We start from the raw sequence: 71355 nt of genomic DNA, 5'->3' as shown, positions 1-71355 counted from the left end.
CAGCTGGGATAGAGTTGCATTTTCATCTTGGAGGCTGGTAAAGTGCTGTGCTTTGGATTCAGTATGAGAATAATCAGTGATAACACACTGATGCTGCAGTTGTTGCTGAGTAGCACCCTAATTCAAGGACTTCTCAGCCTCCCATGCTCTGCCAGAAAGGCACACAAGAAGCCAAGAAGGAGCACAGCCAGGACAGCTGATCTCAACTGGCCACAGGAGTATTCCATACCACAGAACATCATGCCTAGTATACAAACTGGGAGGAGCTGGCTGGGAGCTGCGGCTTGCTGCTTGGCAATGGACTGTGTTAGATCTTTTTGTCTCCCTTTCTACTGTAATTATTATATTTTATTTCAGTTATTAAACTGTTCTTAATTCACACATTTTATCTTTTTTCCTAATTCCCTTCCCTATCCCACCAAGGGGCTGTACGGCACTGAGGTTAAACAACAACAGTGCCCATTTCCCCCCTTACAAAACAGTTACAGCTCACAGAGTTTCACTTAAAAGTGCTAAGAAGGGCTATTTCTTAAAATATTTCCAGATTCTCCTGCAAGCTTCATCAGAGTTTAAGGAGGCATTAACACTGGGTTTAATCCTCACACTGCAAGGTTCTGCAGGAACAGTTCCCATGGTTCAGTGGCAGACTCCAAATGTGCCAACACAGGCATCATTCAATGTAAGCTGATCATGACTTTAAACATGAAAGGCATTATGCTACTCCTCCACAACACCACCACATTGCATGAAGGTAACTTATTGCCACATAGATAAGTGAACATTTTTCATCCTGATGCAGCAGAACAATATTTGCTTTTTGTACTTTATTTAATCAGCATTACAAAACACATTTACTGGGAGCTGTCCATTCTAGAAGTTTAGGAAAAGTGCTATGGAAGCACAAGTACATACCTTATAGGAAAAAAAATATATTTACTAATAATGTTTTTGCTGAATTTTTAGACCACCCACAATTGAATTAACCTAAACAAAGTCTGTATTAGATTAATATTAAATGCATGCCATAGTTGGTTTCCAGAACAAGAAACTCCTCTCTGATAGAAATGTTCCTATACATGCCAGCTTTTTTGCCGAGCTTAGGGAATCCAATCAAGTTCCCACAAGAGCCTCAACACAAAGGCAAGTAAATCAAGACACAGATCATTTCTATACGCCCATTTTTTATAGCTATTCTTTTTAGCCCATTAGATTAATGTCACAACCTGACTAGAGTGATGATCATATTAAAAATGTAGGGAAATACTATAGCGCATTGCTAATGTACTTTGTCCATTCATTGACATTTCATGTTTTTCATATCTGTAATTATCTATAATACACATATGTGAGTACACATGCATTTCTAGCAGTTATTTTCCTTTAAATGACATAAGACTTGATCCTGGTTTCAGTTGGGACATGGTTCATTTTCTTCTTAGTAGCTGGTACAACACAGTGCTTTGGATTTAGCATGAGAATAATGTTATTAATGAACTGATGCTTTGGTTGCAACCAAGCAGTGCTCACCCAAGTCAAGGATTTTTCAGTGTCCCATGCTCTGCCAGTGAGGAAGCACAGCCAGCACAGCTGACCTGAACCAGGCAAAGGGATATTCCATACCTCAGAATGTCACACTCCATTCATAAACTGAGAGGAGTTGTCCATGAGCCACCAATCACTGCTCAGGAACAGGCTGGGCATGGGTCAATGAGTGGAGAACACGTGCATGGTGCATCATTTGTTTCTGTTGGGTTTTAATCTTCTCTCTTCTTATCATTACAATTGCTGTTACATTTACTTTATTTCAATTATTAAACCATCTTATATTGACCCACAAAATTGACCTTTTTCATTCTCCTCCCCATGCACTGAGCAGGAAGGTGAGTGAGCCACTGCATGGTACACAGGTACTCCCTGGAGTTAAACCACAAGACCTGAAGCTAAGGAAAAAGTTTCCCAAATATCCTGCAACACAGGTCCAACACCTTTAATGACAAATCACATAAAAGTTTCTGGTTTCAAGAATACTCTTTCTTGCTAAGACCTTTTAAATAATGCATTCCAAAAGCAGAGGTCTCTTGATTTCTTCTCCCAGACTTGCAAAATCAAAGAAAATTCAGAAATGAATATTCAAGCTACAAATTTTCCCCAATATCTTCCACTTAAAAATACAAAAACAAAACAAAACAAAAACTAAACAAGAAAAAAATCAACCTGACTAGAAAACAGCGTTGCTGGAATCTTCATTAACCCCAAGGACAAGATCAAAGCACACAGCTGTTTCCTCCTTCAGCACTTTTTCTATACTTCATATGATCTTTAAGCCTTGTCCCTTAGGAAACCAAGCTACTATGGGTCACACCACTCCCAACACATACGTCACCATCCCCAGCCCATTTCGCATCTAACTTCAATCAAGTGTTCAGGGGCTGATTTTTCCCCAAAACCAAACAAGTTCCACTAAATATCTGCAAGCTCCATGAAGACACTCTTTAACTACTGTAATGGAGTGAAAAGCAGCATTACACCTTCACTTATCAAGCACAAGAGCATCAAGATTGAAGCACAGTAAAGTTTTCAACTTCATTATTAATAAGAAAATATTTCCATAAGTTAATGCAGTAGCTGAAAAGATGGCTTATTGGTTTAAGAAACAGGACTGATGAGCTTAGCTGCTGCTCCCATTTCTTCACTCCCCAGTAAACTGATACTTATGAATGACTTGGGAAGAGCATGAGTGAGGTGGTGCTTTAGCAGCATACCCTTTTCAATGCTACTGGACTTAAATTTCAGTGGGCCACGTTAAAGTCTTAAAGCTTTTCTACTTCCAAAAAGAACTGTAAGAAATAAAACTGAGTTTAACCTATAACGCTATTGAAACAGCTAACATAATCCCCACTTGGAGTAGTGTTTACGGTATTCTGGAATGAACCAGCAAGAGGTTAGCTTCAATTTCTCCTCAGCTGTCACATGCAAATGCCTCAGGCTGTCTAACAGCATCAAAAGAATTAGTTAACTTAAGTGTTATGCTATGCTAAGTAACAAAAGCATTTTAAAAAAAAGTTTTTAAAAGTGGCCTATGAAGTATCATAATCAAAGAGTTCTATAACAAAAATTATCAACACGGTGAATATTAAAATGTCAAAGAACTTTCCATCAGACTGTAGCTTCACTTAAAATATTTTGGGTAATTATTTCCAACAATCTCATTCATTATCTCAGAACGTCTTCAAAATTTCAGCTCAAAACCAGCCATGTTCTATTGAAAGCTGTTTAACGTGAGGGTGGAGTCTGACTTAGGTGTACCAGAGAGTCTCAAGACATCCCTCACATTGTCCAAAACACAATTATTTAAATACTTACAAACGGAATTCTTTTGATATGTTGCCAAATTATCAATTTTGTCCTGAAGGATAAAAATGAAGTTTGCTTCGAGAAATTTACACAAGGTGAAGTCTCTTCATATTTACCAATTTCACCTTCACGTTTACTGAAGGAAGAAGCTGTGCAACTACTTAAAACCTCATTAGAGCCTGGATTTTTTTCATCAAGCATTTTTTGTTGTTGTTGGGTGGGGTAATGTTTAGGGTTTTTCTAAGTGGTTGTGGTTTTTTTTTTTTGTTTCTGCCTCCTCAATCTGGACAGTATGTACAAACAATACAATTATGTATCAATCAAAACTGATCAAGTTTCTAAAAGCTAATTCAGTTTTGCAGACTACATGAAAAGCTGCATTCTTCTCCAGAGCTTCCACAATTAAATTGGTCCTGACTACATAACCATACAGTAATGCCCATAACTAATGGATGAAGATGACCAGGGGCAGAGCTAGATGAAAAATAATGAAGGAAGAGTCAGTAGATCAGTTTCACAATCTGCCTTGCTGAAAAGACAAACAATTTGCATTGACAAACAACTTAAGAATGAAATACTACCTGTGTCAACGCTGCCTCTGAAAAATTGCTTGTCAACCCTCCTTTGCAAAATGCTCAGTTTCTCCTTTGAATTACAAGTGTTTACAAGAACAAAAATCAAGATGGGGCTACAGAACTACTGATGCTTAAAATGTGTCATGCCTCTACCCATCTGAACTGTATCCTTTAAAAAATTAATTTAAGTCTACCATACACTTTTTAGTTGGTTGTTTTTAGGGAGAATTTCTTCACAGAAAGGGTGATTAGACATTGAAATGGGCTGCCAAGAGACATGGCAGCCACTGTCCCTGAGAGTTTTAAGCAAAGACTGGATGTGGCACTTACTGCAACGGTCTAATTGACCATGTGGTATTTAGTCTAAGACTGGACAAGATCTCTAAGACTGGACAAGATCTCTTAACTGATCGTGTGGTTCTACCTTTGCTAACTGGGAGAAAACTCAAAATAGTTAAACCTAGCACCATTCAATTACTGAAAAGAAGTGGCAGTTTTATTTCTGCATTTCCACTGAATAATGTTTTTAGTCAAATAAGTAAAATGCTTCTTTAGTAACTATGACTATCAATGATTACGCTAACTGCTGTCTGCCAGAGATCAAAACCATTAACCACTAACTGGGGAACAAAAAAGCCCAACCAAACACAGCCAAAGGAATTGAACTTGACTCTAGTGCTCTACACTAGAGTTTGAACTGGTGCAGCTTTGCAGCACCACACTGCATCCCCACACCGAGCAGGTTAGGGCAGCAGTGAGATCTGCCCTAATTTTCTGAACCTGGCTGCCTGTATGCAATGCCAAGTCTGCCATTTCCTGCAAATAAAGACCACCCAGGACGTATTTATTTGGCAGATAGGAACACAAACCACTGTGATCAAGAGGCTTTACCAAGGACTGGATATAAGGAAGGAGTTTTTTACAGTGACAGGAGTGAGGCACTGGCACAGGTTGCCCAGAGAAGTTGGGAATGCCCCATCCTTGGACACGTTCAAGGACAGGGGCTGGGAGTAATCTGGTATAGTGGAGTAACCTGTCTCTGCCCTTGGCAGGGGGCTGGAATCAGATGAGCTCTAACGGCTCTTCCAATCCAAACAATTTGGTGATTCTGTGACTATGAGAGTAACCCCAAGATCTGTGACATTCTGCATGTTGTGGTGCCTTCCTTCCACTTTGTGAAGTTTCTTTCCTGTTCCACAATACAACACACACTACAACAGTGTGAAGAGAGGAGCTGGTGACCTTTTAGTTCACAAGATAATACGGCTCTGGGTCCCAGCTGAGTCATCACTTTTAATTCTGTCTTCAGTTGGCACACCAAAGCAAGAAGGAGATAGATTCAGCCCCCACTCTTGGTACCTAAGAGTCACACAACCCGCCTATCATATCCCTCAATACCGACTCCACTTTTTTTCTTCTTATCCTTACTTACTGGAAATTCATATTAGTTTCATAAAGTTTCAGGCGGGCGCGGGCTCACAGCGGATGACACACGCAGCAGCGTAGCCGGCGTGCGCGGCACCCGCGGCTTTCTCCAGCCCGAGAGGCGCCCGGAGCCCGGGCCCGCCCCGCGGCTCTTCCTCCGGGGCGCTATCGCGGCCCCGAGGGCGGCTCGCGGCCCCGAGGGCGGCTCCCGCCCCCGCCGTGCCGCACCCGCGGGCCAGGGCAGGCGAGGGGAGCCCGCCAGGAGCACGGCGCGGGGAGCCGCCCTCAGCGTCCCGGCAACGCCAGCACCCACCTCGTCCAGGAACTTGGTGACATCGTAGATGCGGTTGTGGATGATGATCCAGGTGCTCTGGCTGTTGTTGTGCTTCTGCACCTCCTCCAGGCGGTAGTAGCGGCCCCGCCACGGCTCTTTCCCGGTCTCGCTGGAGCCCACCATGTCCTCTCCTGTCCCGCACCGCACTCACCACAGGCTAACACGCCACACACCGCCGGGGCCCCGCCGCAGGCCCTATCACCGCCAGTCACCGCCCCGCCCCTCCCGCCCAGCCGGCCTCTCATTGGCGGAGGGCAATGCCACTCAAAGCAGACGGGCAGCCTGGCGGCAGCCGCGGCGGCCGGAGGCGGGACTTTGCGGCCATGCCCCGCCCTCCCCCCGCCTCCCCGCCGTCCCACGTGACCGGGCTCCGGCAGGCGGGGCGGAGCGGAGCCAGTGCCGGGCCGGGCCTCGCTGGCTCCGGTCCGGGCCTCGCTGGCTCCGGTCCGGCCGGTGTCGGTGCCGGTGCTGGGATCGGGGCTTTTCCATTGTCCGCTTCCTGGGGTGGTCACCTCAGCGTTCGTCGCCTTTGGCAGCGCCGGGCTGCCGGCCTGGCTGCCGGTGTGCTCTGCGACGAGCTAGTCGCCGGCTTGCAATGTAGAATGGTTCGGGTTGGAAGGGACCTTTTAGGTCATCTAATTCCAATTCCCCTGCTCTGGGGACTACTAGACAAGGTTGTTCAAAGTCCGATCCAGCCTGGCCTTGAACACTTCCAGTACAATAAAGACAAGGAGCTGCTCCGAGTGTACAGCACAGGGCCACAGAGGCGTTTAGGAGTCTACAGCACTTCTTATGGGAAGACACTCAGGGCGCTGTCAGACTCTTTTCAATGAGACAGCACGAGGAGCAGTGGTCATAAACTAAAAAACAAGAAGTTTCACCTTATCATGAAGACCTTTACATTGAGAGTGGCAGGGATGGGCCGGTCGGGGCTGCCCAGGGAAGTCGTGGAGTCTCCCTCTGGAGACATTCAAAACCCACCTGTCCGTATTCTTGTGAAGCCTGCTCCAGGTGACCCTGCCCTGGACTAGATGACCCCCAGAGGTCCTTCCAACCTAACAATCTGTGATCCTGTGTTCCAGTACCTCAGTACCCTCTCAGTAAATAAAGCTTTTTTCCCTAACATCTAAGCTGAATTACGCTGGTGCCGCTGTGGTACGGCCGGCTGGCGCCCCGGCGCGGCGAGCGGCTAAAGCGCCTTTGCCATGGACACAGGTAGCGCGGCTGGGTTACCCCCGGACACAACGCGGCTGTGCCGGGGCTGTGGCCGCCCGAGCACATTGCCCTCTCCTGCCCGTGTCCCCGCAGGCAGGCGCTGCCCGGGAAGTCGCACATCCTCGCTGATGCCGGCAGGCGGCGGTGCCTCAAGGCGGGAGGCGCGCGCTGCCGCTTTTCCCGCGCAGCCCGTGAGGCGATCCCGGCGGGAGCGCCCCCGCCACCGCCGCTTCCTCACAGCTCCTCAAAAACCTCCCGGCTGTCACAGGAGTCCCTCGCCGCGCCTTGGGGGAGCTCTCCCGAGGGGCTTGGAGCGAGGCTTCCCTGTGGCAGGGCCCGGCTTTGCCGCCAGGTGGGCTGAGGGCATAGACAGCAGTGCCTTCCCCTTCTCTCGGTGAGGCTCTGTCAGCAGCCCAGCATCCTGTTTCCCTGAAGTTTTGGCTGAGGTAAAATGTGTTTCCTTTGCTCTGGTCTCAGATGTGTTCGATGGCTTTGTCTGTACTTCAGCCCGGTATGGGTCCCCACATCCCTATGTCAAGTCCACATACAATTTGAGTGCCTCGGCGTGATTATAGGCTGGATTTGCGGGGTTTTTCATAGCATAAAACTTACCCAGCGTGACCTGTGACTCTTCCTGAAGGCTGGTGCTTAACTTCTGCACCCTGAGCCCGAGTGCAGGACAGCTTCGTACTTCACTGAACGCCACCACCATCTTCAGACCCTGCCTCAGCTTTTCAGTCAGCCTGACAATACTCTTACTTACAACACTTAGCTATTCTCCCTCAGATTGGTGCTGTTCCCAGCTTTCGTAAGGAGCTCCTTCATTCCGATTTACTCCAGGTTGTTACTGAAAATTGCAAATACTGCTGCCAGGCTCTGGGGTTTAGTTGCCTGTTCTGACAGAAAAGACAGCGATAGCCATTCCCTGACGGATGTTCTGTTCAGCAGGAGCTCAGCGAGGATTTCAAGTTCACGTTCTGGGATTATTGGCATGTAAAGGCGCAATTTCTCCCACACACGTCAAGTCCTCTTGTCCAGAGGGCGGTTGTGTTTATTTCCAATTATTTATAACCAGTAGTTCTTTCTTAACTGGCAGTTCCGTGTTAACTGCTACTTTTTATCCTCTCCCCTGAAGGGAGAAGCCTTTTGCAAGCACTCTGTCCCATTAGCTTTTAAGATGTCTGGGAAGATTTAACTTAGGCTTAATACAGTAAGTTGTTCTCACAAGGGAGTCATCCTCAAACAGCAAGCAGGGCACTGGGAGCATTGCAGCATGTGTTTTACAACATCTCTGCCACAAAAATCTCCAATAAATATTATGAAAGCTTAGGACTCAGGCTTTCTTTTCCATGGTTGCATAAGGATAAGATTTGTTTCAAATTGATCTTTCCCTTGAGCTGTAGCTTTTGGAATTCTCTGATGAAGTGATACTCTTGGCTGGCATTTAAAATATACCCTACTTTTCATGACTGCTGAAAAAAATTGACATGTGTTTTCCTTTAATGGTAAGAAATAAGAAAACATTATTTTCTTTTAAAGGACAGTTATAAAACACTCACCTTGTGATTTTTCTTGGATATGACAGAGGTTAATCTGTTTAAAGTACTACACTGTAAAGAAAGCACAGCAAAATCAGAACAGCAAAGTTATCTTTGACATTGTTCCTCAAAATATGCTTCCAGTTCATAATTGTTTTATCACAATTTACAGAATTACTTTTCAGGTGAATACCTGGTGAGTTCATAAAATTTGGGATCAAAATATTTATTGCTGTCCTCATGGTGCTGGAGAGACCATTTCCCCAAATTGTTTTGGGATTTGGAGAGGGGAAAAATATTAAACCAGCTTTTTCTAGTGTGCAGTGTTTGTTCCTGGCTTTCTAACTACCTGTCTTTCTTTGAAATACTTTGATTGGACAAAGGAGCTACAGTTAAAAGCTGTGTTTTTCTTCAAATAATTAAATGTTAGATTTTTTTTGTTGTTGTTTGTTAGTTTGAATATTCTAACTCATCACACGGAGCTTGGCAGTGCTGCAGGGCAAAGGAGCACACAGCAGGCATCCAACAAGATGAGTAATGTGAATCCATGTCATTCCCACTCACACGTACTTTGTTAGTACTGCATCAAAGAATCATATTCTTAGTCTGAAATTCTGTTTCTTTGGGTTCTTTTTGGTGGTTTTTAGGAAGTTCCAAAAAGGACAGAGTTCCATTGCAAGTGCTCAGTTAATATGGCAAAGATCATACATGTAGTCTGTATTCTTTTGTCCTTGTCTTCAGGCAAGCCTTATTTTGGCTCTTGCAAATAATTATTTTTTTCAAGTATAATGTATTACATATAGAAAAAGGGGTATTCAGCTGTTTTAGCTGACCAAATTATATTTTCTCTATATTCTTAATCAAAAGATAAATGATTGTTCGTTTACCTAAAAATATATAAAATTCTGTAAACAAATACCTGCCTTACAAAAATGAATTATTTTTAATTTTAAGACGCAGGTACTGCTTCGGGGCAGTCAACAACATACCATGAATAGCACCAGACACCAGCCTCTGTTCTTTGTCAGTCTGCCTGAGCTGCAAAAACTCTGTGCTGCTACAGTAACACTGAGCTCTCAGATACCAGAATGTGAGGCAAGGAGTACACAGATAAAGACTTGCAGGTAAAGAGTTTTGAGGGCTGTTATTTCCAGAAGCTGCTAGTGGTTGTTATTCAAACATTTTATTAACTGTAATAAAATCAGCTAAATTCTTATCAGTGGCAAACAGTAAAAAATTGTTTAGAATAGCTTTTCCTTTTCTTGGGCAGGGGACTTGCTGGCTATTGGGGAGCAAAAAAAAAAATCTACTATGTTTTAAATTTCATAGGCTGAAACTAACGAATCCACCCACATTGAATTAATAAATGGTTAAAATTCATCTGTGTTTATTTGTAAAACTGGGATGCTTCATGTAGGTTGAGACTAAGTGAAAAAACTATTTGGAAAGCAAATGTAGCCTCCTTAGCATTCACCAAACGTTATGTTATTCCCTTTAAAAGAAAAGGGGAGAAATGAGAAATTCTGCCAAAAGGAACATTCTTGGAGAGCTCTATTTGTGTGCCAAAGGCCTGTAATCTTTGTCTTAGACCATTGTGGGTCATCTAGAGCAAGTAACTTGGACTGATCCAATTTGTTGTATTGAACCAATGGAAACTGATTAAAAGTGGAATGTATTCTGTTTGCAAAAGGTGAAAAAAATAAGCTTAAGCTGAGAAAATAAAACATTTTTAATTTATTTCTCCCCTTCTTTATAGACAATTATTATTCCTGTACCAAGAGATCCTTTCTGCACCTGTTATGGGGACACTGAATCAAATTTCAGTTGTGATGTCGGTCAGTATCACTCTGTAAATAAATATGTGTAGTTACAGACTGCTGCAGATGAGCAGAGTACACCTCACTTAAAAGAGAGAAGCAGCACTATGTTTTATTGAGGTAAAATAATAATTTGACAGAGTTTTATGGGTCTGATGGAATTTAGCAAAGTTTTAACAGTGTTCTGACAAGGTTCAGGATGTTTGATGCCAAGTTTACCGTAATAATTACACATGGAAGAAAGATGAAAAGGAAAACCGAGTTAGAATGACTCAGAGATAGACCAGAGGTGCAACGAGTAAAGAGGGCCCTCCTGTGGAGACATAAAGTTGAGAGTGGATCCCTTTCTGAAATTCATTTTTGGAGCCTGTGTGTGGCTGAATCCAATCTTTGTCTCAGACTTGGTCAACAGTTCATGCCTAATGGAATTATCCCTACAATGTTTATAGTGTCTGAGTAGCTGCATGGATTAATAATTCTTCATGGCATTAATTCAGCATGTTTTTAGTCACTTACTGCAGATCACAGGTAAAGGGTCTCTCAAACTGTTTTAAGGAAGGGTCACTTAATTTCCATATGGAATCTCTAATCTTGAGAGGAGTCCCTGCTCAATCAGAATCACCTGCCATGCAGGCCAGCTGATGTACAGCCTGGAATTCAGACAGTGCTCAGAATGGGCCCACCCTGATTTCAATATTTAAAGGGTGAAGTTGACGGCTCCTAATCAATAGTATAGGCAAGACAGATGTCTTTGATTTAGTGCTGACAGCTCTTTCTCTACTTTGTTTATCTTGTACTTTAGGGTTTCAAAAACACTTTTTGAAATATTTTTCAGGAGCCAGGGACTTTCCAGCTTGCAAGTTCATCTCAGGGATGTAAGGCCTGTTGCTTCTTGGTCAGTCTGAACAGAAGTATGGCTAGGGGTCAATTGTATTTGTCACACATACATTTATGTTTCTCTAAGCGGTATTTTTTGAGGATCAAGGAAAAGTACAAATATTTCATTTAAAGCAGACTTTTATTTTTGTGTATTAGTGGTGTAGGACAGCTTAAGTCCTTTATTCTTTTGATGGAATGGCCTTTTCAGATGGTGAACCAATCTGTGGAATGAAATGGACTCAGTTGGTAAGGTGCCACCCAATTCCCAAGGAGAGAAGCACATGCAGAGTTCTGCAGCTTTGTTTTGGACAGTCTTTTTCTTGCTTGGCTTGCTTGTGAATGTATCTTTAGCTAGAAATGAGATTGCACTATGAGAAATGCCTGAGCTAATTTTAGTTTTCTCCTTTAAAATCCAGGATAAAGTGTTTGCTGAACTATTCTCTTGCATGTTTTTCAAAGGCAAATTCACTGTTCTACCAGAATTTAATTTACACTTAATACCAAACACTTGATTTTTTTTTTTTTTTGTTACTTTTAGGTACCATTTTATGAATCAGGAATATGTCAAGCCTATGTAGAGAGACACGGAGCTACTGTAAGTGCTGAAATATAACACAGTTCTTTAAACCGTTACACTTGTCTGCAATTGCTGTTGCCAGAGATGAGTATTTCTCATAAGCCCTGCAGTTTGCACTGCAAAAGCTGAGTTTCAGGGTTAAGAAGTCTGCCCTACAGACAAAATGTGTCCTGTGAATTGGATCATTGTACATATACTTTGTCAGACTCAATAGTTTTAAGAAGCTTGTGAGCAATACCTCTAGATTTCTGCTCTGCAATGGCATCCTGCTCCTGCTCAGAGGCATTGGAGACTGACCTCGAGACAACCTTTGGGCCACAGCCCTGCAGCTCTCCTGCTGATGTCATCCCCTTCATCCAGTGGGAATGTTTAGGCAGCTGAACTGTCTCCCCATCCACCTTTGGGTTTGCCCAGCCTGTACAGGACAGTCTCAGGGAAACAAAACAAAAGCAGAGAAGAAATGGAACCCCTGAGCTTAACAGCTGCAATATTTTTAGACCATTATGTATATGATTTACTATCATCTAGTATACAGTATCTATGGGGTTATGAATGTGTGTGTAGATACCCTAAAATTGCTGAGTCAGACCACGGATTGTAACCAAAGCCAGTAGCTCTCATAACTCATTTGCACAGCCAGCTGGGTGTATTTTAATTTGTTCCAAGAAGGGCAAATGCATATGCAGATTAGTAAGACATACACTGTTCAAATATGCTTACCTTACAGAACTGTTTTATGTTGATATGTGTAGGTGATCTGTCAGTGTTTGGTTTTCCAACACCAAGCAGTTCTTTGCAGGGTTCATTAGAAATATCCCTCTGGAGGTGTATTACTTAACTCATTTTAACCTGCTGTAGTTAGTTTGTTTACTAATGTTCAAGAGAAAGCTCTGCAGGACAGGCAGGCACTTAAAGCTGTTGTGTGAGCAAAGCTAAATTTATCTACTGTGATTGTCAGAAAATGTCTGGTCTTGACTCTGAGAGCAGAGGTAATGTTAGCTTTGGATGTTGTGCCTGTTGTCTGGAGGGAGTTGCATATCTTGTAAAGTACTCCAGAGGGTTCAATTAATCTTTCCCCCAAGTCTATTATCAGCCCTGTGGAAGCATTCTAGGAACTGTCGTGCGGCTCACTTTAATGGCACGTGAAATCCAAATGCCTACATCAAATACTGTGCCACCTTCCTCTTGTAGCTAAGTAGATGAAAGCTAAATGTGTGGCACATACTAGGATTTGGCTCCAAGATGAAGTAGCAGTATATTTGCTTAAATTTTGACTGAGGCCTTTAAAAATCTGTAAAATTATTAAAATTGTATGTTTCTTTTTGTCTCTGTTGTTATTAGCTGGAAGCACCACAAACAGTTACTCCAGCCCTTCTCCAAACCTGTCTGTCCTACACACTTACAGCCAAACTTGCACCCAGATGGAACAAGGCTGGTCATCTCTTGGTGCAAGGTATTTGACTCACTTGGGTCAGGAATCAAGCATTTAGTTTTCAGTTCTTTATTGTAACGTTTCTTTTCCATCATTTAAATGCCATAATTATCTCATTCATTATAATAAATTGTTTCATTCCTTTATCCTATTACTTTTTTTCTTTATTTGCACTTTTATTGTTTTGTTATCCAAGTTCAATGACTCAGGTTAATATTCTGAATGGAAATGTTGTTCGCCTTTTCATCTTCTTCCTTATCTTTGTAATAGATCAAATAATTATGTCCACTGAAAGCAATGTACCAGATGAAACCAAATATTGTTGGATGGAGAATGTCCATCAGTTCTAAAAATTTGGCCTGTTTTTCAGATTCATGCTTTCAGCAGTGACACTTCTGCGTATGATCTGTAGGCTCTTTCAAATAGAAATGGTTTTCTGTCAAAGCTCTGTCTTTTTTGGATCATAGTTGCTTTGCCTGACATTTCTGCTAATTCCTATGTAGTATAAATGTGAATTATCAAAGTATAAAAAACTGTAGTGTGCTCATAGTAGTTAGAGCAATTGTATATATCATTTCAAATATGTGCTGAGAAGAGAGTGCATGTTATTATCTTATTTCTAGCCACAAGAACAACAGTATTCTATTCTCAGTATCTTCAAAATATATGGGTCTCAGAATGAAATCAGCTGATTCAGGAGTACCAGCTAGAAGTAGGGGGCTAGGAGGAAAAAGTGATGTATAGATTGCTGTCGTTAATATACTTTTACATATTTCTCTTTCTTATAGAAGACATTAATGAATCAGTGAAAAGTTAATTGATAGAGGATTTTTCTCTCCTTAGAAGGAACACACCTTTCAGCATTTCTGATAGACACAAACAAAACTATGCGATTTCATCTTTTCTTTTTTTTTTTTTTTGCATAAAGACTTTAGATGTATGGTTTAGAAAATAATGTCTGTCTCTTCTATTTATTAAGGGAAAGACTTTTTGTCTCATTCAGGAAGGCAAAATGCTGTTGGTAAGTACAATATTCTGTCAATGGTAAAGTTGAGAGAGCAAGGTAAAGTTAAGCACTTTTATACTGCCACAATCTTGGTATTACCAGCACATAGTCTTTAGTTTTCATTCTTAAATAATTTCTGTCAAAACACACTTGGTGGCAAGTGATGTTCTGTCTGTAATAGTTGTCAGCTCAACTGAACCTTTGAAAAATTGCTCACAAAGAAGATCATTTTTATACTATTATCTACAGCCTTAGACTGACATTTGCCATTTTAAAATTATAATTATTGCAATTAAATGCACTTGTCTTAAATTATGAGTCTTGCAAGTGATGTGAAAGTTCCGTAATACTAGATAGGAAAATGAGTGACTGTCCAGTATGTACTGTTTGCTGTTCACAAAAGTGAAGTCACAAAGCATGCCAGTTAGCTATTGCAAAAAATTACAAAGTAGTATTTTTATTCCATTATAAAAGTTAAAGATTACATTTGGGCATATTGGAGGCTAAATTTGTAGCAGAGATGTATGTTGAGGAACTCAGAGCTGAGTGGAAGTTCTGGAGGTGTGTCCATAAGTGCTTGCCTTGCTCATTTAGTCTTTCCTATTGACAGCTCCTGACTGGAAAATACTGGGCTGAATGACTCAGTGCAGCAAATGGTTACATGAGCTACATTTGCTTTGAAAGTGGGTGTTTGATTGTCAAGAATATGAGTATCAAGCACACAGTTGCACAGCCAGCCTTGAGTTTCTGAGTTACTCTATGACAGTAATTCATTATTATTTTTATTTTTCACAGTTAAAATGTACCTAATTTTAATTTCCATGCTGAGAAAGTCTAGCTTTTTGATTTTCAAACACAGCATTTTGACTAACAATTACCTTAAATAAATATTTGGGTTAGCTTTCTGCCTAAGAGATGAGCTGTAATTCAAAGCAGGGCATTGTGCTTTTTTTTTCCAATTTAGTTATAGACCTCAATGTGTCAGAGAGACAGCTTTGCATCAGTGTGGAGCCTTGCTCCATTCGGCTGCCACCCCCCAAGGTATAAGCCAGTTATATTTTCTGTGACTGTGTTTGCTTTATTAATCTTAATCTTCTTTTCTGTTGGGTGACTTCCAGTTAGTGTGATGGGGATAGAAGTGCTTATTTCTGATTGCATTGAGACATTAACCATATTCATTGACTATCTGCATAGGTTATAACATCCCTATTGCATCTATATTGATACATTCTAGCAGGCATTGTAAAACTGAGATTCAAGGCCAGGAGAGCTTTCAAAAATGCTGACAGAATATAACAGTGAGGTGTCTTTGTGACTCTAGATTTCCTTCTAGCGTTGTTTTCTAGCAAGCTTTCAGTCACACTGTAGTACACAGACAGTTTTGAGTAACAACAGAGCAGCTACAGGTGAGTTGTTGGCAACATGGTCGAAGTCCCTTTATATGATTATTATGGAATCTGCTCAATTTCTATGCAGCTTCCAAGATACTGGAGCAGCCAGGACTATGCTGCTTGTAAGCTTAATTTATACATTGTTTAAGAAATCATGGTTGTGGTTGAAAACTTATCCTTTTTGACAGCCATGTCACCTGTGGTGAATATGTCCATACATTCAGGGCATATTTGTCAGGCTTGCTGATTTCTTCTAAAATAAATATTTCTGATCCAAGCTCTTCTTTGTTGAAATAGAAGAATAGGATTTCTTCTGAGATCTGCTTGGGACAGCATAAATATTAAAGCTATCTATTAAAGCTCCCAAATGATACAGACCAATGATGGAAAAGATCATGATGTGGCTTTTTTACCAGATGATCCTTTCAATAATTTTTTAAAATAGAAGTGGCCAGATCTTCTTCTCGGTGAATAAACGCAAACCTTCATAGTTTATAGAAAGATAAAATGTTTCTTTGATTTCAGTCTTTGATTGTCCCCTACAGTCAAATTCTGACATTGTGAAAAAGTCTGGTGTTTTTTGACTTCTCAGAGGATAAAACTGCATGTCCCTATAATTCTGTTCCTTGGTTATATGCACACACTTAGGCAAAGTGACACAGTTATTAGAATGCTGAACATGGGTGTCTGATTTAAAATTTTTTAAAATGTGCATGGAAGTGAGACAGCTCTCAGTTTGAGAAATTCCTTCTATACTGTTATTAAACCATTTCAAATAAAGCTTAAATCTCACTGATTTCAATAAATTTCAAACCTTGTATTTGCATGACTTGTGGGAGTGTAGGCTCTAACACAAGATAGTGTGCAATTTGATGATGGGAATATCTTCTGAAGCAAGTCTGTGAGAGCTGATGAAAGAATAATATATCAAGTTTCAGTGTGTCATGATACACAATTATTTCTGAAATGTTACATTTTTACTGCTGTAGAATTATTTGCGAATAAACTTTCTTTTCTGTTTTAAGCTGGGAGATTTTGATATTTCAGCAAACACCATAAAGCTGTTTGACAGCAACGAAAATACAGTTATTCAGCAACATTCCATATTAAGTAACTGGTGCTATGTTTTGCCGAGGTAGGAATCTGTTAACATTTCAGCAGAAATAAGCATTTCTCAGAATGTTTGCCCTACAAATTGTGAATTTGTTACTAGTGATAAGAACACTTCTGTTTTACAGTCTGTTTTAAATTCAGAAATTTATTGTTATTGTTGTCATTGTTATTTTTATTATTTCATTGTTAAGGTAAATAAGAAAAATTAACCAACAAATAATAAATTACATTTTAAAATACTATTTCAATTTTACTAATCTTTGTGTACTGATACAAGAGCATCAGTTTTTCTCACATACAATTTTAACAGAAAGTCAACTGAAAGAAGTACAACTACCTCCCTTTTTACCTATGATTTTTTATCATTAAATACAAGAGAAGTAATGATGATATTTTCTTTTGTTCTACATTCACTGCTAGCGAGTGTTGAAGAGAAATGGCACTTGTAGTTGTCACATTCTTTACCATATTTCAGGAAATATTGTTATTGTTATGTCATAAACTTATGACCTGAAGTTGTTAGTTCTCAAAACTTAAAAATAATCTCTAAATACTTCGAAAGCCAAAAATAAGATTTTTTTTCCCCAAAAGACGAGTATATTTTCAACTGGGTTTTATGACATCCTTTCTAAACATCCCTTCTTTACCTGTGCACAGCATGAAAATGGGCCAGATCATAAACATCAGCCACATAATTCCTCCAGAATCTCCTTTCCATTCATATAAGGATTTTCAGATGCACTGGAAGAGTCTGGTAAGAAAAACATACTCTGCTTTCATTTTTCCCTCCCTTTTTTGTGCCTATAGAGTTTGTCTTTGTAATGCCTGTTTGTATTTGGTTTATCTAAGTATGGATACATTCTTCCTGAGGATCTTGAAGAGACAAAAACATACTTGAGTGTTTACTTCAAACCAATAGGGGAAAGGTTCTTCACGTATCCTTTCAGAATACATTTGTTACATTTCCTCTCCTATACTTCTAGCACAGCTCTGCTTTTCATTTGTAAGTGTGCCACATTTCCTTCTTTCATAATTTCATAGTAGTCAGTACAGAAGTGTTTTACTAGACAAATTGAAATAAAATGTTTGGTTAAGTCTCTGTCCCAGCATTGAATAATAGAAAGTCAAATAGAACAATTTGCTTCACGGCTTCCATAAATGTGATAATGCCACTTTAAATGTGATGTAAGAGAAATTGATGTAAAAGAAAGTTAAATTGTGTAAAGATGAGGCCAAAAAAGATTGTTTTTAAAGAGAATTTTCCTGCCAAGAAAGATTAAGCTAAGGGTTACTTACATTGAGTAATCTTTGCTATTATAGGTCAGTGTGGTAAAATTGTACCGAAATCCTGTAGCTTTATAAACTCCAGGCCCATATGGAATTAAGTACAGTAAATTCACGAATACAAGCCACACTGAGTATAAGCCGCATCTCTGGGTGTTGGCAAATATTTCGGTTTTTGTCCATAAATAAGCCGCACCCGAATATAAGCCGCTCTGTCGTTCGCAGCGAGGACCCGCGTGCAATTAGTGACAGAACCGCGGGAGGGCGGGGTTTACTGGCTGAGCTAAGGCTGTGCAGGCTCGGCCCGCTAGGGGCCGCTGACAGGGCCAGGTGGCCCAGCACGGTGCTGCCGCTCGGGGCCGGCCGCCGCTGCCACTGGGCTCGGTCACCCCGGGCCGGCGCTGCCCCACAGTGGCAGGCAGGGACGAAGCTTCCCCTGCTCCTACGGCAGCGGCGGCGGGCGGGGACGGAGCTTTCCCGCGCCCGTGGCGCCGGCGGCGGGCGCGGACAAAGCACCCCGCCTCCTCCCCGAGCCGCAGCAATGGCGGCGCGCACTTCCCGCCCCGCCCCGGGCCGCGGCAATGGCGGCGCAGGGCCCCCGTCGGCTCCCGGAGCCGCGGCAATGGCGGCGCGCCGGTTCCCCCCCCCCCCCCCCGCCCCGTCCTCCCCTGGGCTGCGGCAGAGGAGGGAAGAAGAGAGCTCTCCCGCCTCTCTCCCCACCCCCCGTGCTGCCTGCAGGGAGCCAGGGCAACACGGTAACACTGTAACAATCGCGGAATGCCGGCTTTTACTGGCGGGTGCTTGGCTCGGCGCCCTGGCTGGCACGTCTGGGGTTGTAAATGTCAGAAAATTATTCACATATTAGCCGCACCCGACTATTAGCCACACTTCCGGGTTTCCACCAAAATTTTTGTCAAATTGCTGTGGCTTGTATTCGTGAAATTACTGTACTTTTGTTCATCTTTTTTAAAAAACTTTTAGACAAACTCATGTTTTCTTCTCAACAAAGCTGATTAATAATGGTAGAAATGTAAAGAAACTTGGTATGTATCCCTGAACGCTTGCTCAGGTACCCTTTAAGTTGTATCCGAAGTCAGCCAGTGCAGTATTTCCCCAGAACAGATGCAGAAAGTGTAGTGAACTCTTTTCTTGCTGACATGAAGAGCAATTTCTCACAACTGTGTGGATTTCCAGTAAAGATGACAAGTAAAGCACTTTATGCTACAAAGGAATTCTCCAAGGCTTCAGTGCATGTAAGGCTTTTTTTATACACATATTAGTGGCACATACTTTTTCATTGTATGAAGTGGTCGTAATCATATTCATAGCACAGTAAGAGCAAACTATCAGTCCTGTAACTTTTAATTCATGTTTAAGCTACAATATTTGCCATTCTAAAGTTTTAATTAACATTATAAATACATAAAAAATGGACTGGACATTAATTAGTCGCTAGCAGTATTTGCAATTCTGTAGATTTTTCTTTTAGTTGGTTATCCAGAACTTTCTCAAATCTCTTCCATAATAATAATAATTAAAACAGTAATAACAGCAATAATAACAGTAACATTATTTGTATTGTTACTAATACAAGGGTATGTAATGACAGGATAAGCAGGAAGGGCTTTAAACAGACAGGGTAGATTTAGATTAGATATTATGAAGAAATTTTTGCTGTGAGCATGGTGAGGCACTGGAACAGGTTGCCCAAACATGTGGATTCTCCATGCCTGGAAGTGTTCAAGGCCAGGTTGGATGGGGTTTTGACCAACCTGGTTTGATGAAAGTTCTCCATGCCCATGGCAGTGGGGCTGGAACTAGATGATCTGTCAGGTCCCTTCCAAGCCAAACCATTCATGATTCTGTTGTTATTATTATTATTACTAGAAGTAGTATTAGTATTACACTTTATTTAAAAACTAAAAGAGGACTGTGTGGACATAAGCATTTTAAAACACTCATGCTATAAGATTTACTACATGTCTGGTGTTGGAAAGGAAGCAAGTAATCAAAACTCCTATAATTTGAGGTTGTGTCAAAGGCTGAGGCTCAAATTTCTTTGTTAGTAGTGTGTGAAAAAAGAAATGAAATAATTAATTCTGAACAAAGAATAATGACAGAAGTTGCTGAGGTTTTAAAATACTAAAATCCTATTTCAGAAAGCAGTTCCTGTTTATGTCTCTCCAGTGATCAAAGCTAGAAAGGGTCCTCTGTGTCATCTGCAGTTTTTATAGACATCCAAACTGCACAGAATACAGATGCTCTTAGAAGTGTTAAGGGATGAGGAGCCCTGTCAGTCAAACCCTCTGCAGAGGGTAGACATTATCCAGTTAGAAAGCACTAAACCAAGATAATTACTGTAATTTAAGTCTTTCCTTCTGAGAAATACGATATTCTAGCATAGTTTATAAAAAAGGCCGGGAGGATTAAAAAAAAAAACTTAATTTATAGCAACAGCTAAATATTGTTTTAAAATATACTCATTCTAATCCAAAACACAGAATTGTATGCTTATATATTGTGATGTGTATAGAGTTGATATCATATAGCAATGCATTAGGTGGCACTATCAGATCGTTAAATGCAGTTTATTCAATTTAGCAGCTCTTGATGTGTTGCAGGAAATAAAGCCTAAGCATACGAAATTGGACGGTGAGATGGTTTGCGTAGTTTCTCTAACGCAGGCTCCTCCAAGAAAACCGACTTTGCCTGGAATTCCTTCACCGTGCAGTACGGAAAACAGCCACTGGATGGAGCGTTTGATCAAAGAGCCAGGAACACACAGTTTTTCGAGTAGCAGTAGGAGTACAGGAGGGGCTAGCATTGAAGTAACCGAGAAATCAATTGGGAATAAGCAAATTCCAGGCCTACCAGAATTACCAACTTCAAAATCCTTAGGAACACCTGTAAACTCAGCCTTTGAATCCACGCCCCCAAAAGTCAGCAAAATTATACCAATTTTCAAAGGAAAGTTGATGCAAATGAATGGAAAGATCACAAATCAAACAGATAGGAAGAAAAGGGAAAATGCTGAAAGGCATTCACCAATAAAAAGTGTGGGTATTTCATCTTCTATGCTGTCTGTGCACAAATCCAGCATAACTCAGGTTTTCAAACACATTCAAAACATGCCAGTCAAAACTCCCACTGACAGCAGCGTGCTTCAGGTAAAGAATACGAAGACACACACAAAACAAGGTACACCCATATTCCGATGGAAAACCCAGTCTAGTGAAAAAATTGCTAACTCTGATTTTTCTGAAAACTCAGCTTCAGGTGGGAATCCAAGAGAAGTCAGTCACAAAAAGGCAAATTCTCCATTCTTTCTTAAGAATGTTGGGCCAGTGCTTCAGAAATCGAACACCAGTCCATGTCTGAATACACATGAATCTCCTACTTCCAGTGCAAGAAGGGGGAAAAGGTCTGCAAGTCAAAATACTACTGAATTTCTTGAGAAACACCACCAGTCAAAGGAAGTGCATTTGCAGATTTGTAAATTAGGCAATGAAATGACAAATTCCAGTTTGTCACTGCAACAAAGGAAGAGCTCAAATAAAGGAGCTGAGTTAAATATTCATGAAACTGTCTTCAAAGTTACAGTGTGCATGGCCAAAAGTGAAGTAAACAAAGCAGCTTGCCACTATAAGGACTGTACTGCTGAGACAACCAGTCATCATTCCAAACCTAACTTTGAACAGGTACAGTAAAGAACAGGGCTCATTCTCACTGCTCCTCACAAATTCAAAAGCCATGTTAAGCAATACAGAGCATGACTTTCATCATGTTCTACCATCATTCTCAATATAGTTTTCTAAAATTCTACCATATAACTTAATGTTTTCAGCCACTGCTGGTTTTTTCTGAAAGGGAAGATGATTTACTGTGTTCTGTGAAATAAGCAATTCTTTAATTTGGGACTTTTACGGTGGGGTAACTACTTTTCCTTTGTTTTAGACAGTTTATCCAGGGCTAGGTAAGGTTAACATGGCGATTTTTTTGGTGTTCAGTCTCTCTCCATATAAAACCATATTAATGGAATAATTCCTTCCTCCTGGAAGGAATCTCAAACCTCATTAATTGTGTAGTGCTGACAGCAGTTTTGTGTAAAGCATTATGCTGTTAGACAAACATGGAAGTTTTGTAAATACAAGCTTAATTACAATTTCACAAAAAGCACAAGTTGCAACTGCAAAAACATCCCACTGGACACGAGACAAAAAATTTTCAGTCTGAGAACAGCTAGTCAGCTACTAGAACAAGTTGCAGAGGGAGGTTTTTGGGTATGTTAGCCTTCCACATTCTCAGAACTTGACTGAATAGGGCCTAAAGCAAGATGATCCATCTTTGAAGTTAGCTCTATTTTGAGTAAAAGTTACATGACAGCTAGAAGTATTTTACCACCTAATTTTTCTGTGATTCTCCCTGCATTTCAATTAAATGAATAGTTGATCTGACTTCAGTGCAATTTTTATGAAGATGATCTTCCATGTATTAGGTACATGGATGAAATGCATTGGGCTTATCACGTTTGTCATCTATACAATGTCATTTGGTGGGTTATCTCAGCTTTGTGTGATGAGGGCACCTTTTGAAAAAGCATGGAATTTTAAAAGTTAGAGATCTTTTTCAAAATGTTGTAGGATGTTTTTCTAATGAAGGTATGAACTTCTATACTTTCAGACGATTACAAAGAACGAGTATCTGACATGTGAAACACTGACTTTGAAACCGACTTTACCAGTCAAGGAGAGCAACATGGAAGCATCAGTAAAGAAAGGTTGTGCCAGAAGAAGGCAGGTAAACCCCCCCACCCCTCCCCCCATACACACATACACTCCTTAATCCAGTCCAGAAGGACCTCAATTAAAAGATAAAAAAGATATTTAAAAATTTTTAGTATGTTCCAATTAAAATGGGCAGGCTAAGAAATCTTACTGACGCCTCAGCATAAAATTGACCTTAACCAGGATAAAATTAACAGTAACCATCAGGTATGATACTGTCACTTGAAGAACTCATTTTAAATGTTTGTCTCCAGCAAAAGATGCTACTGAAATGTTTAATGATGTTACTGTTTCCAAAGCAGATTTTCTAATTCTACAGAAAAGTTCTATGCTGCCCAGTATAACTCTGGGAATTCTCAATGGCTCTGTAAGTTTTTCATCTCAAGGGCTTGAATTTAGCAACATTCTATAGAAATGAGTTTTTGTTTTGTTATGCGTTTAAGGCCAAATACAAGACAATTTTGGACATTTTAACTGTAATTAAAAGAACACAGTCTGTGGTCTCTGTGCAGATTAGAAAAGGCCAGTGCAGCAACCCCAGGGGCCTGCTGCAGGAACACACTCATACATACCCCAGAGCTCGAGCTGCAGCACGGAGGAGAGGAGTTTGTGTGGGAAGCGCCAGCCCAGCTGCTCTGAGCTGGCCCCATCCAACTGCAGCTGGGAAAGGCTCTTCGACAGGGCCACAACTGAGTCACTGGTTACAGGCCCAGCACTGCAGTGCTACAGCAGTAGAATCACTCTCTCAAAGAGAAGAAAACCAGTAACTAAAAATAGCTGTTTATAGGAATAACAACCCCAGGGCTCTGAGTACTGAGGGGGGCTTTCCACCACAGTACAAATTAATGAAGTCCTTTGCCTTCCACTGGGAACAACAGACACACCAGGGCTTGCAAGCATGGAGAGCTTGTCGCTGGTCTGGAAGCACTGCTGGAGTGGAGATGGAGCACTGCCCTGTCCTGGTCAGGAGTCACAAGTGCCCCATGCATTCCTCACTCTCCAGGCAGGCTGTGAGTAGCACAGGTACCTGCCTGAGCCCTGCAAGCTACTTTTGGGAAGTGTCAGGACACAGCAAGTTCTCACTTCCACACTGCCTCTGCAGTGCTGCCACTGCTGGGCTCAAGAGAGGTGGATGCACAGCTCTCAGGAAGTTTCATTGGTGTGTCAGGAATAGGAAAGAGACTAGTCTGTTAATCGGGGTAGGGATGGACTCTGTGATGGTTATTAGGCTGATTCCTCCTGTCCCCAGATTAAAATATAATGGTGCTAATTGGGGACACTGCTAAACACATCTCTGAAGAGTAAGTCTTTGTCATTACCAATTATCAGAAATGACAGTTGGTTTTGAAAGTCATGGTTACCATCATGTAAAGGGTATTTTCAAAGTGGTCCTAATTATTTAGTCACAGTACTTATAAACATACTTTAAATTATATATATTGGAAAACATAAACTTTTATTACTTACTTCTTATTCAACCAAGCACTTCACTCAGAAACAACTTTTTTAGTTGAACTTTTAGCTTAGTATTGCTTCTTCATTTGCTTTATCAGTTTTTGCCCTTTTCTGTTTGTTTTGTTTTTGTAAGCAGAAAGAAGAAGATTATTCAAAGTTAAAGAGAGCCAAAAGAAGTAAAACTTCTACTTAAGGTGTTCTGGAGTATTGAAAGAAAATTTGGGTATGTTTATTACAAATCTAAAATATTTTCATCTATTAAAATAATATCACATGCATGTAATGGTTCCTATGGTTTTGGATCGTGATGATGATGATTATGTCTACAAAGGAATCACTTCACTAAAGAAATGGCTTCTAGAACAAACTGATGCAAAGAACACAAACAAAGCATTGTGCTTTTTTCGTGAAACAATGTTTAAAAAGGCATTTTATATGCTTACTAGAACTTAGAGTTTGACAGAAATTTTTACTTTGATTGTCTCATCTTTAAAATAAGTCTGGCTTTTGGGCTTCAAAGTTTCACTTGAATCTAAGCTGAAGTTAAAACCAAAAACCAATAAAGTAGAGCTGTGTATATTATCTGATATTATTACAAGAAAGGTGGCTAAATGCTCTTGTGTTGAGATCTGATCACAGGACAAAATTTCCCTGAAAAACTGTCATGAAAACTGAATATATTAAGTTTTGTGACAAGATATATCAACCCACATTGTAGGTGGTTGTCAATAATAGTCTTGCAGGATAAAACAAGCTTGTCCTTTGAATATCAAGAATACAGCATTAGGATATAGTGTAAGAAGATCACCAGGTTTAAGGACCAAATACCTATCACAAATTATCAAGAGTAAAACGTGCAGGGAAGAGTAGCCTATACAGTTATCTGTTTAAGAGAAAAAAACAGAAGTATATTTATTCAGATGAAAATATTGATGTAAACAAGATGGTCACACAGACAGAACAGCACAAAAAAGTGCATATTATACAAAGCCAATAGAAAACCAGAGCAATAAGAATGCAAAATATAAACTGTACATTTTTTAACCTGGCTTTTAGTTTCAATGGAAGTGATAACAAATAGCCAAACGTGCATTTTGTCTCAGAGATGCACTTTATGTCCTTCCTTTCCTTACTGGGATACATTTCCTCCAGTGAACAAATATATCAACTGTCTGCTTTTCCTAAAGAAAGTCTCTGGTATGCATGGAAGCTTTCCACCTCTGGCCTTCACACTTCAGTATTCAGCATATTCTGTTCCTAAGTTTAGCATTTCATCTCTTGCTTCAAGCCAGGCAGTTCAGGCACGGTTCTTCTTCAGAGGTGATCTGTTCTAGTGATCAGCACAGATACCCACAGGTGCAAAATCTGTGGCTTCCACTGAGGATTGATGGGCAGAAGTGGTGTCTCTGTGAATGGTCAGAACTTTACTTTACTCTGATTTTTTTTTCTTATTTATGAGTTTAATGCCACAGCATCAAGTTGATCATGGTAGACAACACTTAAACTCCAGAGAGAAAACAATGTCTTTCATACAGTATTTAAAATATTATTCCAGGAATCCCGCTGGTAAGGATTCTTCATTGTGCTGATGATTTTAAAAGAAAACTGGAACTAAAACAACTTCTGCTGTTGAATTCTTGCCTACAGTTTTGATTCTGAGAAGCTGGGCTCTAAATTCCTTTATTATGTATTATTACACATGCATTCAGAGTGCATGTTTTCATTTGAACACTTGGGAATTTCTTGTGAGTTTTCAAATTTACTGTGTAGCAAGATTTATGTGTGAGAAGTCCTTACATTGGAATTCAGTGATGTAGTCAGCAGGAAGGACTTTGTTCTATAATTCATGACCAAAAAACCAAAAAAACAAAAGAACCCATTTTTTACAGTTATCTTGCAAAAAGGTTTAGTTTTTATGACTTATGTGCCAAGTTGCATGGCCTCTTGACTTGCCCAGGAAATCACAGCATAATCCTAATTTTTATTTCATTTTGTGGGAGTGTGTTAAAGCAGTGTGAGAGAAGTATTTAACATTTTAAGAAGCTGAACATTTGAATCTAATACTAAGAGTCGCCATGCTTAGTTCTTTATTAATGGAAGTTACCCTATCGTTTTCAAGGTCAAAAACTGCAGTGAAAGGGAAATTTGTTTTCTAAGACAAATCAGAAGAGCAGAGCTTCCAAAAGACAGCATACACCACTATAGAAAGATGTTTTAAAAGAAGCATTTGCAGCATTGCAAATGTTGGTGGAAGAACAGACATATTAAAAATGGCAGCACGGAAGCTTCCAAGCTTTCCCCCCTGATCTGCAAAACTCTTCATGTTGTTCTGCTCCTGTGTTGTAGTGAGATACTTTGGTTTCAGTTGCCAAATTTCATCTAGCAAAGGAGATGTGAATTCATCAGATACAATAACAATAGCAGGATTTTACCTGAAAATATTTGCTGCTATTACTATAAGGATATTGTGTGAATATAAGAGTAAGGTAGGAGGTCCGCACAACTGGAATTTTATAGAAAACTATCAGCAGTTTTGGGCTGAGATCTATTGAACTGTTTCTTCTAAAAGATGCATCCCTTAAACCAACATTTAGGAATTTATCTTATAATTTGAAGGCTATTCTACAGAAATTTCAATAAAGCTGTCTTTTAAATTCTTTATTCATGTGAAATAGTAGACTAAAATAATATCTTTCCTATGTAGTGAAAGTATCTGATTCCATTTAAAAAACAAAAAGATTCTGAAAATGTTCAATCATTCAATGAAAAAGCAATTTCTTTTATGATGGGGGGAAATATTCTAATCAGATCCAGTAGCAGAAATAATCTTTGGACTGTGTGCATCAGTGGGTTGTGGTAAATAAGTACTTAAGACATACCCCAAAAAAGAGTTGCTATTGTAATATTTTTCCATTATCCTATCCATTTTCCATTACTATGGGGGATTGTTTCAGGCTAGGACTTAATTTATTGCATGGTTGACCATTTATAAATGCTAAAGAATGGTATCTTAAGATTCCATCTCTTACTTTCTTGTAGATTTAATAATGTGGTTTGGCTGTCTGACCTCAGCCAAAGGTTAAGAAGGTGTGAATAGACTTCTGCAACAGAAGTTCCTTTTTCCAACACCACAACTGACTTTTGATGGCTTTAAATTTAAAAAGCCCAGATCTAAGAGGATAAATCTGTGCATAATACCACATAATTATGATGGAGAGAATTCTTCCTTGTCCTGTATAAAAATGCAGACATTTAATTTGAATGCCCTGAACCCAAACTTTGTAAACAGAATGCAAATACAAATGCGGGAATACAGCTATATTTTTCCCCTTCATATTAGCCATAGAGTTTTCAGCTGTCTTTTGTTTTCTTCTACAATGCAAACTTTTTCTATGTTTTCCTCCATTCAGGTTCCCAAGATGGCAGTAACACACTTGAGGATCTCTGAACTTTGTGTATTTTGCTGTTTGTCATTGGTAACTGTTTCTGGATGAAAATTTGAGGGTTAAACATAGTCAAGTGAATCCATGTACCATCAACTTCTTCAGACAGTTCAGGTTAATAAGCCCTTAATTAATTTGAAAATTAAACTAAATTGTTTAGTTAATTGAAATAGTTTCATTTTTTAATCACATTGTGTGTGTCCTGCTATTTGCTTGCACCGTTAACCATTCTTCAAAATTATTTTGTTGTTTCTAGTTGGGTTTTTAAAGATAAAAGATTTAATTCTTTGTTACAGTGTCTGGGCCAGTTTGATTCATCTGTAAAAGATTCCCAAATAAACTTTCCTTGTCAAGGCAAATGATTGGAATATAAACAATTTTATTCCTACAGAAATAATTTAAAGGCTGGATTTGACTCAAGCTTCATTAATCCTTGTTGTAATTTTTGATGACTTTTCAGATATGAAAACGCTCTGTAAAAGATTTTTTAAAGTTTACTTGACATCCCCATTCTTCAGGAGTTCATAAAGAAACTGTAGTTGCCCTTTCAGTAATTTTGTTGCCCTAAGTGTGACTTCAGTGTGACCTACTTCAGTGTGCAGATACAAATATATACACATATATAAGATTGTTGCCTTATAATCACTTTGAAGTCAATATTATTGTGTTACCTGGAAAATAAGAATCAAATGTCACACTAGCTCCTAAGCTCAAACGTTACAGAATGGTAGTTTAACACTTGTTTTGGACATACATTTGCAGATCTTTTTCTCTAAAGGGATTGATTCAATGGGACTTTATGCCTTCACGAACCTTTTTTTGGGGGGGTTATATTGCAGTAGCTGTGTTTCTCTTCACTTCATTTTTCCAAACTGCATTTTGTCCTGCTACTATGACAACTTTTGTTTTGTTTTGTTTTGTTTTTTTCTTGAATGGTTACTGCCAACATAGCTCTAATTTCATAGTGCCAGTGTTTAAAAGAAAGTGAGTTCTTCAACATGTCATTTTGTCATACATAATTTAAAAAACCAAAAAAACCCAAATAAACAACAACAACACCAACAAAAAAAACCAAGCCAAGACAAATAATAGAAGAAGTTACTGCACTATACTCAGAAAGAAGTAAAATTATAGTTAGATTTTGTCTGGAAGCTGGTATACAAGGCTACTTTTCAAATGCTTAGTTCAGTTACCTTTCATAGGTTTGTATGTATGCAACTGATCTTTCTCCCATCTTACATGGAAAAGCCTGTAGAGCAGAAATTAGCAAAGTTACATAAATTAGAGCTTTGCCTGATCTGTTTTGTATTGTTGCTTTTAAAATACTGCTGGTTGCCAACATTTTTCCTGTGTTATCACAGAAGTAATTTTGCACTGTTTTTGCATTTTTGAATGTTTACATCATTTTTTGTTATCTGTTATAAAACTCATAATACAGAAAAAAAAATATTTATCTCAGCTCCAGTGTGTTCCATTTAAATAAACTATTGAGTTACTCATCTGTGCTAAACTGCCAGCTACTTCCTGGTCTGAACTGTGGGGGAGAACCTTGTTACTCCACCCCACCTACCCACGTCTTGTAAATGCATGGGAAGGTGTTGATAGTGAGCAGAACCGCGCTGGGTGCAGGAGTGGTGATGGTGGAAATGCCACTAGTGGGAAGGAAGGATTAGTGCTGTGACTGCCTTGGGAGGATTTGGTGATGCTGAAGCGACCTTTGCTGCTGCCTTACTCTTCATTGTTTATGTGGAGGGGTTGTAAAACCCCCACCTCAGTTTCTGCTTTTAATCAGTTCTTATTAACTGGCCAGAACAGCCTCACGCTCACTTGTGGCAGCTGCCAGAACCTGTCAAAGCACAGGAACCCTCAACATCCAGGATCACATGGAACTTCCACATGTGGTATCTGCAGGCTTGGTTTCTCAAGATTAAAGAAACAGACTACTCAAGAGGTCCCAAAATATATAAATGTACGTAGGAACAAGTGAAAATATAAAAGGTTAAAGCAATTCCCATATGTGAGAAGCTGGTGAAGAGGCCAATTGGCAAAAATTATCACTTACCCACTGATGTCTGATGGATTTTACAGTGTTTTACAGTCTTGCCATTAGTTCACAAATCATCTGATTCTATACCTAAGTTGATTCAGATTTACATTTGCCAAAGCTTTCTTTGGCCTCTGTATTGGAGGATTCAGCAAATATTTGTTGAGTTGAAGTATTCATGATGAGTTCACAATGTTTAGTAAATATGCATTTCCAGAGAGTGATCTTTACTTGCACGTATTCCTAAACTGACACTGTTCGTATCCTCCCTTGTCTTCACAGATGTAAGCCAGAGGGAATTTTTATGTACTTTAAATTGGCGTACGCTCAAGCACTCTGTCAAATCTCAGAAGCTTACAGATTATCTTATAGCTGCTCATAACAGCAGGGAAGCTTGCTGTTTAGTTCCTTTGGTGCCAGCTTCATGCCAGCTTGCTAAAACCAGATGGTTTAAAAGTAGTCAGATTAAGATCTCTGGAAGTATTATGTCACTGTATCACAAAGTAACTTAGCAGATACAGCACTTCAAGGGCTTTGGGCTGCATGTTTTTTGCACCAACACGCTCATCCTACCTTCACAGGGAGCCAGGTACTGAAGAATTGTGAAATCTCCTCAACTACCTCAGGAAAACATTTTATCCCAGACCTGAAAGCCATACAGTGTTCTTCTGTCTCTTTGCAAATCTGAGTGGTTCTATTGATGCATGTACAGCACAGAGCAGCAGCTCAACCTCTCACTTAAAAATTTGCAGCCAGGATGAACAAGTCTGTTTTCCCTGGGATCTGTGCAGAACTCGATGCAAACTCTGAACATGTTAATCCCCTCCCAGGGTAGTCTTAGAATTTGGAACAAGGCAGTCCAGCTTTGCTGGAAAATATGTGAAAATTGTTTTCAAAGAGCTTAAAGATCCACCAGGAGCATACATAGCTTCTTGCAACCATTTTTTATTGTTATAACAGTGACAACAAATTTCTTATTTAACCCAATATGCAAAAGGGATTTAAACTTGCTCCAGTTGGAGAAGTTTAAAAGTGTTGAAGGCTAATATGTCTGATCTTCTTGCAGGAAGCTCCTTGTCTGGGATTAAACCATCACTTTCAGAGAGACACTTCAGTTCCATTGTGTTAACAGCTAAATATGTGTGTATATTTTTATATAAACATGCACACACATATCTGTATGTATTCGAGCATGTGTGTGAATATGCACATACATACACACAAATGGCTGTGCTTCATTACAGATGCTTAAAAAATATGCTGAGTGTGTGTAATGTGAAAAATGTTATTCTGGTACAGACAGTTCAGATTGGGCAGCAGTGTTGGGAAGTTCCCTGTTGCCAAGTACCAGGGGATGGTGCAAGAGGGATAATTTTCATCTTGTTTCCCTGATTCCCCTGTCCACAATACAAAATTTAATTTGCAATGACAGGAGTGGCTGCCAAAGCTTAGCTGGTTTTAGCTGTGCTGAGCTTAATTAAATACTATTAAACCATCAACAACTATCTAAATAAATCAACAGTAAGAGAATTGTGCTGGTAGCTGCAGATTGCAGTAGGGTTATGGCATGAAGTCTTGGGTGATGCCAACTCAGCAGTGAAGGTAAAACTTCAACTCTTCTCTATGTGCCAGGACCTACCTGTTCCAACACTGGTCTGTGCACTGCAGGCGCCTGGGAGTTGAAAGTGTTCATCTGGGTGGGTGATCCAAAGCTGAACTTCAACATAAATAAACACAAAAAAAGTTTTTATGTGCTTCACAGCTTCCACAGTCCAATAAAATACATTTCCCTTAATTATGCATAGTATCACAGCACAGATTTTGGCAAGAAGGAACATTTGTCTTGCAAAGCAGTTGGCCACCTGTCTCAGTGCAGTCAGTGAGAATCAGGGAATAGTGACCAGCAGGTTGAGGGAGGGGATTTTCCCCCTCTACTCTGCTCTCATGAGACCCCACCTGGAGTGCTGCATCCAGCTCTGGGCCTACCAACACAAGAAGAAAGTGGACCTTTTGAAGCAGGTCCAGAGTAGGGCCCCAAAGATGATCAGAGCGCTGGAGCATCACTGCTATAGGGACAGGCTGAGGCAGCTGCAGTTATTCAGCCTGGAGGAGAGAAGGCTCGGGGGCCACCTCACAGCAGCCTTCCAGCCAAAGGGTACAGGAGTGCCAGAGAGGGTTTACAAGGGTACAGAGTGCTAGGACACAGAGTAATGGCATTAAACTGAAAGAGGTTTAGATCAGGTGTTGGGAGGAAATTCTTCACTGTGAGCATGATGAAGAACTGGAATGGGCTTCCCAGAGAAGATGTGGGTACCCCATCCCTGGAAGGGTTCAAGGCCAGGTTGAATGGGGCCCTGGGCAACCTGGTCCAGTGGGAGGTGTCCCTGCCCATGTGAGAGGAGGTTGGAACAAGAGGATCTTTATGGTCCCTTCCAAACCAAAACATTTTACGATTCTTTGAAATCAGCTAAAACTGTTCAGTGCCGAGGTGTTTTCCAGAATGAAAATAAGACGGGTTATTCTCCTGGGAGGTGCAAGCAAGAAACTCTTATATTTACACATCCAAAAAAAAAAGGTACCTATTTAATTTTATGACGCCTTTTTTATTACATTATGCAGCAGAAATATTTTTACTGCAACTGAAGCTTCACGTCTCTGGGATATTTCAAAGCACATGAGGTAAATGAAACTAAATTAAGCCTCTGCTGAAGAGGGAAAAAGGAGGTGGTAAATCATAATTCAAAATTATACCATGTAGTTCTTAGCTTTCAAAATTTAAAAAAATCTGAACATTACCTTAATTTATTTTCCATTTATACAATGGAAAATAATATGGAAAGAATAAAAATGGAGCCCTGATAAAGCAGATAACATTCTGCAGCTTACTGTGCAGCTTTTTACGTATGTGGCCAACACTGTAAAGTATGGAAGTACGTGTAAATTCAAACATTTTTTAACCAGGAAAATTCTGTAGCATTCCTTGTATTGCAAGAGAGAATTAAGTAACGCTCAGTTCCATACGTTTGTGTTTTCTGGGAGTTCGGATGCTTTGAAGACTGACAAAAGCTTCTCATTGTATATCAGATTTTGCAGGTCGTGTAGGAATGCCCTCAGTGAAATGCCACCCAAAGTAAGCATGTATTATTTTCATAAGGTATTACTTTCAGTCTCATACTATTGCTTGAATATTCTGCCTCTGCAGGTTTTTTATTTAGAAAAAATACCAGTGAAATCCAAAATCTGCCCATCAGTGAAAGTAAATGTATTCCAGTAATGGAAAACACATAGCTCCCAACACCTGGGCGGCCAGCCAGCCCAGCTTGGTATTAATCATACATATTCATTAATTCTCATTTAGAGATGAGTCAATTGATGTTAGCAGTATAAGTGCACACAGTGTGAGCCACCATTCAGCTGTAAATGGAAAAACAACACCAGTTTGAGGATTTCATGTGCCCTGGGAATACTGGATAAGCACACATCCCTTGGCCACTGGCATGCCTGCATTTACCGAAGTCTGAGGATCCAGCTGAGTGAGGGGCGCTGAAATGCCCTTCCTCGTGCCCTGCACTCCCCTGGCACAGCCAGATCTGCCTTCCTTTGCACCAGGGTGCCAATTGTACCTATTTTCCCAGGTTTCTTCTGTGCTGGAGGGACCCAATTGGGTGGGAATGGGCAAGAAGTTAAATCACAGGGACACTCCTTTAGAAAGCTGATTTACATGTCTGATATATGACTACAGAGATTAATTTATTTTAAATTACTTAAATTAAAAGGCTAAAAGCTGTTTATTTGCTGCATTGTTAGTGATAATAAGCCTGAGGAAATCTTGTAACAGTTAAGCAGGCAGTTTCAGTACTCTGAATGCCTTAACTTTTGCAGCTTATGGAGGAAAGTTCTCATCTACTGGGATCTTTTTAAATATTAATGGAAATTTTAACATGTTATATAGAAAAAGATTTCTTTTGAAATATTTGGGTTTTTTTCCAAACTTCCGCTAAAAAAAAAAAAAACCAATTATGCGATTGTACGGAATTTTAAACTCAAGATGGAGATCTAAAGTAGTCATATTGACAACTGGAAAGGCGAAGAGAGATCTCACAGAAAGTCTCTGTAGATTAAATAGAAAAAGATACAGAGAAGGAAAGTTTTTTTGGTGAACTAAGCCCATTCCCTGCTGAGGGGGAATACATTCCCCTGACTGAGTACCTGCCTAGCTGGAATCTCATCTGAACCTACTGAGTTGTGCATTGGTAATGAGATAGCATGGAAAGTATGCATCATTAATTTTTAAGAGAGCTACTGTTAGAAGAAAATGATCAGACTTCGTGAAGAGTGTAATAGACCTGTCAGGGCCACGTTTTAACGCCAGAACATTTTTATTTTCATGTCTCCGAAGAGTCAGTATCTGTTTAAGTTACAGCAACACTCATTTATTGTGCAGTTTCTCACAGTACCCAAGGGAAATTTGATGCAAAGTTTAGCTCCTTTGAATGAACTGCACATGCCTGCTACTGCATAATCAGGGCAAGTATTTTAGAATAATTCAGAATAATAACAGTAGCCTTTAAACATGTTCATTAAAAAAAAATAAAAAGTTTAGCATAGAGTGCACCAGAGATTTTTTTTGTTTTTTGTGAACTTAGGCTAAAATGCTTATTCAGTAAGTCACTATTTTATTAATATATAATATGTTGCATTTTCATTTTCAGATATAACAGTCACATAAGCTCAGAAGGTCTGTAAAAATTTAAGACTCACATAGCATCAGTGGATGTGGCACTTGCAGTTCTGATGAGCTTGTACTCAAGCAGGACAGACACAACTTTGGAGGCACAGACTATGGACAGGAACAGAGAGCTGGTGAGTATCAAAATTCACAACTGGTTCCATGTCAGTTCCCATCAATCTCTGCACATTTAATCAAGCCTCCTTTTATGATTATGGTGGTACTTCCATTAAAGGCAATTAATCAATCACTGAATTCTGTGTAACTTTTGTCACTCTTCTATCTCACAAGTTTATGCTTGCTCAGTCCAAAGGTGTAGTTTTCTGCCTCCATCCAAATGAGGGTCTTTCCACCTCTGCCTCATGAGTTGCAATGTGCTTAGATCAACAGTGCAAATAACGCACTTTTGGGAATGCTCTACAGAAAGTAATTAATGGGACTGGCTCTCATTCCTAGTGAGTCATGTTTGGGCCAGTAACAATTTTCATATGGTTTAGGTTGCTCAATCTTGCTTAATAAGACAGTAGTGATTAAATGCATCCAGAGTGTCCAAGCCAGGTGTCTTTTGAAAAGGAAATCTAACAAGAATTGAAATAAGCTTTACTTTTCCCATTTTGGTCTTTTGAGATTGAGGTACTTTGTTCATCACCAAACACATTCGATTTCTTTCATATTTTCCTGCTAATGTTTCTTCTTGGAGGAAAAAAATATTTTTACTTAAAACAAGACTGTGACAATAGGTATTCAGCTCATGTGTTTGCTCATGTCTTTGTTCATGTCTTTCTTATCCTTGGTCTTTTTGCACCAATTTCTATTGCTTCTTGCTTGTGCTTACAGTGTGTTGTCTCACAAAGCTGCCAAATCCCATTTGTGATGATGTTTTGCTGCTCGCTGCTTTTTCTCCTGCTCTGTTCCCAAGTGCATCACCCACAACTGCAGTTCCTTGGGGTGTCCCTGCCCCAGGGTGTCCCTCTGCCTGCCCCACGGTGTCTCTGTGCCTACCAGCATCTCTCTGGCCAAGAGCACCAGCCCAGCTATGCAGTACCAAGATCATCATCTGCTGTGAGCAGACATCCCTAGGATGACAGGGCTCTCAGACAGTGTGACACAACTGCAGCCCTGGTCAGACAGCAGGACCCTACCTTCTGTGCCTCAGATGCTCCTTGTATACAGTATCAGAAAAGACCTTAACACAAATGGTCTTTGTTTGGATGCAAACTCATTGTTCTAAAGTGCTGATCCCACTTGGTACTCAGGCTCTGGCCAGCTGGATGCCTCCTGTAATGCTCTAATATCCATCCTTCCATTTCCCCATCCCAGGCTGGAAGTGATTGTGCAGTTTGGTTGATGGTGCTTCATGGGTTGCATGGTGATGATTCCCTCCTGGGCCAGGGAAGGTCCAGGACCAGCTAATTCTGTCTGTGAGTACATGCCAGAAATCTATTTCTGAGCAGCCCAGTGCGTGCCAGAAAACCAGACAGCACCAGCTTCCCAGCTTCTCCCACAAGGCTTGCTGTCTCCCACAGTCTTACTCCAGTCCGATGTTTTCTTAGTTTCCCAGACAGAAATCTCTGTCACTAATCAGTGTTTTCTTACCCCTGTCTTGGCTTTCAGAATTGTGTCTGTCTGAAGACCCAGGGAGGACCAAGAAGTTTTCCAATTTTTTACTCTTTCAGTATTTAAAGAGACCTCTGAAAGACGGAGTTTGAGACATCTTCTAGAGCAGTGGCTTTTCTGGCATGCAAGATTAAGGGAATGTGTTGCTGATTTCAGACAGATGATGTTCTTCCCCTGACTGCATCACTACCTTTCTTCCAGCTCCTACAACCTTTTATGCCCAATGATCTGTGATCACTGCCAAAAAGTATATTCTTCCAGGTGTGTATCTGGATATCTGGAAACTGATCCTCTTGCAACCCAAGATGAGGTCACATACCAGCACAACCTCCCCATCTCTGCTAGAGCTAGAGCTGACACAGAAACCATGTAACAGGAAGGTTCCTGGTGGCTGTGCTGACTGCACAGCTTTGGGCAGCGCCAGACCTGCCCAAAGAGCCTGTGCACAGAGGGCATTAAAGGCTTAGAAATCGCAGAGGACCTGGATCCATGACTGACACTCATCAGTAGCCCTGCAAGCTGCTAGCTTTCTATACATAAAATTTGGCCCCTAACTATTCTTAGTACTTGGGGAGTACATTTCATTGCTTACAGCTTGTGATTAAATGGGGAGGTTGGTTCTCATGCCCCTTTGTCTCCCATTCATCAGCATGGCTGCATCAAAACTAAAATAAATGACCTTAGAAAGGAGAACTTTATGTTGCAAAAACAACCTTACAGAATGTATGGAAAGCATGTGAATATTTCTGAAATATGATCAAAACAAAACCCAGATGACTGTAAGAGGTTGAAGTAACATTATCTTTCCTTTATTCAACCCAACCAGAGTTTAAATCTGCTGCAGGCAGTCTCTAGAAATAGCACTTAATGCAATGCCAGAGCATTCTGCAGAAAAGGTACAGCACATTAATGTGCATGGATTGTCTTTGATTTCCTTCAGCTCTGTGAAAAAGCTTAATTGGACAACTGCACTAATGGTAATTGTGTCATTGATTCATTCACAACAATTACTTAAGTGCAGTGTTGTTCTTCCATGGTGGAGAACAAAAACAAGAAGTTAGACCGTTTAATCAATTATTAAAATAAATCTTGGCCTGTTTGGTTTGGTTTGTCTTTGAAACTTGAGTTAGAAAGATGACAACAACTTTCGAGAGTAGTTCTTGTGAGGGTGTTTGGAGGGTTTTAAAATATTTTTACTTTTCCTGCTCTTGCCCCTGGGGTCTGCCTGATTTGATATCTCTGAGGTTGATGGATTGTCTTAGATTGTTGGTAAGTCCTTATCTTGCCATCCTTCCCAACCCAGCCTGTAAACACAGAGCCAATGGATCCACCCCACAACAGTGGTGTTGACAGGGTGTGACATTGATAGTCCTTGAATCTCAGGGGACTGTGAAACAGAAATATTTCAGTTGGAGTAGTAAAGCATGTCTTAGCACTGAGAGCAAAACTTCCATCAGTTCCAACAGATGCAGACAAAGATTTTTAAATTCTTTTATTTGCTATATGTTTAGTATTTCTGAGTACAGTAATTTCATTACTATAAGGTGCATCCTTTTGACTAAAACTTTGGTCTGAACCCAGAAGTGCGCCTTATAATCCAGATACACCTTATATATGGACAAAGTTTGGAAATTTGCCAACGCGGAAGTGCGAGCTGGGAGCTGAGCTGGGAGCTGCGGTCACCGGGCAGGGGGATTGCTGGTACCAACTGCGGCCGTCGGGTGGGGGGACGCTGGGACACGGCGCAGCCGCCGACCGGGGAGAAGCGGGGGGATGCGCTGAGGCCACCAGCCGGGAAGAAGTCGCCACGCAGCGCAGCCGCCAGCCGGGGGGATGCCAAGACCCACTGCAGCTGCCGGGCGGGGGGACGCCGGGATGTGGCTCGACTGCGCGATGGGAGCCGGGAGCCGCGAGCCGTGCCAGCCGGCGCCGGGGGCAGGTGGGAGTGCTGGGGCCTGCGGCACAGGGAGGGTGGCTGGGACTGCATTTAAAGGCTACACCAATCTGTGAAAAATGTTTGCAAATTGAGCACCTGCCAGTAATTTGTTACTTTGTTGTGCACGGCACAGCTCCTCACTGCAAAAAAAAAGTGCGCCTTATAGTCCGGTGCGCCTTATATAATGTACAAATTGCGAAATTTGCTGACTCCCGGAGGTGCGCCTTATAAGCCGGTGCGCCTTATAGTCATGAAATTACTGTAATTGTAATTCCTATTTTTTCTGAATATCTGAGGAATCCGTTTCTCTGAGAAGATTTCAGAGTAGATTTTGCCGAGAAGAATCAGCCTTATAATGAAAATATAGTTATTTAGTTATTGAATGCTATGGCTGGGTTTTTAAGGGTTTTTTTTTTTGCATGGGTTTTGTTAGAGATAAGTGAAACTTTGAGTTTTATCTCATTCTCTTTAGTCACCCAGTCATCTGGAATTTCTTTTGAGTTTTCAGTACCCTTTTGGCCCAATCCTTATGTAGAGGATTTCTCTAACTTCATAAGCAGACACTTGAGGTAAAAAAGAATGCAGATGTTCATTATACAAAGCAGAAGAACAAATACATAGGGTTTTTTTATCTTGTCAGTTCTCAGTAATACCTGCGTAGAGAAACATTAAAATAAAACCATATGCTTATAGAGCATTCAGTGCCTTTTAAAATTCAATATAAAACACTAATCTGCTGTGGGTTTTTTGGTTTTTTTTTTTTTAATTTTTTAATTTCAGTTCATTTAAATGAATATGAAAAGAATTTTTGAATTAAAAATGCCAACAAGCATTCTTGCAGAGCATTTTGCTTGAGTGGACGTAGCGTGCCAGTGCCTGACCCTGTCTTACCCAAAGCTGTCTTACTTCATGAAAAAGGCACTGGAAGAATAGGTGGCTGGAAGCCAGCATCAGGCAGACTTGATTGAGAAACAAGTGAGGGTGATTAGCCACTGGAACAAACTGGGAAGAGAAGAGAAGGGCTTTCCATGTCTGGATGTCTTCAAAGCAACAATCAAATCTCACATGGAAGAAATGAGTAATCAAACAAACAATTTTGGGGCTCAACAAAGGGTAACTGTATGAAAGCCTGTGATCTACAGAAGATTACAAAATTTAACAATTCCTTCTGGATTCAAGCCCGAGTTTGGGGCAAATTAAAATACTGATAACATGAGTGTGACTTTCTGAACCCTGAATTTCCTTTCAGAGATCTTTTTCCTCAAGCCTGCCAAACTCCAAACATCCAACTATTCAGTGAATATGGAAATAATTTTCAAAAAGGCCAGTTTTGAAAAGTTGCCAAGAAAATCATGGGCCCACATGTTACAATAGACATCTGTAGGTGAAAACTCCTCATAGCAGAAAGAAGCTGTTTTTATCCTGATGGGCCATCAAGGAGCCCAACTGAGATATTTTCTACTCAGTCTTTGGCCCAGAAACTCTTTTGGTGACCTCAAATGTCAGACTGAGATAATTCTATTACTCAGTAAGTTGGTCTGGATGGACATCAAATGCAAATGCTGCCAGGATTTGATTGTCTTCATGCTTGACAGACTTAAGGACAGAAAAATGGATTGAGCAAACTGACTGGTAACCTATCACCAGTTCTCCAATCGCATTTTCCATCTAAGCATTAACTCGTGTGATAAAAGCATTTTATCATCTGATAAAACTGAGCTGTCAGGGTTTAAAGTGCAAGAACATGTTACCACATGGCAAACAATTAATTCCACACACTTATTTCATCAGATGTTTATGGTAGTGGAGTCTGTCTCTGAGCTCAGCCAGCAGACACCCCTCAGGACTGCCCTGGGAGTGCTGCAGTGAGTGTGGGGAGCACAAGTAACTCAATCATCCCTCTGTGGGAATACCTTGGATAGTAAGCAAAATGCAGTATTTCAAATATCCATATGAACAGTGGCACATCTTCTGTCCATACCTGACAAATTAATTAGTAATTAGAGGAAGAATTTAGTGGCTCTTCCCTTAGCAATAAATTATAATCTGCGAGATATTAGAAGAGCTTCATCTCTTTCAGCTCATTTTTTTACAATTTCTCTTGCAAAGTAAGTACATACATGCTTTAATTTCAGGCATGCACTCTCGCCAGTGGGGTTTTGTTGTTTTTCAAAATCAGAAAAATTGGTTCCTTTGCTGAGTGGATTCGTGTGATCTAAAGCTGCAGTGCCTGTTATCAGTATGCAGCTGCTTGCTTTAAATCACTAACTTCTGAAACACTTTCTCAAGCATTCCTGAAACAGAATATTTCATGTGGAAATAAATGAGTTTGTGAAACCCTTTTAATTATTTTACTTCAGTAAAAAGATTAAAATCTGAATCTCTTTCACTCTACATCCATGTTGTAACTTAGAGAATATAAAAGAGATTTATCATTTTCAAATACTAAATACAGAACAAAGTCTATTTTTTCCTTTTCCCCACACAATTTGAAAGCCCTCAAACTCCTCCACCCACCTGCTGTGTGTATGAGTTGAACATTGTCAAGTACAAATTAAGGATCTGATCTAGCAATTGCTTCTGAGCATAGTCTTACAGAGCTGTGCTGGCTTTGCTGGGGAAATTCCAGGCTTGATTCAAAGCCTGCAGAGCACTTCCCAAGTACACAGAGAATCAGATATCTCAGAGGAATAAAAAGGCTCTGAATCTGCAATTATGAGCCATATCTAATTGTGTATCTAAATCTACGTATATATTTATATTGCTCTCTCAATTGTAGAAAATAATTTACAATCATTTAGCAATAGGATGGCCTGATGTGTTTTTTGGAGGGGAGGGTGTACGTGTCTTGAGGGGTTATTTCAGACTCAGATTGGTGAGAAAGTCGACATCAAGATTTGAGTTTATATGGTCTTGTAGTGCCTTTTATTACCAGGGAACATAGCCTCTTGCCCTGCTCCCAAGGAAGCTGCTTAGTGGGAATACATTAGGGAACAAGGGCTTATACGTAGCCTAGGCTACAGCTGGTGAATGCCACGCCACTCACTGCACAGCCATGAAAACCTTGATTGCAGTTTGGATCGCTGTAATTAGCACTTTGTATTTGCACTATGCATTTTAAATCAGGTGCACATTAATACATCAGTTATCGAGAATGAGCAGCACAGAGCGTCAAGATTTTTATAAAGACTTATTCAAAGCTAGATGATTTTTAATGTGTGTGATTAGTTGCAACCAAAATTACAGTAATAAATAAAATTATATACAAAACAGGATAGGAGGCTTCTACATAAGAATGAGGCAAATGGTACAACAAATGCCAAATTGATTTCTAATGCTGGTTCAAATAAAATGTTTGTAGGAATTGCTTATGCTTTGATCTCAGTACTGAAAAAGTGAAGATTTTGTTTATTAAAAATATTTTAAAGCTATTAAAAGCTTTAATAGCTTTAAAATATTTTTAAATATTTTATATGCCCTCTGTTAATATAGGGCATGCAAGTATTTGTAAATGCCTTAAAGAGTGACACTGAAATTAGAAGTTTCTTTTGTGTAGCATGGTGATGTCATTCATAGCAACAGAGGAATTCCAAATGTTGTGGAGTGTTCTTTATCTCAAAGTCCCCCTTTGCTCAAAATTTCTGGTTCTCGAATGGTGGGTCTGTTCTCTGAAAATTGTTATTTGAGTTGGGGTGTCTACAGTGCCAGTTTTGCAAAAGAGTTTTAGAAACTCTTTAGAACTGTTTGAGGCAGTTCACAAATTGGGGCTATTCTTAGCTATCAAAATTTAGGCTTTTGCAGGACTGCTCCTTTTGCTGAGAAGTCACAGATCAACAGATTCTAGACATTAGGCGTAGTAGGTAACTTGGGCAAAAAAAATGCACTAGTTCCATGTCATTTTTGTATTCTTGTGGACATAATCCAAAGTAGATACCTTTTTTCCAAAGCAAAAAATATTTGCTTTGATTAATCTGTATTTCTCATTCTTTAAAAAGTTGCTAAAACATTCCCAAAAGCACCTGGCTGTGGAGGCTTTACACTAGAAATGATACTGAAGAACCACTGAATTCAATCCTCATGAGCACTGCAATTCTCTAGAGCAATTTGTACCCAAAGTCTTCTGTAGGGTCTCATCAACTGTTTTCTGTTTTCCCTGGCTCTGCTCCACTGGAGAAATTTCTGTCACCAGCTCTCTCAGTGGCTTCAGTCTGAACAGATTTTCTGCTCAGTTTCAAATTTTTCCTGTGTCTCTCAGGCATTGTGGGTTTCCTAATGGAAAATCTGTGCCCCCCAGTTGTGATTTAGCTGATAGGAAAAATGGTTTCTGTTCTCTTTGTATTTTATGTTTATTCACATCTTTCTCCATTTGTTGCATATGTGTTTCAACACATTTCATCACCTGCTTCTCTCTGGAACACTGCCAGATGCCACCTCACCTTTCCAGCCTGCAAAGGAAAGGGAATGAGCTTACAGTGAGCCTGCTTCTGACCCCAGGGAGACTGTCCTGGGTGCCTGACTGCCTGGGAGACAGCCTGCCTGGCTGTCCTCTTCCCCCTCCCAAAAACAGTGAAGGAGAGAGGCACAGACATCTCCAAGGAGATCCCCACCACCTGATTTCCTTCCAGTGCTGCAGACCATGGAGATGGTTGATGCTTTAGAGCTGTCAATGCCAGCACTACTTTGGGTTTCTGTGTGCTTTGCTGGCCAGGCAGGGTGCCAGCTCAGGGTGGCAATGCAAGGCATGCTAATGCTGGAAGCTTTAGGGTGAAGATGCTGTCCCAAAGGTCAGGGAAACCTTTCTTCCTGTACTTTTTGTAGGCTGCTTTTGTTTTTAATTTTAGGGAAGGCCAAACCCTCGAGGAGTTCACTTTCAGATGTCACCTGCACATTTCTCATTAATAAAAATGAATTTCCTCCTCTGCCCTGAGGTAACCAGTAACAAATATGAAGTAGTTCATAACAAATGCAGGTCTCAGAGCACAACTTGACTGCGTAATTTCACTTGCAACACTAGACGAGATGTTAGTCTGTCACTAGAACCATGCCAGATTGCAACCAGTGAGGATCTGACTGCTAATTTTTCTCTCCCAATGGTATGTACTATTTTGCAAAGAAGTTTTCTTTAATGAAAATTCCATTAGCATTATTCTCTTTCACTCCTGTTACCAAAGAAGGCTCCATTTACTTTATTGAAAAATGGTTTTTCAATCACAGTCATTCTGACACTTTCTTGTTCTGGTGATGAGAAAATCTCTGAATAACGCGAGAAGAATAAAAATGCACTGCCCTTTTTTTCTTCCATAAGTAATATATTGTAAAAGATACTTACCAGCATTTGTGGCTTTTCTGATAGCAGGGCTGCTAGACAACTCTTTCGTCTGACTCAAGAGCTGCTGACATGTCTTATTTTATAACTGATACAACTGCACAGCCAGTTTAAAACATTCAGCACCAGGTCCTCAGACCATGTGAAAAGCCCCAGCTCCATTAACTTCATGGAGATGTGTCAGCTTATATCTGCTGGCACAGTGGGAAACACAGCTATTGCCCAGGGAGGGAAGGGGATAGGAAATGCCGGACAGGCAGTCACTGACAAATCGATTATTTCTGACAACAGAAGAGGAACAGAATGAAATTCCCATCACTTTTTTCAATACTGCTATTAAATGCTGATCCACTAAGTGATGCCACAAATCTTTTTCCTCCTACAAACAGCAGTCTTGCATCACAATTTATAACTTGCTCACAATTTCTGAGGGGCCTTCCAAGGAAGGTCCTAAAGTAACCCTCAGATATTTGCGACAAAATTACATCAAAGATCCTCAAGTATTCATCCTGGATTTAAAAAGTCAAAATGCTGCTGTCAGTGGTCACAAAACAGCTTGTATCAGAATTCCTGGGAAGCCTGTGCACCTGCTGAAGAGAGTTTGATAGGCTTCTGTGCTGTGGCCGCTCTAAGTTCTGGTTCAAGACAATAAAGCCCCAGGGTGCCCCAGAGATTCAGAAATTGCTGCCAGCAATTTCCAGCTGCTGACTTGAAGGATGACAATATCCCTAATTCTCAGCAATAAGCCTTTGCTCTGTCTCTGAGCCCACTGATTCAGAGGATCTGGATTTGGTTTTGCTTTTAGCAGACACCATTCTCTGTTTCCTCCACCCAGCGGCAAAGAGCACATTGCCAATCAGAAAATGAGGGGATTTACTGTCCCTTCTCTACAGATCTGGTAAGTTATGACAAGGTATACATAGCCTCTATCCTTTCTGGCATTCTGATGAGCTGCCTCGATGTTTTTTTGACAATCCAAGCTGCCCTCTCACTACAATGGAAGGATGAAGGCAAGGCAGGGATTATCTGTGCCTACAGCTGAATGCCCTTGCAGCTTCAAGCAGAGGAGGAATCCCAACCTGACTGAGCTTGTTCCTACTTAGAGACCCATGGGATGCCTGCAGTCCTCTCCCTCATCTCATATGGGTCAGATTTATGAAGGATTAGTGTTTTTGCAGTTTATCAAGGGGTCAATTTCAAGGTCTCCAGCACTGTTTTATTAATGAAAATCTAAATGTTAGAAAACTGCTAATTAGGGCATCTTAACACCCTTCAACTTAATCTTCAGATCTGTTATAAGTTATGTATGAGGGACTATTGTTTCATGCCATTATAAATTAATGAGGAGTTTGTTATTAGTGACAATGAACTCTTTGTGGTTTATGGTTTACTGAAGAATATTTTTTAAAAGAAGACTTTGTGTTCTCAGGGCAATTTATGTTGGAACAAGAGGGTGTATAAACTGCAGGTGTCTCATTAAATTCTGCTGGTGATTAGAAGAAGCAGCCATGTGCAGAGATCTTCATCAGAGGCTCCGTGATTTGTGTTGTCATGCTCAGTTTTCTCTAATAGCTACACATTACTTAGCATTGATGCTCAGCTGCTGTGAGCAGAGCTCTGCAAAAATAGTTGGTTTCCATTCAGAAGCAAATGGCATCAAGCCAGCTATTGATTTATAGACTGACACATCCCCCATTAAAATGGCTATATGAATATTGACTACTTACCTGTTACCTTTTTCTAAAAGAGTGTTAAAAATAATTTTCCACTTGATAAATGGAAACACAGTGTGTGATATTTATACTGGTCATTTTCACAGAGAGCTCTGAAAAGGGCTACTTTATACAACTGCACTGGAGAGAGAGAAGGGTTGGGAAAGTTTGTCAGTATTCCCAGTTCTGGTTAAATGGTTTGGCCTGAAAGCAAGATGGATACATGCCCATTTCTTCCCAGCATCGACATGTGTTTGAAAACAGCAACTTGGCATAATGTTTAAAAAAAAACAACACTAAACACAAAACAACAATCCTTTTGTATCTGGAACATATACTGCTTCTTTGGGGGAAAGAGGCAATAATATTCAAGCTTGTAATAGCAGTGATATATTATTTAGAATTGTGCTATGTCTTATTCATCTGAACACCTAAAGGACATTTATTTTCATATTCCTACAGAATTCATTTTATAATTCTTTGCTAGTAATGTGACAGCTACTTTTTAAAATTTTTATACCTCCAGTGCTTAGATGGTGGTTTTTTTTGCTCTTAATCTTGCAATTGTGCTTGGGATGAAGGAGGAGTACTGGGTTTTTTCTCAGGACTAAGCCACGTAAAGGAATACACCAAACTGTTTGGGGTGATTCTGATTTTTCCTCATGTTAAGGTCTTGCAGTGGACATGGATTTATACTGATATCAACTCGCAGCTCTGAAGGACTGGAGAAGCCCAGACATGAATGCAAACTCAGGCATTGTTTATTGCCCTGGTCCTGTCCAGCCCCTGGCACAGTGAGGCCCTTATGCACTTGGCCTGGGACAGATACCAAAATATTTAAACCATGATCATATTTTCCTAGAAGTTCAGATGGAGATTGTTTTGGGATTCAAGAATTTTGCAGAGGATTCAACCTATTAGCAATGCAACTCTGCTGTTCCTTGGCATTCACAAAGCCCTTGTTCTTCCCATTCCTCAGCTTCCTCAGCTAGTTGAGTTGGCTTTGGCTAGGCCAGGGTGTGAAATCTGTTCTTCAGCTGAGAGTAGAAGATGCCTGCAAACTGCACCTGTTAGATGGAGACCAAATATATATCTTCACATGAGTAAGAGCCATAGTTAAGAGAAACATTTAGGTATTTTGAGTAACAATAGTTTGCAAAGGCCATTATTTTTCTCTGATTTTCAAACTGTGGTTGACATTTTTGAAAGTCTCCATGCTGGCACTGAGGCATAAAAGCCACCTAGTCCAATCTCTTGCTCAAAGATGGACCAGTTAGACTGAATTTCTTAGAGTTTTGTCCTGTCAAACTTGGATATCTCCAAGGGCATAGACTCTACAAACTCTTTGGAACACTGTTCTGGTACTTGACCCTTTTCACTGTATAAAACCTTTTCTGAACACTGGGTTGGAATTTCCTGAGCTCCTGTTTGTGCCTGTTGTCTCTTGTCCTGCCATTGTGCACTTCTGAAGAGAGTTTGGCTCATCTCCTGTACATGCCTCCACTAGCTGTACACAGGAGTCACTGCTTAAGGTTAAACACACCCACTCTCTCAGCCTCTCCTCATAACAATCTTCCCTGTTCCTATGCAAGACAGAGGACATGAAGTTTTTTGCAGGGCTTGCTTCTTCTAATGAAAAGCCACTGTTATCCTGTACTTTTATTAGCAAGTACTTCACAGCACCAGAAGCATCTGCAGAGATCCATTCAAGCACACTTTCAAAGCCCACACCTATTGATTTGGCATGGCTCCAACTGTGCTCTGCTTTCCAGCGTCTTTGCAGCTTGAGAACATGCACTCAGAGCAGCCAGTTTAAATATTTATAGCTGTGTAGTTGCACACTCCAGCTACCAGACTTTTATCTAAATGCCCAGACAGGTGTGTGTGCCTGCATTTAAATCCCTGTTGCTTACTGAGATGGCATCTGAGCTGGCTGACAACTTTGTGAACTCCTCAACTAAACATTAGACACGCCCTTGCTGTGCTTTGTCATCTATAATATAAAAGGATGGAGCCCAAAAAATTCTTTCTCTTCCTTTATGCTTAGAAAAAGACTGCTGTATTTTGTACTGATTATTCAGGCAATCCTTCTCAGTTTTCCACATGGAAAAGCAGATAGTATTAAATACACCCCCACAATTTTTTTGCAGCAGTCTACACTATGAGAGTAGGTCTTTTTCAGAAAGTTAGTGTAGAGGCTGTGGGATGGGGTGATATCAATAGATGAGGAACATCCATGGTGCCACATTTGTTTTGTGTTCTTTCCCTGCAGCATGAATGTGCTGTTGCTCTTAAGTGCCAGTCTCATCACAGAAAAGATTATTTCCTTCTCTTCTGCAGCCAGAACAGAAGGGTGTCAGGGGCGAGCTCCTCATCCTTGTGCTGGGACTGGGAAGGGTCCCAGTCATGAAAGAGACTTTCCTGGGTGAGACACTTCAGTACTGGGAATGATGCTAGAGATTTGTCCTCCAGCATCCTTTGGAGATCCATTAGAAAAGTAGTTTTATTTCCCAGAGAGTTTTCACTCAAGGATTGGGAGAGTGAACTTGTAACTCATTGCCTGATGGTCAGAGCTGTCAGAGGAGAGGGGCTGAGATTCAGCCTTCAGCCAGCAGGCCAGTTTGATCTATCTGCTCATTTTCCAGGTGTAGGAGAGAACTCTCCTGAGTTGCATCCCCAAGTTTCTTGCTGTAACCCAGAGCCAAGAGGAGGTGCCTGTGGTGGGAGCAGAGCCTAACCTCCGAGCCAGGCATCATTGGTGAGCCAGTGTGTGTGGAGGGATAGCAATGGGCTGTGCCACAGTCCTTGAGGAAGATCCCTGGCTCATGTCCAAGTGAATGCATCCATGTGTCCGCCTTTCCACAGAGATTCTCACTATGGAAAGGAGAAAAGCACTGGGCTATGGTTAAACATCAGCATTCGCATTTTTATTAAATGAGTTTGTTGCTCATGTCACTCCTACTTCTGCCCATTTAGAAATGCAAGGAGCCCCTGCTCTACTGCTGACATGAATCAAGAGCACACACTTAAATGCCACTGAATTATGTTAGTGTAAATCCAGCCTGAGCCTTCAAACATGCAAGTATTACATGTGGTTTCATATTCAGGGGAAAACTAAAGCAAAATGAATGAGGTGGGACTGAAGAGTTGTCCCTGCATAGTCCATTTCCAGGCTTTTCAATGGAGCTTATCACTGTCCTGTCCAACTCTTGGCTTCATTTCTTCACTTTTGAAAGATATCTACTGAAACGGCAATGGAAATTCAGGCAGTATGCTTGCATTATCTAATGCCTCTTCAGTGATATTGCTTTGGCTAATATAATATTGTTTATCTAATATTTTCTAAGAGTTGGAGACTAAGATCTGATCCAAAAAATGTAACTCTTTAATAACTTAAGAAAGGTCTGTGAAATCAATGGGTAAAACCACAAGATTTGATTAAGCATTCTGTTATTTTTTCACTATTTCTGTGCACTGTGTGATGCTCATTCATGTTGCTAATTACTCTTGCATTTCTCCAATTTATACAGAATATAATATGAAAAATAAAACCCCAGGCATTTGTACTCTGCCCACTGACCATTTTTGACATAAAGTTACAGTTCAACACAGGAACTACTGAGTATCTGTGTGCACACTGCCTTTACTCCACAAAAAATAGGATACAAAGACTAAAAGAAAGAGCATGGCTATAATATTCCAAGGGATGGTTTATTCCTCCATGCTCTGCTCACAGTTTTGCCAAGAGTCAGATGCAAGCTGAATCCATGTGAATGCACATCTGGACATATGTTTGGCAAAGCACTTACATAAGCATATAGAATCAGATAGACAAATATTGGTATCATTACATTAAAAGAAATTCTGAACACTGGAGTAATTACTTGGATATTTATTTAGCTATTGTTAGACATTTGATTCCATTAAATAGGCCCTGATAACTCCCTGCAAGATTAGATTGGTACTTAATAACCCTCATACAAAAGAAAAAAAAAGAAAAAAAAACAAAAAAAACCCAAAACTGCCTTTCCCCAGCTATTCCCCTTCATGGGATAAGGGAAAAATTAAATTTCCTAAGGACAAAGATAAAACCTGAAATGTCTGACATAGAAATGGGAAAGAAGTAATTACCATACCCATGAAATTTGCAGTAGTAAACACATTGTGCTTCTTAAATTTTCTTTTGAATTGGAAAGAAGCAGAGGGCTTTGAATTATGCAAATACAGAGGAATGATAGCTCATAAATGTACACGGAATAGTGGCTGAAATATTTTTTTTCAGCTACTTATATTTAATTTCCTCTTTAGAAATAAAAACTGACCTCTGTTCTTTCCTGCAGCTCTGCACGTCGTACCTTTAAGAGAATGAACCTATCCTGAACTCAAGGCAGTTTGTTCTTTTCCTGCTGTAGCATGAATCTTGGAGAGATTATAACCAATTTAAGCAGGATGGGGGATTCTGTTTCTAACTAGCTAGAAGCAAACTGCTGAAGAACCAGCAAGGGAAAATGAGAGGTATTCACAATAGTCTCCAGCTTGGATTACATGTATCTTGAAAGCACTAGCAGCAGATGCTTGTGGAAGTGATTATGCACTGGATCATATACACATCCTTCTGGCTGCCAACATCACTTAGGCACATTTTGTAGTGCAGGAAAAATCCCCTTCAGTTTACAGGAGAAGGAGCTCAGAGTACACTGCAGAAGGCACCAAGAATCATGGTGCTTAAAGGTGCTCAGCAGTCATTCTGCTGCTCTGGGGCCCAAGCCTGCAGGATCAAAACTTTACCCACAGGATTATGGATTGTAGCCTTTCAGGGGTTTCAGCATTTTGCCATACTTAAATTTATAGACAAAGTAACACTTTTAGTGAGAAAAACACTCCTTGTTCTCTTTTTGGATGGCATTGTTTGTTGCTAATTAGGGCAGTTTTATGCATTTATGTAAATAGTAGTTCTAAAAGCTTTTTCTAAGTTATTTTATTCTGTCTAGCCTTTAGGCTGTAGATGTCATTATACAGCTCCACAGTCTATATGACAGATCTTTAGACACATACAACAAATGGCTTTGGAGATGGCTGCACTATATCCCCTGTGCTACTGCAGTTTTTTATTTTAAAGGACTACAATGGAAATGTTGGGATTTTTTTTTCCAATCAATTCATTGACATTCTCTGATTTTTCAGTATGGAGTTTCTTATCTCTTTGATTCTGAGATCAATTGTCCTGGATTTTCATTCTTCCAAGCATCTCATTCTTTCCCTTGCTATGCGTTGCTGCCTTTTTTTATACTGAAAGCCCAGTAGCTTTTCTCCTGATTTCACTGAGGATCCAGGAAAGTGGCAGCGACTGAGGCTCCTGCAGAGTGACTCTGCTTATTGTATGGAATTGCTACATGTGGCCCAGACAGAGGGATTTCATTTTTCATTTGTACTAGGCTTCAGAGGGTATCCACCAAAATAGCTAATCTGGTTGTTTGCATCTACTGATACAGGTTCTGGGTTTGTTTTGTAGTTGGCTGTCCAGATGAATAGACTGGCATCACAACGACAAGGCTTCCATATTACAGCCAGAAACTCATTAAAAGCTGCAATTTATCACCTTCCTGGCATTACATATGACAATCTGCTGAAAGACAAGCAACCTGGTACATGGCTTCTTTATTTATTTTTAATATGGTTTGGTTTTATATTTGGGTTGGGTTTTAGGTTTTGAGGTTTTTTTGGTTTGGGGATTTTTTGTTTGTTTGTTTGTTTGTTTGTTTGGGGTTTTTTGTTTGACTGGGGGGTTGTGTTTGTTTGTTTGCTTGTTGTTTGGGGTTCTTTTATCTACACAAAAATAGATAGGCCAGCTTGAGTCTACATTTTATAACAAAAGAAAAAATTATCAGTGAGGAGTCCCTAACTTCTTCGAGTATGTGATCCCATTTAGGAAATGTGTTGTTCAGTCAATATTTCTCATTTGAAAAAAAAAGGCAAACCTTTCCCTCTCTTTTCTCCTAATCCCAAATATCTATTGTTATCTCTAGTGCTGCCTCCAGCAACACGTCTGAATGCTCTCAGTGAAGGGGGAGTCTGGAAAGTCACATTAGGGAGCAGTAGTATTGGTAAGAGCACCCAGGCTACAGCAAAGACCTGCTTTTCTGGGCTACTTATGATTGAGTCAACCTAGAAATACAAAGGGGACCACATAAACCCTTTGGGACAAGGAGTTCTGCTCTGTTTTATATCATCCTAGTGCAGGACTATTGCTTGCAGATGTTTTTTGCAGAGCATAAAATGCCAGTTGGAGAAAATCAGAAGTATCAGAAAATCTGTGAAAATCTTGAGCATCGGGTTGAATTTATCTTTCCTAAAGATTTCCCAAAGATAAAGTAGACCTCCAACTGGACTCATCTCTTGTAAAATGTGGGAACAGACAGTATATTTGGATTATTGCAGAGTTGAAGCACATGCTGCTGAGATGCACAGAACGAATAAACAATGACTTAATGCCATTCCTGTTTCACAGGGAGCCATAAATATGGGGTAGAAGTTGCTGACTAAGGCAGTAATTCAGCAAGTAGTAGAAATTAATCAGGAGGTAATGCCACTTTTATAGGGCAAAAAGGATATGGGAACAGACTGACAGAGCAAAGGGATGGGGCTGAGATCAATTGAATGGGAACAGACATCTTGGGCTAAAGTGGCTGTTGCCAGTGCAACCAAATGCTATTAGTGAACCTATGTAAGAAATCTTTTATATGGAAGGGATGAGGAGTGGGAAGAATCTTACAGAGTCTTTGCAAAGCTACAGTGCACTAACTACCAAAGAGGGGTGGGCAGTGCTGCCAGGGCAGCACGAAAGGGGCTTCATCAGACAGGAGCACCAGTCCTGGTTCTTCCTGTCAAACACCTGTAGAGATTTTTCCATTCAAACAAATAGCTATTTTCACCAATAACGTGGTTGCAAAATCATACAGACTCAAATTACAGCAGCTTGCACTTGTCTCTTTAAGGTCAATGGCCACTAAACAAGGGCCTTAACTTTTTCTTCCTGTCCCAAGGAGAAAAAAGCACAACTACAGTTTTATTCCTGTTTTGGTCTTTGCCACCTTTGTTAATTAAATTAAAATATTTCATTTGCTTCACTGGTAGTGCTTTCTCTCCTGTTTCCCGGGATTTAGTGACTTTACAAAGCACGTGGGGGGCTGTGAAGAATCAAGCCCTGTGTTCACACAACCTGTCAGGTTCTCCTTTCCTCCTTGAAGGTGTGCACCAAAGCCTGCCTGGAGCTGGCTGCATCAGTGATATGTAATCTCACAGCCCAGCCAAGGACAAATAACTCAATTGTGTCGATCTTGAGAGGTTTCTGAGGATTATTCTCTGTATCCTGAAAAGAAGTGAAACCTAATGTCCTGGGAAAGTGTGGTGTGGGGGAAGGAGGTCCCTGCCAGGTAGAGGTGGCTGCAGCCAGGCCCTGAGGGGGTTGGAGAAATCTGTCAAAGGCAGCTTCCCTTCCTATATCCTGCCAAGGAAAAAGGATCTTCTGAGCAGAGTCACATTCCATCAGCATTTGGCTGCCACCAGTTTTAATTTCACTATGTTTTTTCCACCTGTTTTAAAAGTGGAATATCCTACCCAACTGAAATTTATCCTGTCTGAAATGCAAACCTGAAAATGGGAAGGGAAGCCCTGCCATGGGGGGAACATGACTCTGCTGCAAAGCACCGAGAGTCTATGTGGTGCCTGCTTTTCCCTGAAGGTACCCTCCGAGTTTGAGAAGGAGGAAAGAATGGGACCAGGGAAACAGGAACACAATGACATTTAATATCTTCAGGCTCCCCAGCAGCATTTGGGATATATATTGAGTCCCTCCTGACCTAGCAAGCATCAGTGCCATCAGCAGGCAGGTTGTGTGGGGGAGACAGGATCACACCAGCAGGCTCTGTAGCATCTTTTGCACATGAAATTGTGAGATCACTGGAGATCTCTCTGCCTTCCCTTTGCAGGCAAGCCAACAGATTTGCATAGATAAAGGGAGAGACATGTATTCTTGAGTCTCAGAAGAGGGGATTTGTCATGAGGGAGTCACAAGAGCACAGATGCTAACTGGTGATAACAGAATCACATGACTTGGAGATAAAAGGTTACCTCAAGGCAGCATCATCGACTTAGCTGCATGTGCATAATTCCTGATGGGCACTCACTCTTGGTTGTAGTTAAAAACCACAATTTGTGAAGTCTGAAGTTTTCCCAGATGATTTTGGGGTTTTTTTGTGTGTCGTATCTTCACTGTTCCTCTCTTCAGAAAGTCTGTAGCAAATTTCTTACTGTTTTCTTCCACTCTACAGTTTAAGCTCATTGCTGGCCATATCCACCAAGGAAATCTGGAAGGGCAGTTCTCTCCTATTCTCTTTTTATCAACCTCTTTCTTTTTTTTAAGAGAGTTATTATGTTTATCCTCAGTCTCTTCTTCCTCAGACTAAACATCACTTTATCGAATCTTGCATCACAAATCATATTTCTACAAAGGCTGACACATTTTTTACTTCTTCTTTTTTTTCCTATTTTTCCTTCATCTTTCTTTCCTTGTCTTCTCTCTAACTGATTCTTTACCTATCCCCACTCCTTTGCCACAATCTGATTCTGTCCACAATTATTTTCTCCATCTATTTCATGACTTTGTAACAGTGCTAGTTCCGGAATTCTTGTTTCTTCTTATTCTGCTTTGCCTTCCTGCTTTTGCAAAGAATGATCTTAAGGTATTGAAACATTCTTTGCTGCCTGGTTAAAGGAGAAGTGTGGACTGAGAGCAGCTTTACCAGTCAGGAGCTCTTAAACTGGAGCTCCAGCTTAGCAACAGCTAAGGCAGCTTGGACCCAGGCAAGGCAGCTGACCTTGTTCTTGCTTTGACTTTCTTGAGGGCTTGCACGAGTTTTAAAAATATGATCGCTTATTGCAAGAAATATATATGAAAACCCACTAGCACCAGCATGAAAATTTGAGCGAGGTTTTAAGAGGTCAAGGTCTCCTCAGCTGCTCCCATTTTTCTGGTCACAGGCAGTGTTTAGCTTTTCTTTAAAGAACCACTCCAGAAATGGAAAGTTTTTGTCTAATTAGCACTCACAGGGTTCACAGCTGTCATAAGGTTGAGGGACATAATGATGGAGCAGATTAAGTGTTGTTAGATGTCTCACATCCACAAACCAGTATTGCCAGTCTTACCATTGATTCCTCCAAGCTGCAGGCTGCCATAGGCTGCTGGGGTTCCTGTTTGTGGGGTTTGTAATGTCCTCATGCCAAAACCAGATCATGGGGACTTTGCCTGGTACTGGGCCTACACACTGTAGTATCTCCTGAATCTGTGTTAGTTTCTCCAGCAACAGCTCTGCACATTTGAAAGGCAAGGTTAATATTTTTAAGTTAATCTAGAGATCTTTATTTACACAACTGATTGCAAGATAATGAATTTGTACAAAAAATTTTCCTTTAGTTCATTAAAAAAAATACCATGGAAGAAAACTCTGGGTCTGGATATTGTTCTGTGCAAAGGACAGATTGTTGACATTCCTGGGCAATTCTGCTCTCTGGCAAAGGAGTGCTTCTTATCAAGTGCTCTGATGTACAAGTGCCTGAGGGCTTGTTCACATGGGAAAATCCAGTAGCATTATTCATACCTCTTCACTGCAGAATATGAGTACCCACATGGGAGCTCAGCAAGGGTATAATTATTTTGCTCTAGAAAAGTCCAAAGTACCTTTATATAATTTTTTCTGCAAAAGAGTTAGCAATGGCACAGGTAATGCAATGCCCTGGAGAAAATGCATTTGGAGACATCAGAAAGGACTGCTTTGTACAAAAGCAACTCTTTCCTTGTGTGACAGCACATTTCCCTGTTTGAGATCCCCCTCTTTTTTTTTTTTTTTTTTTTACACAGAATGCTCTGTCTCTACTGTAAAAAAATCCTCTTATTTGATAGAGAAACTAAAAACAAACACCATACATGTACTTATCCACACCCACCCACCCATTCTTTTAACTATTGATAGAGATTTGCTGCACTTACACTTTTCTTCTGTAAATGCAACCTCTGAGCATCACATTCTGACCGATGCTATCTGAGCAGTGACTACGGCTCAGAAGGATGTGCTGAATGTTGATGGAGAGGGGGAATGCTGGCTCAGGAAAATAAGCAAGAACAGAACCTAAGTAATGTAAAGTAATTTAACACTTGACAGGATATTATCAGGGCATGCACCTGCAGCCATGAACTTCATTTGCATAGTGGAAAAGCAATCTCTGTGCTGTAAAATACAGGGTTAGGAGGGATGGCAGAGAGACTGGGATGTGGCCTTTGCAGTTCTGCCTTTTGTGTCTACTCTGCCCCTTGCAGTTCTCGCTGAGTGACCCGAAGCAGGTGGTACAACTGGGAGAGAGATTTCAGAGTCCTCTGGTGCCCCGTGGCACCCGTGTGCCCCGGCTGAGCACACTCCTGCACGGCTTTCTGCAGCTGCAGCTGCAGGGGCAGGGAAACCAGTGGTCCTCTGAGATTTGGGGAAAACCAGCGACGGAATATTTTGTCACAAATTACCTGGGGAAAGGAAAAAGAGCAGATGGTTGTGTTTCAGAAGCTATGACTAATGCCCCACTGCTTCCCTGGGACTATAGCAAAATGTCATCTGTATCCAAAACGCCTTTAGCTATTCAAAGAGGGAGCTATAGAAAAGGAGCATCCACAAAGGCTGCACTCTAGCTAAGGGATGGCCATTCTCAGGCTGCTCCTGCACTTCACACATCTTATGAGTGGCTGGGGGAGCTGGGGTTCTTTAGTCTAGAAAAGAGGATGCTGAGGGAGGACCTTATTGACCTCCTGAAAGGAGGTTGTAGACAGGTGAGGATCAGCCTCTGCTCCCAAGTGACAAGCAATACAAGGGGAAATGGCATCAAGTTGTGCCAGGGGAGGTCAAGATTGGACATTAGGAAAACTCTTTACCAAAATGGTTGTCAAGCACTAGAACAAGCTTCCCAAGGAATTAGATAAGTCACTATCCCCGGAATATTTAAAAAAAACATGTGCAGATGTGGCACTAGAGGTGTGATCTATTGGTGGACTTGGCAGTGCTAGGTTAATGGTTGGACTTGATGATCTTAAAGGTCCTTTCCAACCTAAACAATTCTATGATTCTGTTTAACAAGTGGTGAGGGTGAGAAGGTGTGAGAAGCAGGCAAAAGGCCAACAAGCTACATCCCCCCAGGCTCACTGTTGTGCCAGTGGTTCCCACCAACATAAGCTGGGTGAGCAGTAAGACACCTTATCCCAAAGTCCATGGACACCCCTTTCCAGTACATCGATATACTGCATCTGTAGAGTGGAGAATCACAACCACTGCTGACACTCAGACAGCCTCAACTTTCACAGAATCATAGAATCACTAAGGTTGGAAAAGACTTTTAAGGTCATTGAGTCCAAATGTCAATGCAGCACTGCCAAATCCATCACTAAACCATGTCCCCAGCTGCCACATCCACAAGTTTTTTGAACTCTCACAGGGATGGTGATTCCACCACCTCCCTGGGCAGCCTGCTCCAATGCTTGACTACCCTTTCAGGAATTTTTCCTCATATTGAACCTAAACCTTTCCTGGTGCAACTTGGTGTGATTTAATCTTGTCCTAACAGTTGTTACTTAGCAGAAAAGGCCAGCACCCACCTCACTGCAACTTCCTTTCAGGTAGCTAGAGAGAGCAATTTCATGTCCCTGAGCCTCCTTTTTTCCAGCCTAAACATCTCCAGCTCCCTCAGCCACTCCCTACAAGACTTACGCTCTAGACCCTTCATCAGGTCCATTGCCCTTCTATGGACATTCTCCAGCACCTAAATGTCTTTGTTGAAGAGAGGGGCCCAGAAATGAACACAGGATTTGAGGTGCAACTCAGGGATGTGACTTTATCATCAGTGGAGACAGAAGTGCTAATCCCCTGCCCCTAATTACAGCAGTTTCACGAATACAAGCCGCACGGATTATAAGCCGCACCCCCGGTGCCTCGACAATGTTGCTGTCTTTGTCAATAGATAAGCCGCACCCCGAATATTAGCCGCACTTTCGTTCGTCGCGAGAATCCGTGCGCAGCTTTCACAAATTGGCCAATTAGTAACAGGATCGCGGCATAGCGGGCTTTACTGGCTCGGGGCGGGGCCAGAAAGGCTCGGCCCGCTCATGGTTGCCGACGGGGCCGGGTAGCCCAGCTCAGCGCCACGGCTCGGCGGGGCTGGCCGGGTGGTGCTGCCGCCGCCGCCGCCGGGCTCGCTGGCCCCCCTCTCCTGTCAGCACCGCCCCGCTGCCGCGTTCCCTAGCCCTGCCGGCGGCCTGCCGCCGCCCGGCTCGCCGGCCGCGCCGCGTTCCCTAGCCCTGCCGGCGGCCTGCCGCCGCCCGGCTCGCTGGCCGCGCCGCGTTCCCTAGCCCTGCCGGGGGCCTGCCGCCGCCCGGCTCGGCGGCCGCGCCGCGTTCCCTAGCCCTGCCGGCGGGCTGCCGCCGCCCAGCTCGCTGGCCGCGCCGCGTTCCCTAGCCCTGCCGGCGGGCTGCCGCCGCCGCCGCCCGGCTCGGCGGCCACGCCGCGCCGCGTTCCCTAGCCCTGCCGGCGGGCCAGCCACTGCCGCCGCTGGCAGGCATGCCGGCCTCCTCGCCGCTGCGTTCACGTACTCGCCCTGCCGGCGGGCCAGCCGCTGCCGCCCCTGCCAGGCTCGCCGGCCGCCCCCTCCCGTCTGCACCGCCGCCGCGTTTCCTCGCCCTGGCCGGCACTGCAGGCCCCCGCACCGCCGGGCTCCCCCACGCTGCTGGCCCCGATTCTGCTGGGCTTCCCCCGCTGCCAGGCAGCCCCACCCGCCGGCCTTCCTGCTTCTGCCATGCTCCCCTGCACTGCTAGCCCCAGTTCTCCCGGGCTCCCCCGCCCTGCTGGCCCGGGCTCTGCCGCCCCCCTGCCCCGCCCTGCTGGCTCAGGCTCTGCCGCCCGCCCCCCGCACTGCTGGCCCCGCCTCTGCCAGGCTTTCCCACCTCTGCCGGGGCCGGCCGGGCTCCAGCTTGGCTTGGGGCTGCCGCGGGCTCTCACTTCCGTGTTGGCAGCTTTTAGAATTTTGTTAATGTATTAGCCGCCCCGGAATATTGGCCGCACTTCCGGGTTTCCACCAAAATTTTGGTCAAATTGGTGCGGCTTGTATTCGTGAAATTACTGTACTCTGCTCTCCTGTCTGTGCCACTGGGCTAACACTTACAAAAAACCATAAACACTACGTATAATGAATATAAATATCTGTTTGTGTGACCCAAGATGAGATTTCTGAGTGGGACTGACACTTACATGGACGCATTTAAAAGCCTGACTGTCTTCATCTCATAGTCTCCTCGTACATACCATGCATTTTATAGTCAGGGTGGTTTTAAAAGAAATGGATGCATAAAACAGCTGTGTCTACTTACTTGCAAGTTGTTATTGGCTCTCTGTGCTCCACATTTTCTGATTTTCAGATTGCATTTTGAAAAGCAATCAAAGAAATTACAATCTTCATCTCCTGTGCACTTCTGTTCCAGAATGTCCCTCATTTTGGGTTCAAAAAAGGCCATATCCACATCAATGGCCACCACCTGTGAATCAAAACATCCCATCAGATCTGGCATGGCACAGCCTCTGGGACAAGGCTGAGGAGGCATTCTTTGCTACTTGCTTTTGGAAATGCTGTTGAGAGCATCTGCTGGCGGGGAACTGGGATCACGGGGGCTTTGTTTCACTCAGCTGAGCCACACTAAACTTATAAACACCGCTTTTTAAACACAAACAGCCAACGCTTGTGATACCAGGAATGGAAAAATTATTTGTGAGCAATCTGCATCCTTGGGGTCAATTGGATTGATTTGCCTTAAAGTGGAACTATCTAATCTGAAGACTGATGTGCTCGCTGGTGCAGCATATGCAGATGGCACCTCAACCTCTCAATTATATGATGGTGCACAATTACCCACAGGCCAGACAGTATCATTTAGAACCCAGCATCCAGACTAGGCCCCTGAGATTGCCACTGTGGAGAGGAGCAGTGGGATGTGCAAGGATAGTTGCACCTGGTACAGCTCCTGCAAACCTCTCCTTGCATTCTGTGGGTTTGAGTCTGTTCAGCTGTAGAAGGAGATCCCTAACTTTGCTGAAAGCTGGGTCTGGCTTTGTCCACCCTTCTTTGCTGTGGTTTGACACATTTATTGTGCACAGCTCTTGTTCTTATGGTCCAGATATACATCCTGTAACAGAGTCCAGCCAGAAGCTGGTCACAGCAGAAAAAACCTGAGTGAAAAGGGTCAGTCACTTTCCTCGCCGTGGCATGAGACTCCCAGAGCAGAGCAGCAAGAAGTGTTTGCAGAACTGCTGCCCATGCCGGGGGTGAGACCCCTCTGGAAGCAAAGGGCTGTGGTCTCCATTTGTGCCAGAGCCACGCCACCTGTGAATGCTCCACTTAAAGAAATCACAGTAATAAAGAGGGAAAGAAAGAAATCCAGTACAGGCATGGCAGCTGCCTGATGTGAGTTAAGCTGTGGGTGACTACAGGGAAGGAAGCCTGGGTCCAACACCATGGATATGCAGCCAGCGGATGTTCACAGCTGCATTTCACACTTGACAGTCAGGAGCAGGGATGTTCTCTTGCAGCATCTGACACACATTTTCATAGAGGAAAATGTCTGGGACCTGGGCAAAACAGAGTTACTTGGGCTCAAATGATAGTTTTATTTTTCAGATTCGACCTCCCAAGTAACAGGAGAAGACGAACTGTGTGACTGGAACAGCAACTGGATCAGCCCCAGGAACTAAAGATGTCTGGTTTGGTAGCAGGCCAAATAAATCTTCCACAAGCAAAACAAAGAACATGGTCTAATCTTCATGTTGTTCTACTCCTTTTTCCATAGGGAAAAATCTTAGAGATGAGGTATATCTTAAAACTGTGAGTATTTTTAAGCATTTTGGAGTGGTCTATAATGATGATGTAAGGAATTTTACATGTTTAGGCAGGCAATTAATTTTTTTTTTGTTATTGTTCTTTACTTCCTTAAGTTTTCTGTGGTTTTGGTGTTCTGTTCTTTGGAGAAGAGACAATGAGAGTAGTGCAGGGTTTCCCCAGTCCCAGTGTCACTGTTCCACTGTTCCACCTCCCAGGTGGGGTCTTTTCCAGCACATTTGACAATCTGATCCATTGCTCCACTATGAAAATCAGCCCTGGTTCCCAAGTACACAGCTGCCAAAGGGTTGAGTGGCTACACTGAAAGTCATCTTTTACAAAAATGTGTGGGCATCCAGCTAGACCCTGTGAAGACACATCTGTGTGACACTCTGCCTATAAACAGCTACATTTTGTTGGGCTTTGCTATGATCATAGTTGATGAAAAAAGTACCCAAGGAAATACAGGAAGGACCCAACTTGGCTCATGACCTGATTTGAAATGCTGTTTAAGGTGCTGTAATCTTTCCAGTTTTCTCTGAAGTGTTGGTAAAAAAGGAAGCTCTCACAGAACACTGTGCATTCATCCAAATCTCCTTCTAATTCTGTACCTTATGTGGCTCCATGGCAGCTTAAAATTCTCCTGGATGATCTACCAGACAGCTCCACTCTGTACTGCAGGAGAGCATGTGAAGACTGGAGGATTATCCCCCCCACATAAAAATAATCCTCAAAATAAAACTATCACAATCCAGGCACATTTCTTTGGGCATTAGAAGTCTCATTACTCCAATGAGGAATAGTGGTACAATTGTGGGGGGTTTTATTATCCCATACAAGAAATCAGCAAGTGAAAAAATTGCTTAAAACAAACATTAGAGACAAAAAAGAGGCTGCACTGCTGTGTTCCCATTCTGGAATTGGTTGGTCACTGGAAGATCCTGGCAAAACAAGCCTCACCAAAAGGACTCATAAGAGAAGACACATCCAGAATTCATCCCCTTTCCCTAAATGGAATCTATTTTCCTGTAAGTAGATTGTGAAACAGATGCTCTGGCGTGTGCTCAGTCACAGGCAGCCACAGCCCTGAGTAACCGAGGAAGATGGGCAAAGCCTGCCTTAAGGAATTCCTGCTTTGCCTAAATAGTGGTATAGCTTGCTTTAGTTTCTTGCTGCTGCTCCTCACCCATTCCCCGTTGAGCTGTATTGCACCTGAATAAACAACGGCAGGGGAGGGAAGGGTGAAGGGAAAACTTTTTAATTGCTCTTAATGGCTGTATGTTTAGGTAGTGTTTGTATAGTACTCTAAAGATACAAGTGTTACATTAACACTCAGTGAGTATTACAAACAGTATTAAAGTCCCTGAAAATGCTCTGTATTCAGAGTGCAGAAACTCCACTGATGACACTGTAATTTGGGAACCTAGTTCAAACACTTACTGCACAGTACCCCCAGTCTGTAGACAAAATTCCATCCAAAACCAGGAGAACTTCTGTCCACAGAACAAATGCGAGCTGCACTACCACTTAGAAAATATACATAGCTGAGTTTCAGCTGCACAATGAAAAGTCAAAGAGTGACAGTAGCAGGGAGTTTCGTATTGCTGTCCTTGCACAGTTTCCAGACCAGATAAGCTGACCGTGAATTCAGCCTTGGTTTTCAAATTCATACCGTTTTTTCATTTCAGCATCACTACCAGAAGAAATATGACTCAAATTACAGCTTCATTTAGAGCTTTTGAAATCCCCTTGCCTCCAGGAAGCGTCCCTCACTACTTCCAAAGGACCTTGCACTGGTGCCTTTGAAGAAATGAAAGAAAACAGAAGCGAGCAAGAAGTTTTCAAAAAAGTAGCAGGATTTAGTGCTTCAAAAATGTGGCTGTACACATTTCAAGGAGGAAAAGCAGTAGAGAATCTCTCTTGATGCTTGTAAATTCATTGGCTTTGCAAAAACTTAGCCAAAATCTACAGAAGGAAGGAAGTGTCATTTTTACGCAGTCACCTTCAGACTAGAATTTGACCTCAAATTCCTGGACCACCACCCCAAGGCCTAACTTACCGTGAGATCATGCCTGATAGCGAAGTTCTCTGGTTTGATGTCACACAGGTGAAGTCGGTGAGAGAAATCATTATCAAAATGCTGCACCATGTCCAGAAAGCTGAGTGCAATGTCAATGATGGCTCTCACCCTGCTTCTGTGTCCAGTAAGGGAGGGGCCGATCACGTTTTCCAGGGGAAAAAGAGTTTTGTGCCAGGCATGTCCAGCTGTGAGATACTCCACAGCATAAAAGTGTCCACAAGAGCCAATAATTCGTAGCACATGTTTGCTGAAGTCCTGCAGCAAACTGAAGTAGATATATTCTTCCTGCTGGAGCAAGGACCACATGCTGGCCACCTGTGCTTTCCAATGTGGTCCCTTCTTCCTTGTCCACAGGGGCCCCATGGTATTGTTAGACAGTTCTAGCCCCAGGGCATTTTTGACCTCCAAAGCTACCATAAGCAGAAGCTCTGTTTCAGGGATATCCTGTGTTTCCACCTCCTCTAGCATACTGAGATGCTGGTAGCTGGAAAAGATTTCTTTTTTGGATTTCAGTATGATGGGCTGGCCTCTCCAATCAGCCTGAATGACCTTCTTACCTCTGTCATAGTAAAGGCAGTGTTTGTACACCAACTTCTGTGCCACGCACAGGTCTTCACAAAGGTCCCCAGTCAGGGCTCCGCTGCTGTAGTCGAGGCACTGGAGCGAAAGAGCAGAATATTCATAGCAGAACCATGCCCCCATGGACCATGTAGAAGAAAGACAAGTAATGAGCAATTGAGCAATGGTCCTAAGCTCAAGAGGTTTGCAGCAGTCATGGAACTGCAAACACACACCTGTAACCATTGGGTTGTTCAATGGTTTTCCAGAAGTCTCTAGAGATTTATTACTAAGGGAGTTTTGCTTCAAAACAGGGATCATGGGGATGGTAAAGGACAGGCTTTTCAGGGGCAAGGAAAGAGATGTTCTGTTAATCTGAATTTTTTTTATTCATATGAGTTCAGTGAGACAAATTTTAGACACTCAGGGCTGCACTCTGTATGATTATGGGTTGTTACACTTTAAGGCACAGAGTAATGTGGGACTTCTCTGGGAGGTTCAGGGCAGCATAACTCAGACATGGCCACTAAAACTACAGGACAGATCTCACATAGCTGGATTTCTGGGACAATCCACAGCTCTGCATGTTTCAGCCCTGCACTCAATATACCCTGAAGGAAGCTGTGATAACCTCCTCCCACACCACCAGGAAACACAGAGGTTGCATTCAATGAGTTTTGGACCAAGAACTTTCAGAATTTTTGAGTATGTAAAGGCTGCAGAACACAACGACTCTCCAGGTTTTATATGTAGTTATCAGAAGTGGCATTTTAATATTAATCACTTCAATACTTAATCTTTTTTTAGCTGGAAAGAAACTGGTCCTTGGAAACAAGGGAACTGCTGCTCGATAATTTAGTGGTCAATGCAAATTAGTGCAAGAACTGTGAGGACTCCCTCACCAGTCCTTCTCTCAAGCCAGAATAACTTTCATAATATAATTTCCAAAAGTGGAGACAGTGGATGTATTCCTATGGTCATTCAGAAGTGCAGCTGTATGGACTGATTCGGGTTGCTCAGTAGAGGAGGTGATCAGAGGTCTCTGGTGAAAGGGGAATAGAGAGGGTGGTGTAGAAAGCCAAACATCTGTGAGGCAGCTTGACAGTGTCATCCACCTCCATTGCTTTCTGGTATTTGAACCTTCATTTAAACAAACTGGCAGGTCCCCCTTGCACGTGCAGGAGCCCCATCTCATTTGACTGGCTGTTACACGAGGAACGTGATTCTAGCATTCAAGTAATGTACTTTCTTGGGACAGTCTCTGAGGTGTGTACACCAGAGGAATATATTCTGATGCCAAGCAACATTTAGAGTCCAGCCTTAAATAACACACTGGGGGATGGGTGGAGGATTAAGACCAAAACCCAAGAATGGTGATCAATTGACAGAAACAGCTCACTGAGGGCAGTTCAGAGAGACATGAAATCTATTTATATTTTGGTGTTCTCACAGCCCAAGTGAGAACATTCAATGCCAACAAGGAGAGTTAGGTAGGCAAATTCCTGCATGAGTGTCTGGACACTGAGTCCATGCATGTGTGTAACACACACACATCTGCATTCTCATCCACATCAGGTTGGCTAAGGGGACTCACTCAGCTGTCTGCAGACTTCAGAGCATGCAGAACAATGTTCTTGCTTTTGAAAATCTACTCCTACTAATGTAATACAATTTTACTCTACCTTTTTAAGTAGAAAATGTAGTTTTCTCAACAAAAGTATGTTAACAGTTCTTACCATCTGGAACTCTGAGCAATTTTAGAAAGAAAATTACAAACAGAAGGATTTTTGGGGGTTTCTTTGGATTGTAAGTATAAGCACATTTAAAATTCTATTGACAGACCACAATCTAATTCTCTTCTGGTAAAGTAAGAGAAGATAGGACTTAGTCATGTAATTGGGTTCACATGAGTGAACACTTGCCTCTGTGGACAATTTTACTGTGGTGCACTCTGGGAGGGTTCACATGCATGGACTTCTGGCATCTAAAAGAACACATACCATGACCTGTAGCCAAACATGTCAGGGTGCAGCTTATTTTCTTGTGTTGACATCATGTCATTCTTAATGGAATTAGTGTAAAGAAATAGTTGTGGAAAAAGCAGACTCAGATTTCACAGACATAAGAGAGAGGTCCTTTTTGAACCTGGCTGCTGTTTAGGACTTTTCTGCTGTTTTTTCTGTTGAAGCTATAGAACTTGATTATTAACCTAGTATCTGACAGTGCCTGGATCATATTCTTCTTACAATGAACTTGGGCAGTGTTTTGCAAACTGGGAAGAGGACTTGATCTGTGGAAGAGGACTTGACCAAAGAGCTCATGGTCTCAGAGTGATGAAACACAGATCAGCCTTCCAGAAGTGCATTCTCAGCTGGTCACAAAGGCAAGCAAGGCTTTCAAACAGGCTTCCTCAAGGAAGTAGTCAAGAAGATTGAACTATTTCCTATCAACCTTTTAGGCAGAGTCTGAACTTCATCTTGAAGCAATTATTTGACTCTTACATCCATTCCAAAGACACAGTTTTACGGGACAGTCTTCCATCATGTTGGCATGGGTTGTACTATTGTGCTCCCCAGGGTACTAGCTTGTATCTTACAGTATTAAAACACAAATTTGGTGGTCTGAAAATATTTAACCAGGTAATACAGATTACCCTGCCATGACAAGATGAACCATTTATTATTTACCAACACAGGAAGCTTCCCACTAACTTCAGACTTCACTATACAAGATTGTCCATCATTCTGCTGACAAAAGGAAGAATCAATTCACCAAATAAATATTTCAGAAATGGTCCTCCACATGGCTATCCCTGTCTTAATAACTGAATTTTGAGTTCTGTTGATGAGACAGTTTTAAATCCACCTAGTGATTGACCTTTGAAAGCCACAGATTCTTCTTTAAGTGCCAGATTATTAAAACTAAAATATGAAAGTGCTACTAAGTCAAAAGCCTTATAAAGAAGCAGCTGTACTACACAAAAATGCCCACACAAGCATGGTTCAGACTCACCCATATGTATCTTATTAAAATTGGCTGCATAATTTTTAATGTCTTCAGTGCACTTATCAAGATAAGTTTAAATTAATGTAAAAGCTTCAATTCATGTAAATCTTGCTAAGGATTTATATAAATTTAAATAACTCACTGTACCACCATCAGTGCCCTGAAACTGATGTTGTGCCTTGTTAGCTACTACTTCTATGTAAATGCAGTACAGAGTCAGGTTTGGAAGGCATCAAAATTAATTGATTTCTCCAGAGGGAACAGAAATTGATTGCTATGACTTAGTGTGTTCAGTGTAAATGAAGATGAGACTGGCATAAGGGAAGAGCAAGGGGGGGTTTTTTGAGAGCTAAAGTTGGTCTTTGCAAATTGCCCAGTGCTATTTCAGCCTTTTCGGTGCACTATACATCTGCACAGATGTGTATCTTACTTAGAATAAGGAAATAAAACCTTCAGAAAAGCCACTTGCAGGGACATTTTCACCCACTTCTTTAAAATATCTCATCTCCTACTGAGAGATACTAATAAAATAGTCTTTCTTAGAAGCTGATTTTTGCTTAATAGAAAGTGTGAGACTCAAGCTGTCAGGTTATTTGTTTCATGGATCAGTTGCAAGTTCCGTAACTGTGAAACTCATGTTTCGTGTTCAGAAGATGCAGAAAAACTTGTTTTGGGGCAGATGAAGACGAGTTCATTTTCTAATTACTTCTCTAGAAGGACAATCCCTTCCTAATGTCACCTGGGAAAACTGTTGCCTACAAACCTTAACGATATTATGGATTATTCACCTACTCACAGACAAGCACAGCAATCTCAGCTACTCATCCCCTGCAAGAGGGTCTGAACCTGAGCTGTCTCAGTGATAGAGACAACTTCACAAGCTTGTGACTGAAATCTGATCCCTGGACTTTTGAAGCTTTGCCTGACGCTTTCCAAACTGAAGAACAGCAACAAGTCTCTGTCCATCTGGCTATCGGCGGCTGTGATGGCAAGGACCTGGACCTCCCTGAGCTTGGCAGCTCCTTGCACCTCCATATCTCAGTGTTCTTCCCAAGCACCTAAGGATGAGGCAGGAATCATTCCTTCAGCTGCAAAGCTGAGCTCAGCTCTACTTCAATCTGGCTCCCGAGGTAAAGACACTGGAGCTCACTGCCAATTGAAAACATGCTGTCAGGACTGCTGCCTACACTTTATTTTCTTTTATTATACAGAATTAAGGAAAGTCTATGATCAGTTTTTGCTTGCTTGCAGTGATAGATTATTTAATTCCCACTAGGATTCCTCCTTTCCCACCTAACTACTGGAACTACAGATACCCTGACTAAGAAATAAAATTTAACTAAAAGCATTAACCCATGCCACTCCTCAGAGTGTTTCCTACACAATCCTAAATCTGTTCATTATAATTTTTAAGGGAAATTTTAATGAATATTCTCAAATCCTTTCTTGAATTTTAAGCACCAGCCCTCACCAGACCATATAGAGGAGGCGATACAAGCTACCTGGCACTTCTGAAAGACGACTTTTGCACAAACAGCTTTTCGGCTAAAAACAGTCAAAAACCCCCAACACCCGGAGAAAGGCTTTCCTACGCTTTGGAGCGTTCGGCTTCGGCAGCGCACCCGCATCCCACGCACGGGAGCCGGCCCGCCGCCTGCACCTGACCTCGCCCCGGGAAGGGAGGCAGGGAGGGAGGCAGGGAGGGAGGCAGCAAAGGAGGCAGGGAGGGAGGCAGCAAAGGAGGCAGGGAGGGAGGCAGCCGCCCGCCCGTGCGCACCGGGGCCGCCCGCGATGCGGCACCTCCGGCGGCCGGAGCCGCGCAGGGCGCCCCGGAGAGCGCCCCGACGGACCGGCCGCGCCTCGTCCTGCCGGGCAGCCCCCGGGAGATGCCCCGCGTCCCTCCGGGACACGTACCAGCCTGGCCAGGATCCGGTGGCTTTTCTCGTCCGTGCAGCGCTCGGAGAAGACGCTCCTGTGGAGGAGGAACAGCGCAGCGCTCACCAGCACCCAGCAGGCAGCCCAGAGGAGCAGCAGCAGCAGGGCACATCGCCGGCAGATTTTGAGCCGCAGTCGCTTTAAGCCCGGGATGCCCCTCATCGCAGCGCCGGGGCTGGGCTGGGCTGGGGCGGCCGCTTGGGCTGCGAGCGGCGGCGGGGCCGGGGGAGCCGCGCTGCGCCCCCCGCTCGCCCGTCCCACTCCCGCCGGGCTGCCCCGGCCCCGGCCGCTCCCGCCCCCTCCCCGGCCCGGGGCTGCCCTGGCTGAGCCCGGAGAGCCCCTTTTGAATTTAAGCCACGTAGTTCCGCCGGCTTTTGTCTGCGTTCCCCTGTGCCAAGCGGCCCCTGCAGCCACTTGGCGGCTGCTGCCCGCGCCCCCCGCCTCTCCTCTGCGAGTTTCTCACCCGAGAATAAAAGGAGTTTGAAGGGTGATGGATGCTGCTGTGGGAACCCTTTGCCATCCAGGCGGCTGCTCCGTACTGAAGGAGGCAGCTTGGAGACGGACAGGTCCCTCTGGTGAAAGCACCGTCTCCCGACAAATGGGGAAAGGAATAAAAAGTTGACATTTATTCTGGAATAACTTCTCCGGTTTTACCCTCTCGGAGCTAATGGAGGAAGAGAAAGAAGTGACTCAGATGCCGTTTTCAGTAAGGCTCCCCCATGGTGGGTCGCCCTTGGCTCCCCCAGCCCCCAGGGGCGGGATTCAGGCTGGCTCCTGCCCGGCACTCCGTGTCCCGCCCCGCAGCCCCGTGTCCTCCTGGCATCCCCGTGTCCTGCCCGGCACCCCCGTGTCCTGCCTCCCTCGGCGGACAGCGCCAGCCGAGCGGGCACGCCGGATACGCGGCCAAAAGAGGCAGGCTGTGCTGGGTCCGAGGATAGATTGTCTCCCTGCCATCTCCTTGTCTCCCTGGCACCTGCGGCTGTGTCCCTGTTATGGTGTGGTCAGCTCCACCGGACAGCCTCTGTTTAACCTCCTGAACGTTTCTGAGGGGTCAAAGGCTCAGATGATTTTCCAGTGCAGCAAGGAAGATCCTGGCATCCTTTCCTCATTCCAGGCGCAGATGTTCACTGTCTCTGTTCAGAGAGTTCGGTTCACTGATATACGTTCTTAGCATCAGGTCTAACTCAGTGAGAAATACTTCCTTGACAAGTCTTAAAAAGAAAGGTGTCTTTATAGATATGATCGAATTTTATCTCTCAGAACAGCAACGGAAGGACACAGGTGCAGCAGATTTGTTATCCACACCTTTTACATGATCAGTGTAAATCTCCTCTGCCTGGTAGAGCAGGGCTTGAAATGGAGCTTCTAAGTAGATGGCATACTGTGGCAGAAAAGAAAAAGAAAGATAAAAATATTGCTGGATATATTCCAGCTTTCCTTTCTAGACACTGTCAGTGGGGAGGGAGATGCAAGGAAGAGCAAAATTACTTTCATCTCCAAAGTCTCAGAAGCAGAATCATTATCATTAGCCGCGTCTTCCATCAGTGTGTTTTGCTCAATTTCTCCACCATCTCATTTCCTCACCTGCTGAGGCTGCCTTTGTAAATTTTCTTCTTCTTTCCCCTGATCCTTTTACTGAAAGGCTTACTTTTGAGGCACTGGTGATTCAATCTGTTTCTTGGGAATGTGGCTAGCAGCAAAGACCAAGCAGGCAGTTAGGAACTAAAGGATTTCAGTCTTATTTCTCAGTTTGATAGAAAATGCTTTCAGAAGCTGTCTCTGACCAACTTGGGGTGTTATTTGGAAATTTCTAGGACGATAAGTCGACAAGGAGGAGTTTTGCTCCGCCATTCCTCTGTAGGAGTACCATCTAGGCTTGAACACAGCCAACCTTCACAAGCGACTGCTGCCACCTAGGAGAAAAAATTGCAGATCTGCCATGCTGATGACTGAACAATCCTGAGATACATCCCACATGGAAGAGGGATGAAGGTGGTGGGGGGAAGTCAAGTGTAAATCCCTACTGCTTGGTCCTAAGCTGTCTGGGTAATAGTTTAGGCACTACCAAACCCACAAGTATTTTAAAGTATGGATTGTGACTTCTCTGTGTGTCAGCAATCTCCAAAGGATATATTGCATTTTTATTAAATGTCTGTGAAATTCTGTATATGTGTCATTGATGTTTCAACAATAGTTCTGAAAAGAAATCTAATTACAGCTGACTTTAAGCCAGGAACAAAATGTGGAGATTTCAGACCATGTGAGGTGTCACAGCTGACCTTCTCAATTGCTGCTGAGAAAACAAGCGTGTTCCTTCCTCCTCCTCCACTGCCACCTCCCTGTTTTCCTATTTGTCTTCCCTGCCTAGTCCAGGCACTTTCCCCAGTTAAAGCTATTCCTTGCTGCCCGGGGAGCTTCCTCAACTTGCTACCAGGGCAGAGGAGTATAAACTTGTTTCTTGCTGAGATTATTTTCAGAGAGGTCAGCAAGCCCTGAGGATGCCGCCAGGCTGGTGCAGGGAGGCGCGCTGCAGGGCCAGGTGCTCTGGGGTGCTGGAGGCAGAGCTGTATGTCTGCACCTTAAAGATGCAATGAGATATTGCAGATAAGGTGAACTTAATGGAAATGGTCGCTGGAAGAAGCAGTTGTGTCCCTGTTTCCACCCCAGCCATATGCTGCCACTCCTTCAGCAGCTGGATCAGGGTAGTTGACCCAGCAGGCAGCATCACCAGGTGTCTGGCTGCTCTTTCCATCCCAAGATACCAGCTAAAATTCACTGGATTTTAGGGTCTGTAAGGAGCCCACATCCTCCTCTTTGTTTTGGAAACAGCTGCTACTTGTAGCAGGAGCAATTCTAACTTTAATATGCAGGTATCTGATACTTTGAAATTATGGAATATGGAGAAATAAACTAGGAAAATAATAATAGGTTTTAATGTAGTTTTAATGGTTTTAATAAAACATAAAAGTACAAGATGAACAGAGCTTAATGAAGCAAATGCAATTTGTATGACACTTATACTGGTTATTTTACCAGTATGTTCCATTTTATAGTAAATCCCACAAGAAACATTTGCAGGGAATAAAGCCCTGCCTTCCCCAAAAAATTCAATATAGCATTCAGGCAGGGGATGGGGTTGTATCTAGTTGTTCAGGCTCTGAATTCCTAAATATCTCACTGACTTTAGTGGGTGGGAAAAGCTGGACAAGTCTGGTAAATATGTGCATGTGTGTGTGTACACACTACCTTCTTGTACACATGTATGCAGAGAAATTCAGAACAGGTCCAGAAAGCTTGGATTTAATAAAAGATAAAAGCCTAGGTGATTTAGGATCAAGTTGTATAGCCTTTAATAACAATCTATTGCTATCTGCAAAATTCAAGTCTAATTTCAAAGGTTGGCTAACAGAATTTTATATACATATATACATACATACATACATATATATGTGTGTGTGTGTGTGTCCCTATGTGCTATTGCAATTTTTCTTTTAAAAACCCCTCTGCATCAGAGGACCTTTGCTTTCTCTACGTATTAAACTGTGGCTGCTTCACATTGCAATCCTGCGTTCCCAAAGGAAGCTATATTCCTATTCTCATTTTGACTGAGAATTAAACTTGGTGGAAATTAATTAGTAGAAGTTGAATTAAGGCAAGCAACATCAGGGGCAGTAAAAATAGTCCAGGACTAACTCTATTAGTTCCTACACAATTAATCTTTGAATTAATGCTTAGAGCACAATGACAGCATCAAATTGTTCTCCTCTTCATCGCTGTGTTGGGCACAAAATTGCACATCACTGGTGACAGTTCAGATGTGGAACAACCAGAGGCTTCA

The 71355-nt window shown here is 42.0% G+C and overlaps 3 protein-coding genes across 4 annotated transcripts in view; 1 reads left to right on the top strand and 2 right to left on the bottom strand.

Moving 5' to 3' along the window:
- The window catches only part of LOC117006127 (cytochrome b5), a 15307-nt gene extending 9439 nt beyond the window's left edge, over positions 1–5868 (bottom strand). The window contains exon 1 of the mRNA XM_033078439.1: positions 5668–5868. Coding sequence (XP_032934330.1) covers positions 5668–5811 — 144 coding nt within the window. The 5' untranslated portion in view covers positions 5812–5868. The remainder of the gene's footprint in view (positions 1–5667) is intronic.
- Positions 5869–9431: 3563 nt separating this feature from the next.
- On the top strand, positions 9432–24372 carry C1H18orf63 (chromosome 1 C18orf63 homolog). Its single transcript, XM_033075633.1, has 13 exons — positions 9432–9565; positions 10198–10276; positions 11676–11732; positions 13056–13167; positions 14126–14167; positions 15117–15193; positions 16569–16678; positions 17314–17410; positions 17506–17591; positions 19010–19193; positions 20562–21638; positions 22621–22737; positions 24313–24372. Exons 1-13 carry the CDS (start codon positions 9432–9434, stop codon positions 24370–24372), a joined length of 2232 nt encoding a protein of 743 aa, XP_032931524.1.
- Positions 24373–51002: 26630 nt separating this feature from the next.
- Positions 51003–68059, bottom strand: DIPK1C (divergent protein kinase domain 1C). 2 transcript variants are annotated; one of them, XM_033057415.1, is made up of 4 exons: positions 67981–68059; positions 61998–62675; positions 58440–58604; positions 51003–55556 (listed from the first exon to the last, which is right to left on the bottom strand). In XM_033057415.1, exons 1-4 carry the CDS (start codon positions 68035–68037, stop codon positions 55341–55343), a joined length of 1116 nt encoding a protein of 371 aa, XP_032913306.1. In that variant the 5' UTR covers positions 68038–68059; the 3' UTR covers positions 51003–55340. The 2 variants fall into 2 exon arrangements, with proteins under 2 accessions (XP_032913306.1, XP_032913298.1); XM_033057407.1 differs by lacking the exon at positions 67981–68059 and adding an exon at positions 67497–67732.
- Between the last annotated feature and the right edge of the window lie 3296 nt (positions 68060–71355).

The sequence above is a fragment of the Catharus ustulatus genome, chromosome 1 (assembly GCF_009819885.2).
Source record: "Catharus ustulatus isolate bCatUst1 chromosome 1, bCatUst1.pri.v2, whole genome shotgun sequence".
In the NCBI taxonomy this organism is placed as follows: domain Eukaryota; kingdom Metazoa; phylum Chordata; class Aves; order Passeriformes; family Turdidae; genus Catharus; species Catharus ustulatus.
The sequence above is the reverse complement of the archived record's forward strand: the minus strand, read 5'-3'. Positions and strand labels throughout refer to the sequence as shown.

Bases quoted from the DNA above. Each gene is read 5' to 3' on its own strand.
- DIPK1C (XM_033057407.1), bottom strand. From the start codon at position 67,679: ATGAGGGGCATCCCGGGCTTAAAGCGACTGCGGCTCAAAATCTGCCGG. The intron at 62,676-67,496 runs GTACGTGTCCCG...CTTTCGCTCCAG, and splicing joins ACCGGATCCTGGCCAGGCTG to TGCCTCGACTACAGCAGCGG. The intron at 55,557-58,439 runs GTAAGTAGACAC...TCCTTTCCCCAG, and splicing joins GAGCCAATAACAACTTGCAA to GTAATTTGTGACAAAATATT.
- C1H18orf63 (XM_033075633.1), top strand. From the start codon at position 9,432: ATGAATAGCACCAGACACCAGCCTCTGTTCTTTGTCAGTCTGCCTGAG. The intron at 9,566-10,197 runs GTAAAGAGTTTT...CCTTCTTTATAG, and splicing joins ACACAGATAAAGACTTGCAG to ACAATTATTATTCCTGTACC. The intron at 19,194-20,561 runs GTAAGGCTTTTT...GATGTGTTGCAG, and splicing joins TCTCCAAGGCTTCAGTGCAT to GAAATAAAGCCTAAGCATAC.